This window comes from Malania oleifera, chromosome 2 (genome assembly GCF_029873635.1).
Source record: "Malania oleifera isolate guangnan ecotype guangnan chromosome 2, ASM2987363v1, whole genome shotgun sequence".
NCBI classification, from domain to species: domain Eukaryota; kingdom Viridiplantae; phylum Streptophyta; class Magnoliopsida; order Santalales; family Ximeniaceae; genus Malania; species Malania oleifera.
In genome coordinates, this window is record NC_080418.1 from 118,023,077 (window position 1) to 118,095,165 (window position 72,089).

The 72,089-nt window shown below is 35.8% G+C and overlaps 3 protein-coding genes across 3 annotated transcripts; all 3 read right to left on the reverse strand.

Moving 5' to 3' along the window:
• Positions 1-4,049: 4,049 nt before the first annotated feature.
• Positions 4,050-32,086, reverse strand: LOC131148327 (scarecrow-like protein 33). Its single transcript, XM_058098042.1, has 2 exons — positions 30,107-32,086; positions 4,050-4,268 (listed from the first exon to the last, which is right to left on the reverse strand). Exons 1-2 carry the CDS (start codon positions 32,084-32,086, stop codon positions 4,050-4,052), a joined length of 2,199 nt encoding a protein of 732 aa, XP_057954025.1.
• A 15,213-nt stretch (positions 32,087-47,299) lies between these two features.
• On the reverse strand, positions 47,300-48,205 carry LOC131148763 (uncharacterized). The gene has a single exon (XM_058098677.1). The coding sequence runs from the start codon at positions 47,887-47,889 to the stop codon at positions 47,575-47,577; it is 315 nt and encodes a 104-aa protein (XP_057954660.1). The 5' UTR covers positions 47,890-48,205; the 3' UTR covers positions 47,300-47,574.
• Positions 48,206-62,650: 14,445 nt separating this feature from the next.
• On the reverse strand, positions 62,651-64,165 carry LOC131148328 (scarecrow-like protein 14). Its single transcript, XM_058098043.1, has one exon. It carries the CDS (start codon positions 64,163-64,165, stop codon positions 62,651-62,653), a length of 1,515 nt encoding a protein of 504 aa, XP_057954026.1.
• Positions 64,166-72,089: the final 7,924 nt, after the last annotated feature.

Here is a 72,089-nt window from a genome sequence, read left to right on the forward strand (position 1 = left end):
GTCTTATTTGCATCAGATTGCATTCCACGTGCCTCTGAACGAATCCTACCTCTCACGTCTCTAACCTATTCGGATCCATCCGCAGCCTAGATGATCCTTATTGGCCTTAGCCACACACTTGGTCCTCCAAGTGTTAGCACTCAAAAGAATTAGCTTCCCATCTCGACTTTTACGATGTTGCTCACCCAGAGTTACGAATCGTCGGCTCTGATACCACTTGTTGGGACCTTGTGAGCAACCAGAAAAATTGGGACACCATAAATTTACGTGGTTCGGTCAAGATCGATCTACGTCTACGGAGCACAACACAATTCACTTAAACCACTGGGAAAGAAAATACAAGGCCTCTCTTCTCTCTTCCTCACTCTTTTCCTCCTTTTTTTTCTTCTTTGTACATTTCATTTCTCCATAACTCCTCTATTTATAAGTAGCTTGGAATCAATCACAATTAATTACATTAAATCAAAATTGAGAGGTTTATTCATCTAAAATTAAATGGCCATGGATAACATCTCCAGCTTGCAGCTCACGCGTCTCTAGCTCAGCTCACACGTCTCTTGGCTCCAGCACAACAATCTCCCACTTGGAGACGGAGACACCTCCTCAATCAGTATTATGAATAAATGATGTGCTCAAAATATGTCTTCAGGCATGAAGACCAACTAAAGTTGAACACAACTTCAGCTTTTCTATAGTCACCAGCTTAGTTAACATACTGTCGGATTTGTGCTACCTTGGATTTTTTCAAGTGTCAACACGCCGTCCTCTATCAGAGATCTGAAGAAGTGATAATGCAATCCAATATGTTTAGTTTTGGAATGAAATGCAGAGTTCTTTGCTAGATGTATCACACTCTGACTGTCACTGTACAAAACATTCCTCTCCTACTTTAATCCAAGCTCTGTTAACAAACCCTGAAGTCAAATCATCTCTTTACTGGCTTTTGTCACTGCTACATACTCAGCTTCTGTAGTGGATATAACAACAATCTTCTGTATCTGTGACATCCAACTAACAACTGTTGTGCCAACAGTGAATATATATCTGGTGGTGCTTCTGCGATGATCAATTTCACCTGTAAAATCAGCATCTACAAACCCTTGGATTTTTAAATCGCTTTTTCTGAAACATATACACTTATCAATAGTGCCATATAGATATATCAAAATTTACTTCACTGCTTTCTAGTATGTCTTCCCTGGATTTGACATATGCCTGCTGATAGTTCCCACTGCTTGGCCAATATCTGGTCTGGTACCAACCATAGCATACATTAGACTTCCAACGATTGAGGCATATGGAACCTTGGCCATGAAGTCTTTTTCTTCATCTGTTTGGGGAGACCGATCCTTAGAGAGACGAAAGTGACCTGCTAATGGTGTATTTATAGATTTGGCGCTACTTATGTTAAACCTCTGTAAAACGTGGCTGATGTACTCTGACTGAGATAACTGCAATGTTCCTTATTGCTTATCTCTAGAGATCCGCATCCCAAGAATATGCTTTGCAGGACCCAAGCATCATATCAAATTCCACTGACAATTGCTGTTTCAATTTTCTATTTTCTTCTATATTTGGTCCTATAACTAGCATATCATCAACATATAATAGTAGGATAATATAGCTAGTACGATACCTTTTGAAGTAGCAACAGTGGTCGGCATTACACTTCTGAAAATTGTTCCTTTGCATATAGCTGTAAAATTTATTGTACCATTGCCTAGGAGCTTGTTTGAGACGATACAAACTCTTCTTCAATTTGCATACAAGATTCTCTTTACCTTTAATTGAGAAACCTTCTGGCTGTTGCATATAAATTTCCTCATCAAGATCACCGTGAAGAAATATTGTCTTCACGTCCAACTGCTCAAGATGTAAACCCTCAGAGGCAACAATACTCAAAACATATATGATTGTTGTCAGCTTGACAACTGGTGCAAAAATATCAGTGTAGTCATTTCCTTCCTTTTGTTCGAAACCTTTGACTACTAACTGAGCTTTATACCTCTTGGATCCACCATGCTCTTCTTAAATCCTGTACACCCATTTGTTGTGAAGAGCCTTCTTACCATTGGATAACTTAGCTAGTTCCCATGTTTTGTTGGAGTTAAGATACTTCATCTCTTCTTTCATTGCAAGCTCCCACTTGCTCGAATCTCCTGCCTGACATGCTTCAACATAGCATTTAGGTTCTTCTCCATCTGTAAGAAGTAAATGATTCACATACCTCCTGTTTAGTACATGCTAGCGAGAAGATCTCCTAAGCTCTGGTGCTGGAGTAGGAGGTGGTGGTGCAACAATCAGCTCCATAGGTTCCTCAGCCTGAGGATTCTCAGTATTCTGCTGAGGATTCTTGGTGTTCCACTAACGTGTCCTTACACCTTCTAAAACATCATCCACATCTACAAAGGTTGTTTCCAAACTCTATAGATTTTTTCTGTGTCTATCTTTGTACATCATCTTTTCATCAAAAAACGCATCTCTACTTCTGATCACCTTTTTGTTTTCATCATCCAAAATGCGATACCCATATTCATCTCCACCATAACCGATGAAAGTGCATTTTCGGGATTTCGGATCCTGCTTATTCCTGACATGATCATTGATATGTACATATGCAACACAACAAAAAACTTTTAAATGTGAAAGTCTTACCTCTTTATTACTCCATACTTCTTTTGGTAGATTATAGTCCAATGGTACTGATGGACTCCTATTAATCAAATAAGTTGCTGTGTTAACTGCTTCTGCCTAAAACATCTTTGGCAAGCCTGACTGCATACACATGCTTCTGGCTTTTTCTGTCAATGTTCTGTTCATTCGCTTGGCTACGCCATTGTGTTAAGGCGTACCTAGCGTAGTTCTTTCCATTCCAATACCATGTTCATAGAAGAATTTCTTGAACTTGGTGTCAACATACTCACACCACCATTATCTGTTCTCAGTTTCTTGATTTTCAAACCAGTTTCATTTTCTACCATTGCTTTCCAAATTTTAAAAGCATCAAAAACATAAAATTTATATTTTAGGAAGTAAACCTATACCTTTTGCGAATGATCATCAATAAATGTTATGAAGTAATGCTTCCCACCTATGGACAAAATGGTTGTTGGTCCCCATACATTTGAATGGACTAGCTTAAGTCTCTTTTTCTTTGGGGTACTGATGTTTGTCTGGAAACTGACCCTCTTCTGTTTCCCAAATATGTAATCTTCACATGTGTCAATCTTTACCGCCTGTAAATCACTCAACTTACCCTTTGAGTGCATCACCCTGAGTCCTTTCTCACTTAGGTGTTCGAGTCGTTGATGCCATATGTTGTTATCATCATTTCTTGTAACAACTATAATAGACAAGCATGCATTAGGAGTTACATAAGGAGTACCACTTTTCTTACCTCGTGCAATCATCAGTGCACCCTTCGAAATCTTCCATTCATCACCAATGAAAGTTGTGTTATATCATTCATCTGCCAATTGACCGACTGAGATCAAATTCTTCTTCAGGTTTAGAATATATTTGACATCTCTCAATTTCCATACTGACCCATTCATTTTGATCTTTACTGTCCCCTTGCTGGTAATGTCAGAAGGTTGATCATTGCCAATATATACTTTACCGAAATTACTTGATGTATACTCCTCTAGGTTAGGGTGAGCAAACGGTCGGTTCGGCCATATTCGGTTAATTAACCGAATTAACCGAAATTTTTGGTTAAAGAAAACTGTTAACCGAACTGACCGAACCATTTGGCCTCATCGAACCGAACCGACTAAATTTCTTTTTCGGGTAATTCGGTTAACCGAATTTAACCGAGAAGTGAGGGAAGGGGGGAAGCTTCCCGAGAAGTGAAGGAAGGGGACTCGGGGGTGGTTCTCACTTCTTAGTGAACTGGTATGTGCACGAGAGAAGAGAAATGAGAATGAGAGGGAGCTTGTCAGCTTGTGTGCTGGTGACGATGGACGGCGACGACGATGGCGATGGCAGTGTGGAGCAGTGAGCTCGGATGAGCGGGAGAGAGGCAGTGACTCAGTGATGGCCTTCCGATTTCAGAGAGCAGTGACTGTGTAGTCTGTGTTGGTGACGATGGCCGGCAATGGCGACGGCGATGGACACATACGACGACATCGCGTGAAGATGGAGTCTGGTGGACCGGTAGTGTCTGGTGTGGACTGCGGAGGAGCGAGCTCAGGTAAGCGAGAGAAAGGCAGTGACTCACTGCCAGTGAGGGAGGGTCTTCTGCGTTCTGGCTGAGTGTGAGATTGAGCCTGAGAGTTTGAGAGAATACCAGAATAATAATAACCAGATTTTAATTTACTAATTTATATTTAAATTTAATTAATTATTAATTCGGTTAATCGGTTAACCGAATTAACATTCTCCATTAACCGAACCGAAACCCGATTCACCGAAATGTTGGAAAGCATAACCGAACCGACCGAACATAATTTTTTAACCGAACCGAACCGACCAATTTTGGTCGGTTAATTCGGTTAATTCGGTTTTCCCCGAATTATGCTCACCCCTACTCTAGGTCATCTTTACTGCAAGTGGCATGGAATGAAGCTCCAGAGTCTAACACCCAAGACTCCTTTTTGCTCTCCAAAGAGCAGATCTGACTCACTCGAAAAATGAGCAGCTCGTAAGTTATCCCAAGTATAGGAGTTACGTCATGTAATGCTCAGCCCAAGGGCTAGATCGTCTCCTCAGGGAATGTGTTTTAAATCTCAAGTTTCATGTTTTTCCAATCGAAATTAAAAGGGTACTGAACTCAGTTCAGATTTAGGTCTTTCAAGATTGGTTGAGACTTATTTTGACAATTAAATAACCATGCAATTTAAAATCCTAAAACTAGCACGCACGGAATTAAATAGAAATAATGGAAACCCTAGTCTACTCAAGGAAACATTGAAACACATGTTAACTAAAGATGGTAACTTAAAACATGGAATTAAAACACGCAAAGAAAACTCAATCAGATTCAAACACAGACTAAAAATTGAACCTTTAATCAAATCACGATGTTGAACCAAAATGCAAACACAATGAAAATCTGACACTTGAATGATAACGAAACACAGTAAAAACAAACTAAATTAAATTCTTCAAATCTAATAATAACATTAATTAAGAGAAACAAAAATTAATAAAAACTAAACTTCAATAAAACAAATTAAAAGTACTTAACAATTGTTCAAGTAAGTTTTTCAAAAACTCTAATTAACTAGCCAAAAAAATTAAAAAGACATATTCAGTTGCAATAAAAGAAAGAGCAGAAAAGAAGAAAGGAGAGAGAGAGAGAGAGAGAGAGAGAGAGAGAGAGAGAGAGAGAGAGAGAGAGAGAGAGAGAGAGAGCCATGGGGCTGTGGCAGCAGCTGGCCGAGGCTATGTTCTGCTGTGTTGGGGTGGGAGTCCGAGGATGGTGGTGTGGAGCTTGGGTGGTGGCTTCCTGTTGCAGCAATTTGCTGCTGCTAGTGTTGCATAAGATGATGGAACAAAGAGCTGCTTGGGTCTGCTGTGGAGGGGCTGGCCGAGGGTGGAACTACTGGAGCTAGCAAAGGTTGGCTCCTGTTGCTTCGGGCTATTACTGTGGAAGGCTGGCCTCAGGTGGTTGGTTGTTGTTGCTGACAGAGGCTGGGAGTGTTGAAAAGAGGGCTGGCTGGAACTAAAAATAGTAGAGAAGGGAAGCAGGGTAAGGGAAGATCAGAGTAGAGAAGAAGAGAATGCGAGAGAGAAGAACAGAGACAAAGAAAAAAATAGGAAAATAAAGAAGAGTAAGGGAGAAAAGAGAAGGGAAGGAAAAGGAAAGGGAAAGAGAGGGTGCTGGGGGCACAATGTGCGCAGGGGAAGAAGGAAGAATAAAAAGGGAGGGGGTCTTGTTGACCTATGACCCAGCCTGCTAACCCACAACCCAGATCCATCTCAACTTGACCTGGCCATGCTTGGCCAGGTCACATCAAAGCTTAGTTTATTTTTTTTTTCTTCTTTTCTTTATTTTTTGCTCTCCGCGATCATGGACAAGTTTGACCTTCTTGGAGCCCGTTTCTCTTAAAATGTAAAACAGGGAAGTTGTAGATAATCCTTTTCTCTTTTTCTAAAAATTTGAATTGTCTCGATTGGAGTTCAAATGGGAAAATTATACGTGAATTACGAACTGGTGCCAGTTTTGACTCTCGAGAATTTTTTTGCCAAAAAATTACCAAAAATTCATAAATTTTTCAATAAAACTCAAAAAAGATAAATATGACACTTTGTTAAAATATTGGATGTAATTAGACATTTAATTAAAAATATAAGCCATAATGTCCGGACTAAGATGCCTAATTACGCAGTTTAAGCACGTAATCAAGATCAACATATCATCATTTTTTGAAGCAACATTTGCTTCTGTCTTTGCCCTCATCTCATATTTTTTTCTTCTGAATTTTACACTAGTTCTTGTAATGACCACTTTTTCCATAGTTCCAACACTCAATAATTTTTTTGCCCTAGAAATTTGTGTCCTTAGAACCTTTGGGATTTTTAGATTTAGAGTGCCTAGGCCTAGATCTTCCGCGATTGTTTGATCATCCATGCCTGTTTTCTTTGCCTCGAATTTCCATGTTCAAGGCCAAACTCGAAGTGGAGCCATGGTTTGACTGCATTATGATTTCTTTCGTTAAAATCATGCTAACGACCTCATCGTATACAAGCTTTGATTTCCCTATGGAGCTATTGATTGCAGTAACAACACCATTCCAACTTTTGAGCAACTGACTGAGAATCAGTAGGGCACGAATCTCACTATCAAATGTAATATCGATTGAGGCGAGTTGATCTGAAAAATTGTTGAAATTATTCAAATGCCTGCTAAAACTTTCACCTGCAGACATGGTCATAGTAAATAATATTTTCATAAGATGTTCCTTATTAGCAGCTGACAGCTGCTCGTACATATTAGAAAGCGCATCCGTTAGAGACTTGGTGAATGATATATGCTTGATATTGAATGCCATAGACTTTGACAATGTCATTCTGATGGCTCCGAGAGCTTTTCGATCAAGCAATTCCCACTCGTCCTCGTTTATAGATGCTGTCTTACCCTTCAATGGCAAGTGCAACTCCTTTCCAAACAAATAATCTTCAATTTGCATCTTTTAGAAATTGAAATTGTTGTCGTTGAACATTTCGATCTTTGAGCTCTTTTCATTTGACATCTCGATTCGATGATCTAAATATGGAATTAGCTCAAATGAATAGCATGATTGGATCCGAAACGGTCGAAAACCTTAGAAATGGTTAAAGTCGTTCGAAAAACAGACCCAAAATGACACCAAAAAGCTCGGTCAAAAATTAGGTCAAACTTGGTCAACGATGCTCACGTGGCAGTGCTGACGTGGCACTGTGGGGCACACCAGCTGACGTGTCACTGTATGCCCCCTACTAGCATGGCAGAAGACGTGGAGCTAATGTGGCGTCTGGCGCAGCAGCAGCAGCTGACGTGTCGCTAACGGCTGATGTGGACATGCTGGGTATGGATCCGGATCGGGGTCGAGTCGAGGATTGCCAGGTCAGATCGATGGTTTTCGGGTCGAATCGAGTATTGTCGAGTCGAGTCGATGCGGTTCGGGCGAGGAAGATGCATGGCACGCATGCAGAGCGCATGACCGGTAGCTCACTAGCGCGTGACGACGTGTGACGAGACGTACTGCTTCATTGAAGCGCATGTTGGCGCATGTGCCTCCGCCTGAACTCCTTTCGAGCTTCGGCTTGCACTGTTGGCTTCATCTCGGTGAGGTGAACGTGATGGTGGCCTTAAAATTCAATTTCGAGCCACTAAATAGAGCTCTGATTTTGGTGAACAACTCCAATCTAGCATTTTTGCTCCAATCGGGCTCTGATACCACTTGTTAGGACCGGAGGAGCCCATGGGTGGGCTTGATACACATGGGCGAGGACCAACATGACCCAAAAGCTTAAGCCTATTGGGTCTTGGGCCCAACCATGTATATAAGCACCCATCATTCACTCTAAATTTCCAATGTGGGACAAGCTCACAAGTGGAATTCTCAACAATCTGCCCTTCACTTGGAAGTTCTAACTGCTCCCCCTTGAACAAAAATCATCTCCCTTTTGGGAGTAAGCTAATTCTCCAACAGTTGCTCAAGTGGGCTTTACCACTAGTGCCTTACGTGCGTCAGATTGCATTCCAGGTGCCTCTGAACCAATCCTACCTCTCATGTTCACGTCTTGACCCTATTCAGATCCATCCGCAGCCTAGATGAACCTTATTGGCCTCTGCCACACACTTGGTCCTTCAACTGTTAGCACGTCAGGAGAATTAGCTTCCTATCTCGACGTTTACGATATCGCTTACCCAGAGTTACGAACCGTCGACTCTGATACCACTTGTTGGGACCGTGTGAGCAACCAAAAAAATTGGGACACTAGAAATTTACGTGGTTTGGTCAAGATCGACCTACGTCCGTGTAGCACACCACAATTCACTTAAACCGTCGGGAAAGAAAATACAAGGCCTCTTTTCTCTCTTCCTCACACTCTTTTCTTCCTCTCTTTTCTTCTCTATACATTTCATCTCTCCACAGCTCCTCTATTTATAGGTAGCTTGGAATCAATCACAATTAATTACATTAAATCAAAATTGAGAATTTTTATTCATCTAAAATTAAATGGCCGCGGATAACATCTCCAGCTTGCAGCTCACGCGTCTCCAGCTTAGCTCACACGTCTCCAGCTTACCTCACGCGTCTCCTGGCTCCAGTACAATGAACACGAGATCCTTAAATTCGGAGGCTATACAACATGCTCTGATACCAATTGTTGAGAAAAATAAGGGCGACCTCTCCCAACAATGCGCAGCGGAATGAACATTATATAAAAGATCACACATACATATTTGCAACAAATAAATTGGTGATAAATAGAAACATTCCACAACCATAGCAAGATAAAGAAAGTAAAAATAAGTGCAACGACGCCAGGAATTACGTGGTTTGGCAAAACCTACATCCACGGAAGCAATTGGCAAGAGATTCACTATGAAAATCAAAGTCTCACAATACAATGATCTTCTCTCCTTCTCTCACCCTCTCTTTCTCTCTTACATATTGAAATATGGCCAGCAGAAGATATATAACAACCCTTCAGAGGTTTCCCTTCGAATACCCAACCACTCCAACATTCAAATTCAAAATTTAAATTCTTTCTCGCAGCCCAGCAACCACTCGTCGAAGTGAATAGGGCACTCGTTGACGAGCCAGAGAAGGCCACTCGTTGATGATGCTGTCCACTCGTCGACGAGTCTTTGAACTCTGAAATTTCCCCACTCTCAATATCTCCTCATTGACGAGTGCTTCTACGAAGAACGCATCGTACATCCATATGTTTTTCCCTTTGTTTATAAACTCTCGAACTATAAGAGCCACACCATAAACAACAATAAAAAATCACATTAGGTCCGATATATATATACCCGATATACCTAATATTTTTTTCCCTAGATAGACTTTTGTCACATGTGCATCTTTTCTGCATTCCATTAATTAACATGCATGATTTTTGAAGAATCAAAAACTAAAGAACCAATCAGTGCCAACTTGATAGCAATCAACTATTGTTTGCGTTCCATACTATTATTTTTTCTAAATTATACACCATATTCAAATTAATAGTAAGTTATAATTCTTAATATTCATTATCAACAAATAAATAAGAAAAACTGAAATTTTTCGTATTTCGCAACCAAAATAGAAACATTTCCTAATTTGATACTAAACTAATGTTTAAAATTTTTATAAAATTGAAAAAAATACTTGAGATTTGTATAGATCATATATTGTCCCATTAGATCAAGAAAAAAGTGCTATGTCGTAAGTAAATTCAAATCCAAAATCACCAAATGTTTAGAAAAATATAATTTAATTAAAATGGAAAGTACAGTAAACAAGATGAACCAATCCCATGATTCTTATACGTTATGGCACCACATTGGATCCGGACATAATCGAAGGAAGAAAAGAAAGATGGAGCACAACCAATCATTGCATCTGATTTAGTTTATGCAAGAAGGAAAGTTCAACAATATTCGATAGAGACTAATAGTTTTCCAAAGCCTTCAAATAGTAACTGCATCAAGAAATCCTACTATTCTTTCATGTTATTTTTCCATTTCAGTCTCAGTAAGATGAAGTAGAATATGAATAGTTGAACTAAAAATTGATTCGAACAATAAACAATTCAACCAAGACATTGAATCAATGAGAATCATCAAATTAATTTACCCTAATATGATCTTTAGATTGTTGGAAAAGTTCATGTAGATTAATCTAACTATTTTAGAGGCAATAAGATCAACAAAATCACATATCAAAAAAATAATAATTAAAATAAAATTGTGGAGGTTGGCCTGTGAGCCGTAGATTAACTGCTACCCAAAAGATAGTATTGTTTTCCTAGCCACGCGCAGGTGATAGTAACAAGTGTCATCTTCAAGATAAAACTTAGGTTTGCTCACAATAGTTTTATTGTTACTAGTTTGAACAATACATATGATATCATTTGGTTGTGATAATTAACATTCAATTAGAAGTATGAATTCATATAAATTCACGGTTTGGAATCTAAGCTTTTTCAGTTTCACTAATGTCTATCGCATTTAATACATATGATGAATATGTTGCTTCTAAAAAAGAGTTAAAACTTGTGGGACAATGAAGTTATCATTTACAAAAAAAACTATAAAGTACGTTGTTAAGAGTATACAATAGAAATAATCAACCATGAACAAAATAGTTTTAAAGTACATAAGAAAAAAATTTAGTCATTTGTGGAAAATTGCAAAGATGTACATATAGATGTGACTGTGTGAGCGACACATAAAGTAAATAAAACACTCGATGACATGCCAACTTGCAAATTTATTAGTATTTAAATTTACTGTAATATGTTTCCTACACAAATGGTTCAAAAGTGCATACAACTTGACAATTTAACTTAACGTAAATTTGATTTTTTATTTTCACAAAAATTAGACCATATGTCATGAATTATTTGAAAATTGCAAATAAATCCCATAATTTCTTTTTTGAAAATAATTTATTGAATTTATATAAAGCTTGGTCATAGTATTAGATAACACTTCTTTCTTTTTACTCACCTTTGATGAAATATCTTAAACTAATAGGAAAGATAACATAGTTTTTAGTATGAAAACATGCAAATTTGTGGTATATATTTAGATCTTTGACAAGTCGTAAGCATTCTTTATGCTTCAATCCAAGTAATATGTGATGTAGATAATCCTACATACATCTCCCATGAAAGCGCAACCGATTGTACCTAAATTTTGATGATACACGAGAATGATTGAGATCCTATTTAATAAAACCACCATAATATATTTATTCCAAATCTATCAGACAACATATGCAGAGCCTTCTTATCAAGTTTTTCGACACCCCATTAGTTATATAAATAAATTAATTAAAATGTCATTAATTTCATATACAACTATTATTCTATTAGGTCGTCAATAAAAGAAAAAAGAAATCACAATTTCTCAAAAATTGAAACATAGTTGATGTAAATGGATCAAAAAATTGATGAGAAAATGATTGGAGAGGGATTTAGTGATGTGTGGGAAAAGATATATAGATATATATATATATATATATATATATATGTATATATATATATATAGTCATATAGGTAAGTTGAGAATAGAAAAGGAAAAGCTTTAAGGAGAATACTAAGTCACGGGAAAAATGAAGAGATAGATGGGAAAGAAGATAGTGAATTTTAGGAGAGAGAAAGAAATTTATTTGGGAAATGCAAAAGACTATGAGATTAATTATTAATCATTAATTAAGAGTATTTTGGTAAATTAATATTTTATCACATGAGCCATTAAACCAAGCTCAATCCCACCTAAGCCCAACACAAACTGAAGCCCAAAACCAAACCAACCCAAACACAAACCAAAACCAAACCTAAGCCCCAAGCTAGCCCTAAAAAGGCCATAACACACCCATATGTCAAACATAGAAGACAAGCCTATACACCACAGTGGTGTTGTTGTACACCCCTCTTTCACCCCTTTCGCAAACTTTCCTAGAAAATACAAAATTGACTAGCTTGTAACATTGGTAGTTGGGGTGAAATTGGGTTGATGTGCTCAAATTGAAATGGAGTTAAGGTTCAAGTTGTGTAGTTCGGAGCATGTCTATTAGGCTATAATTTATTTTATCAAAAATGCTCAAATCCAAATCCAAGCTTTTTCCCAAACATAGTGCAAGTGTTTGAACCCATGCAGTAAATTTTGCAACAAAAATGTTGTTGCTTTGTATGTATTTCGCAGCAAAAATGTTGCACTGCATTATTTGGTAAATGAATTTCGATCTGCATTGGGAAGAGATCAGCGATGGTCGGTTGAAAGTATTTGGTAAATTTTGTAGCAAATTGTGCGCTATTTTGTATAAATTGCCGTGCCACAAGAAATTTTGAAGAAAAAGAAGTTATGTTTCGATATGTTTTGAAGCAAAAAATGACATTACATTGCAAAGAGATTTTACAGCAAAAATGTTGTTTCATTTAACACAAAAATTTACCTGAAAAATTTCAAGTTATTTGCTTCTTTGCTATATGAAAAATCACCTTTAAATGTCCAATCTCTAAAAATAAATAATTATCAATAAATAAGTTTGTTCCACCAGTCTTAACAAGTTTAAATACATACATAATATATAGGAGGATGTGGAATATCATTTCCTCTATGCAAAAAGAAATTTAATAACATAATTAGAGATAAAATGTTCTAACATAGAATTGCAACCCATTACAAGCATTACGCTTCAATATTTCTTGCAAAATTGCTTCTTTATGCCGATGAGCCCGCTAAGAGCTTTGGGTGGATTTTGGAGCAAGCATGATAGCTCCGGGCACGTGTACACTCGCTTCCAAACCTCCTTGATAGTCGCTACCTTAGCTTCTAAAGTAGGTTGTCATCACGCTGATGAAGTTGCATATTATTAAAATCTTTTGTTGTAGATCTTGCACACAAATCTATTTATCGCCACTAGGATTATAGGAGACAAAGTAATCACCTGCACATATGGAGAGAATCCAAAGAATAAAAATGCTCATAATTCCTTGCAAATTAAATCACAACTACCATGATTTTCTTAATCTTACTGAGCATTCTAAAAGAATTTTGTTTCTTCTTTGGCATTGCCTTTATATGATTATCAAAAAAGAGACACATGCTTTTGCATACACTGGTGAAGATGGAAATAGGATGGACTTTAATTTTTTGTGTTTTGAATGCATGTGGGATTTTAAATTTTTTTTCATGAATGTTTGATCTATGGGCTGCACATATGCAATGATCTATAGATGCTAGTGATAGTGTGTGTGAAGGGAATGGAGGAAAACTCAACAGTTGGGAATACCATTGAAGAATTTATTACCCCAACAATCAGTCATGGGTAAAAATGATTGGAATTATTTTTAAAATTTAATAAATATATACTATACAATATAATTTTTCTCCACGAGAATCATAAAATTAAGTTTAATTAATATTTATCAAAATTATAGAAATATATAAACCGTGTTACATTTTTGTTTACATATATTATAAGTAAGTTATTATTTTTCAATCAAAAATAAATTTATATCATATGTACATGTTCATAATATTATTGAAATTAATTCTACGATTCTCGTGGAGAAAAATTATATTGGAATATAACATTCCTTTCTAAGTAGCTATTTAAAGCTCTTCAATCACCCATATTTGGAATCACAAAAAGACCAAGAGTTTCGTAATTCAAATGGTCCAAATATTTTTTAGAACTTTGATTTTAAGAAATTAAAGAGAAATTTTGATATAAAATTAAAAACATTTCCCTCTTGTTGACTAAGATATGCACCCCCTCTAGCCCATTAGGAAAAGGTACTTTCCAAAATTTCACTATGTTTTTAACTTGCTTAAAAGAATAAATAATTTAATTAATTATAGGAATTAATTTTGATGAAATAGTGATCCTGAATACATGCATGCTTTATAGAAAAATGGGATAAAGATGTAAGGAGTGTTATTTAAATTTATCTTTCCAAAATTTGTCAAAAGGGAGGTTGATGGTTTTACCAAGAAGGAAAAATATATGACATATGCACGTACGTATTCAAAAAAATAATAATAAATAAATGAATAGGTGCATGAATTCATACTGTGCAAAAGCCTTTATCTAACTATTGAATTAATTGTCTCGGGGGACAAAAATTTTGTTTTCAATTTAAAAAAACTCTTTAACTTATCTCGTAAACATAAGATCTACTTAAAGTAAATTTCCTACCTTGCCCTAACTTCTCAGCTTTTCTGCATTCAATTTTAGGTAACAAACAATTAAAGTAAATTAATATTTAAATTTAATAATCTATTCAAGTTTATCTAAACACTTAAAATTTAATTTTAATAAATGTGACCAAAAAATTAAAGTAAATTAATAATTTTAATTTAAGGGAATCTAAATTGAATTTTATCACAGGGCAATTACTTATTCTTAGTTACAATTGCGTTACTTCTTTTACGTTCAAAAGACCTATACTTGTCTTGTATTTGTGCTTATAAAATTCAACTAATAATATGTTTATATTTTCATCAAGAAACTTTAAAGAAGAGCAAAATATTGGATCTATCACTCTTAGTAAAAAGAGATTTTCTTATGTCACTAATAATTTACGCTTAAAATGATTCACTTTAAAATTAAAAGCAAGAAGACTATCAAGCAATAGTGCGGCTGATTTTCTTCCTAAAGAAGGAGAAATGGGAAAAAATGTAATCTACGAAGAACAACACCTCCTACCACGTTATCTGAAAGGTATTCTTTGGATGGATAGGTGGGGTCTCGTTTCCGTTCGTAGTTTGTTCAACTCTAGAGTTTCGTTTGCTGTATTTTATTTTGATTTTGGTTGTATTTATGTTTTTATTGTCTTTGTTAGTTATGTTGAGTTTTGTTGTCCTAATTTGGTTGGTTGCTGGTGTTGTTTTTTTGGGAGGATTTTTCTGTACTCTCCCTTTTGTTTTATCGTGTAATCACGGTATTCCTCTGTAACGCCCTCAAAATTCATGTATTTTTTTTAAAAAATATATATGTGCATTTACATCCATATCTAAGCAGCGGAAACACAAATCATATAACCGTTTACATATATACAAAACAACACCAAAATCCAATAACTACAAACTGTATCCATACAAAATGCCCTTCCATCATCATCTACTCAAAAATATACCCAATTCTGTCAAAAACTCACCCTAAACCAGGGTGATCAAACTCTCTCTCTATCTGCGAGCCTGATCTGCTCGCCTAACTGATTCACCTGAAAAATGTTAGAGTAATGGGGTGAGTTGACGTTCAGTAAGAGGAAATATGCTATTACTAGTGTGTGACAACTAAGTTAAGAATACTTAAAAATAGCAATTAAACTGTAATGCAATAAATAATCTGTAAATCTTATTTTTCTTTCTCAATTTAAAATATACTGCATCGTCTGTATTTTCTACTTTTCATACTGATAATATCATACTATACTCGTCATATACTGTAATACTGCATACATATACATATCTGTACTTTATCCCTGGGACTCTGTACGTCATGATTTGACCCCTTATGACAGGGTTGTGCGGCCCGTAGGCGGGACTCTATCTGGTCGGCCCTCCAGATAAGTCAATATACTCTACACTACCTCAGTCTGACCAAACTGCATCCTCTCCTAGGCGCGAGACTGGTTGCTACCTCGTCTAACCGGCCCCCTCTACCCAGTGTACTAGGGAGCTGCAACCTCTCCGAGCTCGATTAGACGGTACCCACATACTATCTAAGATATCTAGTTGCACTCTATCTGTATATAGCAACGGTAATGTGCTCTGTAATCTATATCTGTACTGTATCTGTCTGTAATCTTTTCACGGGGATCTGATACTATATACATATATACATATATACTCATTTACTGTTTTCGCCATATTTCCAAAATTACCATCATGCTATCTTTCTGTACTGTAAATACTATAAACTCCGTATTCTGTATTTGTAGCATCTTGATGCTACCTCTATATATATATATATATATATCTGTCTGTATCACTATCTATATTCTCTGTTTGTGTACTCTGTATGTTATGGTCATAGGAAACATGACATACTAAACTCTGTATTTACTGTTCTATATAAAGTTATGATATAAATACTGTTCTGAATAATACTGTATACATGTATATGTATATATATGTACGTATCTATTTCATGAAACTATTCATATAAAAACTGTATATGCATGTACATTCTCTATATACTAGAAAAACTATGTAAACTGTATATGTTGTCAATAACTGTGTTTTCAGTATAGTATGATACATTATAAAAGCTTTATAAATTTCTTCATCACATGAAAATCCACTCAAGCCACACAACATTTAAATTCATATTCTGTAAATACTGTACAATAAACTGGAATAAATATGCATTTATGAAGTCTCTGTTAACATTATAAAAACTTCTAACATAGCATATTTCCCTTACCTTAACTCTACAAAGCCCCTATAAAATTATGGCTCTATACCTGTAGGATTCCTAATTCAACATCTTGAAAACACAATATCTTAGAACAAAATATTAGTATTTTCGCACCTACATCATTTCCTATAACTGTCATAAGGCCAAAAACTGGATAAAAGACCTTACTCTGAATTTGGGATGAAATTCAACTTTGTTTTCCCGACGATTCACTCCGGCAGACTTGTAGAGAACTTCGCCAGGAGCGTCGTGGTAGCTTCGAATTGTCGATCCGGCGACTGGTGGGGCCAAAATCAAAGAGAGAAGGGAGAGGGTTCATAGAGAGAGAGTGGAGCGTGAAGAATGATTAAAAATCCCGGTTTTTAGATATTTATACTGCCAGATTCGTCGATGAGACACGTCACCTCATCGACGAGTCTTTCATTATATTCGTCGACGAGTCCTTGTATTCGTCGACGAAATTCAGGCTGCTCCATACCCCCTTTCGGTATTTTCTCGTCGACGAGGCCCTGTATTCGTCGACGAAGCCCTGTATTCGTCGACGAAATTCCTTATGTACTCGTCGACGAAGCCCTGCCAATTTCTTGAAATTTATTATTATTATCCCCAAAATGCGATGTCGTCGACGAAGTCTTCTGCCTCTTTCTGTTCCTATTTCCATTTTCCTCTCTCTTCAATAATTAAATATCTGTATTTTCCGGGTCGTTACATCCTCTGCCAAAAGTGAGGGTATATTAATAAATAAATGGAGGTGTCGTCCTCTTTTACCAAATAAAAAAAAAAAAAAAAAAGACTATCAAGCAATATATATGAAGTGAATATATACTCAAGCCTTACTTGACAAATTGACAAAGTTTTCTCGATAAATGTTTTCATAAGAAGAATAGAAGAAATATGGACTTTGATCTTCAAATCAATAAGGAGACTTTCAAGCTATATATATATATATGAAAGTGAATATAAGCTCAAGCCCTCCAATAACCCTTTAAAATATTTTCTCCAAAAAGAATTTTTAAAAGAAGAATGAAGGAGAAATAAGATTTGATTTTCAAATAGGGTTTTATATAAGGGAGAGAATCAAGAAATATATAACTAGGCTTTCAAAATGATTCTCCAACCTTCTCCAAGTGATTAGGGTGGATATTTATAGGCAAAAATCAATTCTATCCGTTATATGACTGTTGGGCAATAAAATAATATTTTATTTTTGAATTTTATGACCGTTATATGCCCAGAATTTGAAATACCCGAGAGGTCCAGTCGATAGGCCCAAGGTTCGGTCGACTGACCAATGGGTGATTTTCTTTTTCGTGAGCTTTAGTTTATCGGGCACTATGATTCGGTCTGCCGAATCAACCTTCGTATGAAGGCCGATCGACTGGGCCAATAGGCTGGTCTACCGGGCATTTGAAATTACAAATTTGGCCTTTTGAACGCATTGTTCGACTGGGCTTAAGAGGCCGGTCAACTGGGCCCTTTGTAAAATTTAATTATTTCCATTTACACTATCTAGTCGACAGGGCCTATAAGCTCGGTCGATTGACCCTTAAGAAAAACTTAGTTTTTGCCGTCTTTTAAGTTCATTCCCACTTTAAACCTTTTGTATAAGTTTAGCATTTTAGATAACAGGTTTTTCATGAAACTTGGAGTTTTCTAAGGTCAATCTAAGGTCATTAGTGAGCTTCAAATTCAATCATGAGATATGCATGCACAATTGAAACCTAATTACTATTACAACTGAAAATTAGACAAGTCTTCAAGCTTTTGCCCTTCTGATAATCATGGAATACGCCAATAGATGTGAGCTTTAAGTACTTCTTTGGCTTCCATTTTGAATCCATCATTCGTGCTTCCAGGCATATAAACCTATTCAAATACTCAATATACAAATAAGATGTTGTGATTTTTCATTATCAAAATAGGGATCAGACTCAAAAAGTAAACAATCTTCCAATTTTTTATAATGACAAATACATGAGCAAAATTGGGTTCACCTGTCAAGGCTCCCCCTCACAATATGCATAAATTAAAAATATTCAATACAGTTCAAGCATATACAAAATGAAGACTTCATAATTTTTCAAGTTGATAATTTAAGTTCAATTTAGTTTAATGTGCATTCTATATTCGAAGCTGTCTTAAAAAAATATTCAATTAAGCACAAAGTTTACATAATACCAAAAATGATTACAATTATGCCATGAGAATCATCTTTATCATTTTCCATTTTGTGGATAACAAAAGAGCAGGGAGATACCAAAAGTGAAGGAAGAGAATTTAGAATTTTTCTTACAAACCCTCTCCCCCAAATAAGAAAATTTGCTCATAAACCTTTTTCCCCTTTTGTCATCAGTAAAAGGGCTAAAAAATTTCTCCTTTGATAAGAAGACCATTTAAAACAGCAAAACCTTTATGTTGACCTTATAGGTCATATCCTGTTTTGATTATGACAAATACCCTGGTATTTAATGTTTGCATTGAGTTTGTATGCAAGATCAATTGACAATATCATATGGTGTACATGGACTTGAAGGGAAATGAAGACCCAAAGTGCTTATTGTTGTAATTTATATTTCAATTCATTCGGGTCTGTAATATTAATTATTCAAGGACTGTAATAATTGATGCATGTCATACAGGGTAGGAACTACGAGCTCAAAACGACCTTAATGAGACCCTAGGTCCTTACACGAACACTTATGAAATTCCCCACTATTATCTATGCAATCAGGGATAAAAAATATGACTTAAGTTCTAAATTGGAAAAGGGTCTTGGGCGACCGAACTTGTGCATTGAAAACGCTTCGGTCGACCGAAAGTGTGGAAAGTCAAAATGTTGACTGAAGGTCGGGCGACCAAACCGAAATGAACTAAGTGTTCTCGGTTGACCGAACTTTTATTGAGGACTTTTCTACCATTCACGAGCGCCCGAACTTCACGTATGTTTTGACCTCGGGTGACTGAATGTTGAAGTTCGGCAGACCAAACTTAAGCTCAGGTGACCAAACCTCAAACAGGTTGGAAAATCACCTAGACTAGCCAACTGAACTAGTCACTGGGCACCCGAACATCAAAAATACACTTTTTCTCATGTGTCTGCTCGGGCGACCGAACCAAGGTTCAGGCAACTGAAACACTCAGGTTGGCTAATTTTTTGCTGCAGGTATCAAGGGCAAAATAGGGTTATTTTGGTTAAACATGTTTTAAAACAATTTTAATTATTACTGCTATGTCTCCAATGGTCAAAATCTTAAGGATGTCTATATATATGAGTTCATTTGCAAAGATTAACAATAGATTAGTAATTTGATTAGCAAAAATTTCCTCTGAATTTTTGAGAGCTCTTCTTTATAATCAAAGCCAAAATACTCTTCCATTGATCATTCTCTTGCATAATCTATTTGAGTGAGAGTATTCTAAATCATTCTACATTGCTTGCTAAAGCTTAAATTCTCTTGGCCTTGATTGTTTGATTGATTTTTTATAGAGAGTTTAGCCAAAGGTCTTGCCCCTAATTTAATTAATAAATCAATTGTGTGGGGAAACCTTTTAGCTTGTGAATCTTGGCATTTGTATTGCAAGACTCCTAAGCTTGTTTTGTGATTGTGAAGCACAAATTGTTTTGACAAACTTATACTACTAATATCTCTTGTGTTTAAACTTTGAGAAAAATCAGTTTAACGTTTTTTGATTGCACTCTTTGGAAATCTTTGGAAACCTACTTGTGATTGATATATTTTGATAGTGTTTCAAAGATAGATTGTGAATACACTCCTACAATTAATTGCTTATTGACATTAGATTGAGAGTTATTACATATTGTTGCACTGAGCTTATAGTTCTTATCTGGTTGATGTGCATTGATTGATTTTGGTACAAATCTACTTATTGGAGAAGCACGTGTTTTGTACACGATACTTATATTGTGAATCTATTGTATTCCAGGCACAACCTGAAGGGGTGAAAATTCAACCTAGTAGGATTGTATGTAAAGGTTGAGGTCAGCCCCGATAATTTTACCTAATTGTATACGGTGCCGCTCCACCTGTTAAGTGAGTTCTAGTAGAATCCTTGGGCTTGTGAGTTAGAGGCGGGGACGTAGGCACTTTTGCAGAACCTTGATAACATATCTAGTGTCATCCTTATTTCATTTGCTTTTCTATACTGTGCATGGTTGCTTGATTTATTTAGAGCATATTAATTACAGTTGTATTTATAGGCTTGCTTCTTACACATTTTAGATTGACCCTAGGTTTGTGAAATATTGTTGCTGGTTAGTTAACCTAGGAAAGAAATTTTTTAAATATCCAATTCATCCCCCTCTTGGGATTACAGTAAAGTCAACAATTGGTATCAGAGACTAGTTGCTTAGACCTAACCGTTTTTTTGCAAAAAGATCAAAATGGCTTATCATACTGTAATCCCTTTTCCTGAGAGGCCCTCTTCCACACGTCCTCCTGTTTTCAGCGGTGTGAATTACACTCTCTAGAAACAAAGGATGCACATATACCTTCAAATTGTTGATTGGAAGGTGTGGACAGTCGTATTTAAAGGAAACTTTGTTCCCATAAAAATTGAAGATGAGGTTAGAGTTCCTAAGACAGAGGAAGAATATATTGATGATGATATGAAAGTTGTAAGTATAAATGCAATTGCAATGAATATTTTATATTGTGGACTTGATGTAAATGAGTTTAATAGGGTTATGGTATGTTCTACTGCCAAGGAAATTTGTGATAAGTTAGAGGTGACTTATGAAGGTATGAGAGATGTTAAAGACAGTAGAATTGATATGTTGACTAGTGAATATTAAGCTTTTAGGATGAACACTAGTGAATATATTCAGAGCATGTACACATGCTTCACTTATATCATTAACTTTCTACATGCATTAGGCAAGACATATCCACATAGGAGATGATTAGGAAAATCCTTAGGGGCTTGCCACCTATATGGGAAGCTAAGGCTATTGCCATTGTTGAGGGTAGAGACTTAAAAGCAATGTCCTTAGATGAACTGATAGGGTCACTCATCACATACGAGTTGGCCATTAATGAGAGAGTAAATGAGCAAAATAAAATAAAGAAGGTGACTGCTTTGAAAACATCAACTAACATGTCTTGTGATTGTAGTGAACTTGAATTGGGAAATGACATGGTTATGCTTAGTAGAAAATTTAGCAGACTTTTCAGAAAGAATAGCAAGCTATATAGAAGGTTCAAAGATTCAGTATCTGAAAAGGGAGAACCAAGCAAAAGAAAAGAAAAATCAAATGCTCCCACATGTTATGATTGTAGCAAAATTGAGCATATCAAACCTTGAGCATATCAAACTAGACTGCAAATTGCTTAAAAGGGAATCAAAGAAAAAGAAGAAAGTAATGAAAGTCGGCACGTCATGCGACAAGCAAAATAGCAATGATTCAAACACTGACGGTGGTGACTCCGAGGTTGCTAACTCGTGCTTGATGGCACACGATGATGAGGTATTATCATCTTGATCTTTCTCTTCTTGTTATTCTGATGATGATGATGATGATTCTGATAGCATGCCTACTTATAAAGAATTGCAGTATGAATACATTCACATGTCAAAATTGCTAAATGAAATGACCAAGGAAAATGATTTTTTGAAAAAAACATGTGAAAATAGGTCAAAGCTTGTTGAAATAGGAAAATCTATTCACTCTACTTAGCAAAAATAAAAGAATTTGAAAATGGCTGAACTTGAAAGAAAATTGGAGGATAGCTCCAAAATTATTTATAAATTCACTAAGGGTCAAAACAGCTTTGAAAAACTTCTTGAGGTCCAAAGAAACTCTCTTAGGAAAGAAGGTCTTGAATTTAATGGGATTGAAAACATAAGATGTTGTTGACCTAATTGGTCATATCCCGTTTTGATAATGACAAATACCTTGGTATTGATGTTTGCCCTCAGCTTGTATGCAAGTTCACTATACACATGAAATTGAAAAGAATCCTATCTCATGGTGGTGTATGGTGACCCCAAGGAAGAATGAAGAATAATGTGTTTATTTGTACTTGTAATTTTTATATTCTTCATTTTGGACTGTAATGTAATATGATCTTTAATAACTGCATCATGCATGATAGGCTTATATGCTCAGGTAGCCTTAGATTGTTCCTTAGGTTCCTACACATTTAGTGCATAGGACCCCACTAAACTCACATGTCATCAGGGGTGAATTTAAATTAAAGTATAAACTTTAGCTCAAAATTGTATAGGCTTCGAGCGACTAAACTAGGCAAGGTAAAATTGCCTCGGTCGACCGAATTGTTGTCTGGTCAAATAGTTGACCTGACTTTGGGCGACTGAACCCAAATGAACTAAGTGTTCGCAGTCGACCGAACTCAAACCCTAACTTTTTCCAACATCCTCGGGCGCCCGAACTTCATGTTCATTTTCACCTCGGGTGACCAAACTGTGCAGTTCGGTAGACTGAACTTAGTTTTAGGCGACCGAACCTCAGACATTTTGGAAAATCGCCTTGGCCAGCAAACCGAACTCATTTTTAGGCACTCGAACATGGAAAATTCACTTTTTCCTATATGTCTGTTCGGGCGACCGAACCTATGGTTTAGTCAACCGAAACTCTCGGGGTTGGCCTAATTTTTACCATGATTAATTGGGGTTAAACAAGGTTAATTTTATTAAACTCATTTAAAATAATTCTAATAATTCCCTTGGTGTCCCCAACGGTTATAATTTTGGCGTGTGTGTGTGTGTGTGTTCATTTGCTCAATTAAGATAAGATTAGCATTTGGATTAGCCTAAAAATCCTCTAAGTTTTTTAATGCATATTTTTCAAATACAAAACCCATACAATCTTTTTTTGCTATTCCCTTGATAAATCAAGCTTCTTAAGAGTGTTCTTGAGTGATCCCATTTTGATTCCACTTGCTCAAAACTCTCCCTGTTCTAGTGGATTGATTGTTTTTAATTGAGAGTTTTAGCCAAGGTTTTTCCCCCTGTATAACTAATAACCATTGTGTGGGAAAACTTTTGTATCTAGTGAGTCTTTGCCTCATTGCAAGACTCATTAAGCTTGTGTTTTTAATTGTATAAAATCTTTTTCACAAGCATATTTTTCATATATCTCTTGTGCTTAAAGTATTTGAAAAACATTTTGAGATATTTGATTTGGATTGTGCTTTAAACTACCTTTGATTAATTGTTTGTTGAATATCATATCTTGAATCAAAGGTTGAACTCTCACATATACATACACTCAATAGTTTGGAGAGTTTACATATTGGATCTCACCTGAGCATAAATACTATCATCCGTGAGTGCATATTTATCTGGACTAAATTGTGGTACATATCTACTTGTGTAGAAGAACTTAAAATAGTATGCAAAATTTTATCTTCATTGATTGTATTCCAGGCGTGGCCTGAGGGGGTTTAACCTAGCCTGTAAGGATCGGTAGGGCCTTCTCCGCCCCGCAAGGACAGTGTGTAAAGGTTGAGGTCAGCCCTGTTTTAATTTGACTTGGTCTTAAACGGTGTTGCTCCACCCGTTAAGTGAGCCTTAGTGGAATCATTGGGCTTGCGAGCCAAGGCGGGGAGGTAAGAACTTTTTCCGAACATCGATAACATATTCGGTGTCACTTTTACTTTTCCCACATTATATTCTGCATTGTGCTTGATTTATTTCCCTTGCTGAATATACTGCATATCTAATTGACACGTTATTGTATTTGGTTGAGAAATACTGCAATCTCAGATAAAATATCCAACTTAAACTTAACACACACACACACACACACACACACACACACACACACACACACACACATATATATATATATATATATATATCATAATGATTGGATAAAATATGAAAACATCGGCTATAACATACTTGAATGAAAATCCATTTCCAAATGGATAAGGCAATTGTGTTTGGCATATTATTCTCAATACTTAATTCCTACTTGAATATACAAATCTTAAGTTGAGCATATCATGTCCACTCATAATGAATACTCTTTGAACATAACTTAAATTTTAATCTTTCAAGAGTATTAATCCAAAATTCCTTTCATAAGCTTTCAAACATTAACTCAAATCCATTAGAGCTTCAGCATTGGGAATTAAGTTAAATGGCTAATTTGATTGCTATTGGTTTCAACATATATGAAAATGTAATAACTGAGAAACCTATGCATGAACGATAACAAAGACAAGCCATTTAGACTTAGACCTCTCACGTATTGTAAATCATAAGAAAAGAGGCAAATATAGGCTTAGAACTCTCAAAGAAATATTCATTGTGATTTTTTGGTCCGTTAAGCCTAAGAACTCAAAGTCAAGTTAGAATCATTGAAAATATTATAACTCTTGGTTATTGAACTTGAAGATGAAAGAAAAAGCATAAAATGAGTTGAGAGCATAACTCAGGGGGAGCATATATTCTTTTATGATTATATACATTAAAATGCTTTCAATTTTTATTTATGCTTATTTGTCTGTATGCTCTTGTGAGAACAACTCTGCACTAATCTCATAACTATCCATTGTTAGTTACTGGTCATGTCATATCTTGGATAGTTCATTTCTTTTATGAGTTCTTGATTGAATTACTGGAAAGCATGGTTGTGTTGAAAGCCTCCTGCATGGCGGATGCAATGATATAATTTGCATGCTAGTTGTGGATATTAGGTTGTGGCTTACTTTATATGATTTATCTTTTGAAAACAACCCACTATCAAGTACAAGTTTTATGGGAAAATATCTGATTTACAGACGGCATGCTGCCGAAATTTCTACAAGAATTTTCCCAACATAAAACCTTGTCCAAAGATGATTATAATAAAATTAAATTTAAAATATTTTTTGAAAGGATGAGTGAAAATCAATTAAATAATTAAACTTCATCCTAATATAATCATCAGACATTTAGAGGAGCTCAGCTCCATCCCTGTAGAAAAGGCTCAAAGAACTTATACGCATCATTTCAGTTTTGGACTATTGAGGCTCTTCTGATATCCTTGAACATTGTATCCTGCACTTAAAGTTCTATGATTTGAAATGAAATGTTCTTTGGTCATTAATTGCATAGAATGCCTTAATATCTATTTTCGATGCACTTGTTGTCTATAGGGATGACTATACTGATTAGAGATAAATATTATTAATAGATATCCAGTATAGTTGTTGAAGAATGATTTGTGTGCTCACTTATACTTTGGCATATTTAATGAAATCAATCCCTTGCAAGGTCTAAATAATTTATTTCATCTAAGCTATGGTTCAAATTGATAGGGGGAACATCTAAATTTAAATATCTACCCTGTTATGCTCACTACCTTTTAACTTAGATATGTTTTAAATATAGTGTGACATGTGCTTAAATGAAATAATCTTTGTGAAAATCTTAAGTTGATATTTATTGCTTTGCCACAAGTTGTTTGTGTTTTCCATATGATCTTATATGTGATTGTTAAATCTTTAGTACCATCATGGTTGTGATTTTCTGGTTATATTTTTGTATGTGCTTAATTGACAAACTAGAAAATTAGTGCTTACTTGATCCTTAAAACTTCTTTTTCAGCAAGCAACCCCAATATTTATTGAATTTAAGGGGATATATCTTTATACATACATATATTTATTTATATATATTTCTTTTTAAGCAAGAATTGAACTCATATAGAGTATATCTTTTGTCTTGCTTGTGTGCTGAAATGTCTTCATGACTGTGCTTGTATTGTCTTGAAATTTTATGTCATGAATTATATTGTCTATAAATTTTTTTTGGGGTGTTGTATAATTGGTTCATTGATCTAACACGAAATGCATGTGAACTAGTTAGATCATGTTTATGCTTAAACCTATTTTTATGCAGCATGTCTTCAAATTCTAATTTTCTACGGGTCTTATGAAATGCTTTATTTGCCATGGTTTGAGGATATTTTTGGTTTAACTACGTTTTTCATGTCATTTAAACCATTTTAATAACCAGTTATATAGTTTGTGTGCTCAATTGTCATATTTCATACTTTGTCATTCATTGTGCATTGTATGATTATATTATCTTTTTGGATGCTGAAAGTAATACTACTTGATCATACTGGACTGTTTGAGTTGGTAGTTATGAATAAACTGTTAGATCTTTAAACTCAAAACAAGTCATTTTTTATACAGGATTTTTTTTGGGAAATGTCCTATTTTCAAACAGCATGCTGCCGAATATTTTTTTTTAAATTCCCAAAGTTATTTTGTGTACTAATGATTTATACCCATTGCCTAAGGCTATTACTTTCATAGCCCTTTTTGCTGTAGCCAAAAGGGGGAGAGGCAAATATTGGGTTGCACTTAAGAAAAATTATTTGTATTAACAAACTTTTACATAATGCATATTGTCAGGGGGAGCCTTTCAAGGCTATACCCACTTTTTGTATGGTATATTTGTCATTATCAAAAAGGGAAGAATGCTAACCTCATAGGTCACACCTAGTTTTGATAATGACAAATACTTGTTATATTTTATGGCTATCTAGTTTGTGTGCATGTGTATATATTTGCAAATCAAGTTGTTGGCACATGAAGTGAAGACTTAAAGACCCTGAAAACTATTTCATGTTGTATTGTAATTCAATTCTTCATTTGGGTCTGTAATAGTATATAGGAATTGGTCTGTAATAATCAAATGCATTACATGCATGATATGGTAGATAAGCTCAAATGACCATAGGGAAACCAAATGACCATAGGACATCGTTTGGTCGACAAAAGGTCGGCCGACACCAAATTTTTTCGGTTGGCTTTCAAAGCCTTTAGACTTGCCATAGGACACTATTATGCATGAAAATGTTTCCTATTGCCTTAAAATTAATCATTATATGTATAGGGACAACATTATAATTGGAATAGGACCTAAACGTCCAAGGATGGCATGTTCGGTCGACCAAACTTAGTTACACTGAGATTTTTGATCGACCGAACCTCCTCTGGGTCAATAATTTGACCCTTCAGTCGACCGACCAAAAATGTTCTCCAACTTCCTCGTTGACCGAACCTCCCTAGGTCAACAAGTTGACCACTCGATCGACCAACCAAAAATATATGGGCAACCCCTTGGTCGATCGATCCCCCACATGGGAAATCTCAAAGCCATGGTCGACCAAACCATTGAGTACAAATTTCACTTCGTCGACCGAATCGTGCGAAATTGGAAAATTGCCTTTAAGACCCTCAGTACGGTCGACCGAACTCTTAGTTCAATTTTTCAGCGGTCGACCAAACTATGTTACTTGGTCAACTGAACCTTAAGTTCGGTAGACCGGTGTTCTCGGGTTGACAAATTTTACCAAGGTTAAAAATGTTTTTATTTTTACTAACCTCAATTAAAATTTTCCTAAAATGACTAATATGCCTTAAATGGTTATAATTTTGGGGAATTCTATGTATACCCCTTCATTTGCAAAAATCCTCTTAAATATCCTACTTCCATTTTTAAGCCTCCTACACTCATTCTTACTCGATTTTATTGCTTAAATCTCTTTGTAAGTGTGCGTGGGTGTTCATCTCAAAGGCTTAAGCTCTCTTTTGCTATTGACTGATGGAGGTTTTTTTATTAAAGAGCAAAGCTTCAAGTTTCCTTAGGAGACTTTGTTAATAAGTCTTCCTTAGGAATACTTCATTGAGCCTTTGAGTTTTGCATCGTCATTACAATAACTCAAGGAGTTCACATTGGATTTTGACTGCTAAAAATATTTTACAAATCATTTTCAAAATATCTCTTGTACTTATATTTGAGAAAAACATTTTGAGATATTTGTTTGAGGGCTTTTGATCTTTGCTGCTATATCTTGTGATTGAGATTATATTCTTAATACAAAGATCAAATAAATTTTTACAAACCATTGTTGAACATCTCTTGTGATTTATCTTGAGAAAAATATTTATTGAGATATTTGAAGTGTGCATGTGATCTTTGCTGGTGCATTGTGATTGATAATATTATTTTGATATAAAGATCCTATTACTTTCACTCTCACGTACTAATTACATTAATTGCATATAACTTTGAGAGTAGATACTAAGACCACATTGGGCTTATCTTATCATATCATTCGGTAGTGTATTGATTAGATTGGTACATAATCTACTTAGTTAAGAAGCATATTTGTTGTACGCAAATTTGTTTGAGAAATCTGTTGTATTCCAGGCGTGGCCCGAGGGGACGGTAATCCAGCCCGATAAGGATTGGTTGTTAAAGGTTGAGGTCAGTCCTGTGTTAATTTGACCTGATTGTAATTGTTAAGGTCAGCCCTGTGCTAATTGACTTGATTGTTTAGGTGCCGCTCCACCCCTGAAGTGAGCTTATAGTGGTAATCCTTGTACTTGTTAGCCAAGATGGGGACATAGGCAGTTAGTTGAACCTCGATAACATTTCTGGTGTCGTCTCCTTTACCGCTTTATTGTGCATGCCTGTTTAAATTTCTATTACAGTTTAAATTCCGCTGTAAATTTACATTGATTTATATTACATGCACTAGATTGACCTTAGGCTTGTGTAATACTGCTATTAGTGGATTGATCTAGTCCTTTGTTTTGTTATTCCTTAAGCATTTGACTCTTACTACTTTTTAGAGTCTCTGAATCTTCACTTGAAACTCTTTCAAGCCTTCTTGAATTCATTCTGTAGATTAATTAACCTCATGACTTATACAAACCTTTTTGGCCACTTTACCATCCTGCTTTATAAAAGGTTGCTTATTGATAATATAATGAGTTGTGCTGACAACATTTTCTCGAAAATACTAAAGCAATCTTGCATGCGGTCCCACACTAATGGTAGATGACAAAATTCTTAAAACTAAGCAAAACATTAATAGTCAAAGGTAAATTGTCACAAAATTTCAGTTTGATACCTTTAATTTGATACCTTTAATTAATGTGAAAGTATCAAATATGCAATGTCACTCAAAAAATAATTTAGAATGATTTTCAAACATTATTCAATCGAATTAATAATGTTACTTTTTTTTAGTATAGTCTTTATCATTTACAATTTTGTTGGGGGTGAGTACACTTGTTGGCTTAACGTTAGCCAACCCTTGAATATGCCTAACAATCAACATAAACCTATAGAGTAGCTAGTTATTTATTTAAATTTAAAACTCAAAAAAAATGCGGACAATTTTTTAGTTCTCATGTCTCGCTAAATACATGTGAAAGAACCCAAAAACAATATATATAAGCAAAAATCTCTGAACAAATAAGCCAATTAGCTAGTGAAATGTAATTGCAATTTCTTCATGATGAAAAGTGCATACGTTTTGCTTCAAATTTTCATTCTTAAAGCACGGCGATGGAACATGAGGTATAGTAGCTTTGAAACAATTTCATAGTTCAATAGTTATGCAATATAAAAATGCCCTAGGGTTCCTTTAGAACCCAACAAGAGAGAGCTAGTAAAATTTGGCCTTTCCATCCCAATAGCATCCAATGGTCATCTTTCTCAATCACAAAATTCTTGTGGTAGTTAGATATTACCTTTTCCTTTAATGTCTTCATGAGTTCCCTATTTAGCGGAAGTGGCCTAAACCCAACCTTCATATTTCGAGCATGCCAATGCTTGTACGTTTCAGGCCTTACAACTCTTTCTAAACCTTCACATGCAATAATATTCATAACTTCACGCCTAAAAATCTCTTGCTCAAACATCATCCTTCCTGGATTTTCACGGGGTAAGGTAGAATCCATCATATCAAACAATGTCGAGTAGTGGTAGAATGCTTTCTGAAATCGAGTAAGAAAGAAGGGGTCATTGAACAACCCATTATTAATAGCATGGATAAATATATTAGGATTCATCTTCTTGATTAAGTTTAGAACAACGTTCCTTGGACTCTTCGAGGCAACTGTGTCATCAAGTAGATGATTCTCAAATTGGTATAGGCAATTTACAGCAATGACCTCATCTTTGTCAATCTTAAGGTCTTCAATTTGAATAGTATCCCATTTCTTATCGATAGCATTGTACTCAAATGGAATATTAAAGCGCTTAAAATACTTTGCCATGCGATGTCCCATCTCCCCAACTTTTTGTGCTCTGCAAAATCTAGGTAGAGGGATCTCAAGTCCTGTAATGCGAAGTTTGGGAGGCCCACCAACTCTGGCTAAGAGATCCCGCACAATGATGGGCCATTGGAATCCAAATTGAATACCAAAATCTATGATGTGAATCTTTGTTGCTCCGTTAGTCACACCCAAAATATTATGGTTCCCAAAATATAAACTAATCCTTCTGAATGGGCAGGCCAAAGCAAATGCCCCATAAGATTTCAGCATAGCGTCGGGCGACGGTCTCTTAGAATACCAGGTACTATAAATTTGATTCCCAACTCCCGCCAATCGTGCCTCAATACCATCGGCAAAATAATGGCTAATCCTTTGAGTTCCATCCCCAAAAGGAGAAGAGTACTGCCTAATCTCCTTCAACATTTCATGTGCAGCCTTCAAATCAGTATCATTTATGGCCTGGGCACAAAGAAAAAGAAGAGTCTTCAAATCCACCACTTGTGTACTTCTCCTTTTCCTCGCACGTACCCCAACCTTAAAGCCACATGGTTGCTTATTCTGAAGCAACAACATGTTTTGTCCATTCTGCTGAACTTCATGAGCAGCAGTACACGCCTGCTGCTCCTTATCTTCCTCAGGAAAGAGAAAAACCTTTTCGAGCATCTCCGACAACTCCTCCTCTTCCGCACGAACCGCCAGCTGCTTGTTACTCCTCCCTCCTTCTTCTGCATCTGTTTCCTCCCTGTCATGATTATTCTTCCCCGTTCCACCGTCAAGCTCCTTGGATCCTGGCCGCAGAGCAGAGTTATAGTTGCCCAAATCAATAACTGGAAGGAATTTACCAGCTTCCTCAACCCCTCTCCTAAACAACATTATGGACTCATCATCTCTCAATGACTCGTGATCATTCTTCGCCTCCGGCTCGCCGGCGTCGCCGCCCTTGCACTTTGGAAGCCACGTGCACTTAGACTTTTCCAAATCAATGTTTGGAAGGAGCTTACTAGCTTCCTGTACCCCTCTTTGAAACATAAATACGAACTCGTTCTGGTTAATAAAAGGATTTGAAGATGAAGGTGTTGAACTTACATGAGGGTCCATAGGCGCAGCGGCAGAGCTCCCACTGATGGGCATTTTTGAGGTGGATGCCGAAGTGGAGTGAAGAACAGAGTTGCTAGTACGAACACAGCAGAAAGGCGTGGGCTTTTCGGGTGAAGGAGGATACTGCTTACCCAGAACTTCGTACAATGATTCCTCGGCGACTCGGAGAGCCAATGGGTCGATGAATATTTCCGCCATGTCCTCCTCCATGAGCAGCTCTGCCATTTCGTTGTAAATGGTATCAGGAAAATGTTGCCGATTGGCAGAGTCTCCTTCGGGTTGGTTCACCATGGAAGGCGGAGCCAAGCAATCAGCTGGCTCCTGCTGATCAGGTGGAAGAGAAGGAAAATCCATGAACTAATTGAGATCAAAGGAGTTTAATTTCTTCGAGATGGAATAAGTTTCAGAAACCCCACCATACAAAACTGTATAAGATGGGCTTCAAAACTGATATATATAAGAACCGGCGTAGATGCGGGAGAAATGAAAGTTGAAAAGGCTGGAGTTATTTAATGGAGAAACCAAGGAGAAACCAGGAGGGGGAAAAGGACGAAGACAGAGAGAGTAAAATATGTTATATGAAGCGACTTTTTGTTCCCCAAGACCGAGCTTGTCAAAGATGTGAATGGTCGGTCAATCAGCACTATTTTGAGATAGAGAGGTAGTGAAGAAAATTTTATTGAAGTCTGCTCTTATTTTGGGAAGAATGAGTAAATTAATGGTGTAATGTAAAAATTAAATAAAGTCAGACACAAGAAATGTAGCGTCGTTCCTCAAATATTGAGTTACACTCATGGGACCAATCGGTCCAAATGCACTATGACCAAAGTTCGTACAAAGTGGGTACAAAAGGCACAAGCCTTACAAAATACACAAAAGTATATAACAAATGTAACAAGATGAAATATCTCACCAAATATTGAGAACAAAGCTCTAAGAGCCAACTAAAATAGAGTATAAATCTAAGCACAACTGAAAGCCCAATTTGCTGATAACAATTCTTTTGCTTGCAGGAATAAGTCTAAGACCAAGGGCTGTTAAGGGTACTTCCAGAATACTTCCACTGGGAATGGCAGCTCGCCAAAGAAGCAAGCGTATGAGCAGTGGTGCCGTGAAACAGCCAGAGCAACAAGAGAGGCAGCAGCTCGCTAGAGAAGTTTCGTAAAACCACCAGAATACAAAAATGATAGATAAATTCCAAACAAGCTCCGACCCAGCTTCTTAGAGAAGCCAACAAAAAACAACAGCAAATTGAAACACATTTTCCAAGGCTTGGGCCCCACAAGGAGGGACACCCAACAAATCTCCCCCTCTCGACTTATGAGGACGTCTCCACCAATCCAATCAAAACTTGACACTTCACATGCTTGTTTCTAGGCAATGTTTTGGTCATCATATCCGAACCATTATCATCATTTGTGAATTTTGTCAAGTTGGAACAATTTCTTATCCAACATATCCCAAAATCCAATGACATCTAACATTAATATGTTTTGACCTTGAATGGAAGATAAAATTTGTTGACTTTTTGAGTCCGATCCCTATTTTGATGCTGACAAAGTACAAGTTTCTTATGTGTGTTTTTAAGTGTTTAAACATGTTATAATTCAACACACACATAAGGGGACTAATGATGGAAGCCAGAAGACTTAAAGACCACATCATCTAGCGCATTCCATGAAGAACAAAGAGCAAACGAAGAAGAAGAAGATGAAGACAAATATTTTCATTTCTAATTGCATTTAATTTTTATCATTTGGTTTGTAATAATGTATGCATCTGCATGATATGATTTGAATGCTCAGATAGCCCCATAGACTTACCGTAGGGAATCAAAGGTCGTAGACAGACCCTGGGGACCAACACTTTTCACAGAAAAACTTTTTCTTAATAACTAATTGGTTACGGTAAAAAATTAGGGCTAAAATGAATTTAATAAAGACTTCGATCGACTTTCGGTTGACTGACGTTTGATTTTTTGGTTAATTAAATAGCCCTGATCGACCGACCCATTGATGTTTAAATCACCATGGTCGACCGGCCGCTCTGTAGGCCAAAAGTCAAATAGTTGACTAAAGCCTTGACTGACCATCCTTAATTTGAACATAACTTCCACGATCGACCGACCAATGAAGTTTGACCTTTCTCCTTGCCCCGGCCAAATCGTCCTCTAAGCTCAAAAAAGACCCAGGCGACCGACCCTCAAGAACCGGCAAACTGGCCTTAATATTGAGCGGTCGAACCTACGAAGGTTTGGAAAATTGCCTTGCTCAGCCGACCGGTCATTCCCACAGCCAACCAAACCTATTTCAAAACTCAAAATGGTTTTGTGTGTTTGGTCGACCGACCCTAAAGGTCAGCAAACCGAACCTCTCGGGTTGGGTTAATTTTTCAGTGCTAATCACGTTTTAATTTTAATTAAATATTTTTGAAAATGACGAGCGTATCCCCAACGATCATATTTTTCACAAAAACTATAAATACCCCTTCCATTTGTTTAATTAGTAACTTTGATTAACAAAATTTTTGTCTCAAATTTTTGACTTAATCAAAGTTCCGCCAACTACTTTTTCATTGCAAAAATATTTGTGAGGTAAATTTTTATACTCTCAACTCTCTTTATTACTCTTTGGAAAATCTTTTGAAAGAGAACTTTCATTTTTGTTTTGGAATTTTGTTTTTCAAAAGTACTTACTCTCATTTCATTCATTCGTTTCAAAATTAATCCTGAGAGTAAGATTATAATTTCTCAAATATGTTTCTTTCTTGATAAATATTCTTGGGAGAAATTTTACATAGCTTGGGATCTTTGCTTATCCATTGCAAGATTCCCAAAGCTAATATTGTGTTTTCAATGCAAAAATCTTTTGAGCTAAAAACCCTAGTTTCCCGTGAACTTATTTTTAATATCTTTACTTGGGAAAATATCTTGAGGGTTTAAAGATCTTTGAAAACACTTATTGCATATTTCATTTTTGAAATCAAAGATCATATAAATCTTTGACGTCCACATCATATAAATCATTCTCAAAGATTGCAAAATTATTTTGAAAAACACTCTTACTCTACTAAGCAAATTTCATATCATTAGAGAGTGCATTGTAAAGTCTTAATGTGTACATCTCTACTTATATTCTTAGAAGCATATTTTATGTACAAAATGATTTTTAATGTACCGATTGGGTTCAGCTCGTCAATTGAATTGGGAAGTCTTTATCCTGTAAGGGAGATCGGTTGGGTTCAGCCTGTAATTGAACTGGGGAGTCTCTACCCCGTAAGAGAGACCAGTTTGGCTTAGCTTAATAATTGAGTTGGGGTATTTCCTGCCTCGTAAGGAGAGATGTGTAGGTTGGGGTCAGCCCTGTAATGTGACGTGGGGTATTTCTTCGCCTAGTAAGGAGAGGAGGTTGTAAACGATTTTGTTAGCTTTACCGTTAACCCAAGAGTGGGGGTGAATTGGTATTTTTAAAATTGATGCCCTAGGTGAATCCCTTAACAACAGTATTTCACAACCTTATGGTCAATCTAATGCAGATAAATTAAATTAATTTAAATATGCTGTAGAAAATAAATTGCACAATAAAATTAACCAAGCATGCATCAGAAAGCAGTAAATAAGAGATGACACCCAGAAATATTATCGAGGTTCGGCAAACTGCCTACGTTCCCGCCTTGGCTAACAAGCACAAGGATTACCACTATAAGACTTACTTAACGAGTGGAGCACGGCACCTAACAACCAGATCAATTAGTATAGGGCTGAACTTAACCTTTACAACCAATCCTTACTAGGCTGAATTACCGCCCCCTCAGGCCACGCTTGGAATACAACATATTTCTCAATAAATTTGCGTACAACAAGTATGCTTCTTATCTAATTAGATTATGTACCAATCTAATAAATACACCACCAAATGATATGATGAAGTAAGCTCGATGTGGTCTAAATGTCTACTCTCAAATATTTATACAAATATTGCAATCAGTGCATGAGAGTGTAAGTGATATGATCTTTGTGTCAAAATAATGATTTCAATCACAATGTACAAAAAAAGATCCTAGGCACACTTTAAATATCTCAACAAATATTTTTCTAAAAATATAAACCTAAAGAGATATTTAGATTTAGTTTATAAAAACGATTGATCTTTGTGTTCAAGATGATAAAATCAATCACACAATATTTCTACAAAGATCTTTTAGCACATGGACAAATATCTCAGCAAATATTTCTTAAAGTTAACCACACGAGATATTTGAAGATGATTTGAAATATATTTTTAACAATCAAAATGCAATGTGAAATCTTTGAGATATTGCAATGAGAATGCAATAATCAAAAGGTCAAATGAAGTTTTCCTAAGGAAGACTTATCAATAAAGACTTTTAGGAAAAACTTAAAGCTTTGCTCTTAAAAAAAATGATCTCAATCAACCAAGCAAGAGAGAGCAATAGCTTAATGATAAGAACACTCAAGCACACATTTACAAAGAGATTTTAGCAATAAAAAATAGCAAGAGTGAGTGTAGGAGGCTTCAAAATGAGTATATGAGATTTTTGAATTTCAGAGAATTTTTCTAATCAATATTACTAATTGGTTGCTATCTTTTCAAATAAGGGGGTATATATAGAGTACCCCAAAATTATAATCGTCAAGGACACATAGGGTATTATTAAGATTGTTTTAAAACGTTTTAGCAAAGTTAACCCTATTTAAAAAATTTAATCGCGGCAAAAAAATTTGTCCAACCCAAGAGCATCGGTCGACTGAACTTGAGGTTCCCGCTTGATCAAGTGACAAAGTTCAGCCGACCGTGCAAAAAATGACCTATAGTTTGGTCGACCAGACTAAAGGTCTTAAAGGCGATTTTCCCAAATCTGCGTGGTTCGATTGACCAGTATGTTTTGAACTATGAAGTTCAGTTGACCAGGCGGTTGGAATCTCTCACATGGGGGTTCGGTCGACCAAAGCATTGCCCATATAAATCTGGTCGGTCGACCGAGGAGTCAAAACGTTGACCTAGTGGGAGTTCGGTCGACCAAGTTGTATGAACTTGGCAAGGTACGGTCGACCATGCTATGGTCAAAATGTTGACCTCTGATCGGTTTGGTTGACCGAATGTTTTTATACATTTCGGTTCGGTCGACCGAACATGCATTTTTAATGCATTTTGGTTCTATTTCCCTTATACATTCACCTTGTTCATACAAACACATATGTTTATGCATGCATGTGAGTCCTAAGGTCATTCTAGGTCTCTTTGAGCTTACCTATCATATCTTGCATGTAATGCATTTGATTATTACATACCATTTTTCTCTTATTTACTGTTGCAGACCCGCATTACATAAAATGAATTTAAAGTACAACACAAATATGGTCTTCAAGGTCTTTAAGCTCTACTTTATGTGCCATCATTTTGATTTGCCAATTATATACCTGCACATATCGTTAGATAGCCGTCAAATACAACAAGTATTTGTTATTATCAAAACCGGGTGTGACCGATAAGGTCAATTGGTTTCTACTCCACCTGTAAGCGAGTAGGGTTAGTAGAATCCTTGGGGGGTACGGCCAAGGCAGGGACATAGGCTGATTTTACCGAACTTCGATAACAAATCTTTGTGCCTCTCTCTCTCTCTCTCTCTCTCTCTCTCTCTCTCTCTTATTTAAATTCCTGCACTTAGTTTTCCACACATGCATGCAAGTTCATATATATTGTCATAACTATTTGCATACACCCTTTTATTTTAAATAAGATACTGCAAACATATGTGCTTCTTTTCACTACTTAAATTATGTTATATACACAATTGTACTTTAAATGAGATATGATTTGTGGTGAATCGGAGAAATGTTTATATCGACCAAAAAGTTTTTTAATAACCAATTCACCCCCCTCTTGGGAATACACCAATTCTAACAGAATTCTTACTCAAATGAATTGCACTTTGACTATCACAATAAAGAATATACCTTTCTTGTTTCATGCCCAACTCTTTCAAGAATCTCTTCAACTAAAACAATTCTTTGCAAGTTTCGGTAATGACAATAAACTCAGATTCCGTAATAGATAAAGCAACACTTTTTTTGTAATTTTAACTGTCATGACACATCTCCCCCTGTAAAAGTCATCAAATAACCAAAAGTTGATTTTCTAGAATCAAAATCACCGGCCACGTTGAAATCCGTGAATCATGGAGCAGAGATTTACCATTTCCAAAGCACAAATTCACCTTTGAAGTGCCTCCAAGATATCGGAGAATCCATTTTACTGCTAACCAGTGCTCCTTTCCCAGAATAAAGAGAAATCGACTAACAACTTCAACGACATGAGCTAAATCCAATCTTGTGCAAACCATTGCATTCATTAAAGAACCAACGGCCGAAGCAAAGGAATTTTCTTCATCTCTTCTGTGTCTTTCTCACTTGTAGGACTTTGTTTTGTACTAAACTTGAAGTGACTAGTAGGTGGGCAACCAACGGGTTTTGCTTTATCCATATTGACCTCTTAAGCACTTTTTTTAATGTACCTTTCTTGAGACAACCAAATTTTCCCATTTTCACGATCACGAATAATTTTCATGCCAAGAATTTGCTTTGCTGGTCTCAAATCTTTCATAGCAAAAGACTTGCTCAACTCCAACTTCAACTTGTCAATCTTGGAGAAGTCTTGTCCTACAATGAGCATATCAGCAACATAGAGTAAAAGAATAATATAAGTAGCATCTGAAATTTTTTTCAGAGACACACAATTATCTGAAGAGGTTTTTGAAACCATGATCAATAATGAAAGAATCAAATTTCTTGTACCATCTCCATGGTGCTTGCTTCAACCCATACAAACTTTTCTTTAATTTGCACACTAAATTCTCTTTCGCTTTTTGTTTGAAGCCTTTTGGTTGTTCCATGTAAATTTCCTCTTATAAGTCACCATGTAAGAAAGCAGTTTTTACATCTAGTTGCTTGACTTCTAAATTCAAGTTTGCCGTCATGCCAAGAACAACCCGAATAGATGACATCTTCACAATCGGTGAGAATATTTCATCAAAGTCAATTCCTTTTTTCTAACCAAATCCTTTTACCCCAAGCATAGCCTTGTACCGAAGATTCTTTCCATCATTTTTCAACCTAAACACCCATTTGTATTTCAAAACTTTCTTTCCATGAGAAAGTTTAACCAATTCATGAGTATGATTGTCAACTATAGACTTCATTTCCTCTTGCATAGTCTTCACCCATTCAACTTTATTTTCATATTTCATGACTTCTTGATAGCTTTCGGCTCCCCTTGATCTGTTAGAATAATATAATCACTTTTTGGATATTTAGTTGAAAGTCTTGGCTCTCTTGAATACCTTCTCAATGGAGCTTGCTCTTGAACTTGTTGCTCCCTTTCATTTTCATCTTCAACATCACTAGGAATTTCATCATTTCCAACATCTTCAAGAGGCAGATGAACATCTTCCAAATTTTCATCATGTGCCAAAGATGGAGAAGGTGACTCTAAGTCAACAAAATCATTCCCATTAGATTGTGGTTGCTCAACCGTACTAAAATCTTCAATTGTTTGAGCTTCAAAAAGTACAACATCCCAGCATCTATCAACTTTATTGTCAACTAGATCCCACAATCTATATCCAAATTCATCATGCCCATAGTCAAGAAAAATACATTGTCTTGTATTGTCATCAAGTTTGAATCTTTCATCATTTAGAATGTGAACAAATGTTCGAAAATCAAACACTTTCAAGTGACCATAAGTGACATCCTTACCTTTCCAAATTTTTTGGGGAACTTCACCAAGTAGAGGAGTTGAAGGAGAAAAATTAATCAAGTCCACTGCCGTCCCCATTGCTTCACTCCAAAATGATTTTAGCAACTTCGCATAAGAGAGCAAACATTTCATTCTCTCCACTATGGTGAGGTTCATCCTTTCGACAATTCCATTTTGTTGAGGGGTTTTCTTGATGGTATTTTGATGTCTAATGCCTTGGCTATAACAATATGCATCAAATGGGCTAATGTACTCTCCACCATTATCTGAGCGCACACATTCACCTTCTTTTCGGTCTCCTTTTCAACTTTGACTTAAAAATGCTTAAACACATCTAAAACTTGATCTTTAATTTTCAAAGTGTAAGCCTAAAATTTTCTTGAACAATCATTAATAAAAGTAACAAAAATAAAGTGCACCACCATGAGACTTAAATTTCAAAGGACCATATACATCGAAATGTATCAAATCTAGAACATTAGATTTTTTCAATAACAAACTTTGTACGAAAAGGAGTTTTATGTTGCTTACCGATCAAACAATGAACACAAGATTTAAGAGGGGTACTTTTCATCCCGGGTGGAAGCTTCTTTTTGAACAAAAGTTGCATTCTTTTTTCACTCATGTGCCCAATCTAGTTATGCCATAAATCGGTGGAAGAGTGACTCTCAATTGCATTCACAACATCATTACCAATTTTACCTTGCATCATGTAAAGACTACTAGTCTTCTTGCCTTTAATCACCAGCAAATTACCCTTTGTGAGCTTCCATTTTCCATCACCAAAATGATTGTCAAAACCTTCATCATCAAGCTTTCCAGTAGATATCAAATATAGCTGAATGTCGGGTACATATCTCACATCTTTGAGCACCAATTTGCATCCAAGATTTGTTTCCAAGCAAGCAATTCCCATGCCAATAATTTTTTATAAACCTTCATTTCCCATCCGAACAACTTCATAACTTCCTTTGGAATAGGAAGTGAAGAAATCTTCTCGAGAAGTGACATGGAATGACGCACCGGAATCAATAACCCAATTAGTCTCTTGACTTGTCAAATTAATGCAATTTTCATCACAAAAAACCATAAGATCACCATCAGATGCAACTGAAGTTGTGTCTTCATGCTTTTTTAAAAAAATTTTCTCTTTGTTTTGCTCCTTAAATTTCAATTTTCTACACTCCCGTTTCATATGTCCTTTCTTATGATAATAGTGACACTCAATATCTTTTTCTGAAACTGACCTAAACCGACCTCTTGATTTATCATTACGATGAGGAGATCTACTCTTACTTTTACCTCTCCCCTGGTCTTCTGTCACAAGTGCTTCTGAATGAGAAGAGTTAACTAATTTTCTTCTTATTTCTTCATTCAACAAGCTGTTAGTTACTTGGTTCATACTAACAATTCCATCGAGAGTCGAATTACTAATTGTCACAACCAAAGTCTCCAAACTTTTCGGCAAAAAGTTACGAAGCATTAGGGCCTACAACTCGTCATCAAAAACTATTTTCATAGTAGCAAGTTGATTAATAATATTTTTCATCTCATTCAAATGCTCAGTAATAAAACCACCATCTTTATATTTCAAATTCACCAATTTTCAAAAAATAAAAGCTTTATTTGTAGCTGACTTTCTATCATAAAAACCCTTTAATTTTTTCCATAATTTATATGTTGAAGTTTCGGTAGATACATGATGAAAAATACTATCATCAATCCATTGACGGATGACACCAACAACTTTTCTATTAAACCTATTCCACTCATCATCATTCATGTTTTGAGACTTTGGACTATCACCCTCAATAGGTCCACCCAAATCTTTGCAAAATAAAAGATCTTGCATTTTTGTTTTCCATGTTACACAATTGCTTCCATTGAAATTAATCATACGACCAACATTACCATCCATAATTTACACTATCCTAATGAGTCCAAAGAACGCGACTCTCATACCACTTGTTGGGAAAAATGAGTAATCCCCACAAGTAAATTAATGGTGTAATGCAAAAAAATTAAATAAAGTGAGACACAAGAAATTTAACGTCGTTCCCTCAAATATTAAGGTACGTCCACGGGACACGACGGTCCAAATCCACTATCACCAAAGTTCTTACAAAGTGGGTACAAAAGGCACAAGTCTTACAAAATACACAAAAGTGTATAACAAATTTAACAAGATGAAAGACCTCACCAAATATTAAGAACAAAACTCCAAGAGCCAACCAAAATAGAGCACAAATGTAGGCACAATCGAAAGCCCAATTTGCTGATAATAATTCTTTTGCTTACCGGAATAAGTCTAAGACCAGGGCTGCCAAGGGTACTTCCAGAATACTTCCACTGGGAACGGCAGCTCGCCGGAGAAGCAGCTACATGACCAGTGGAACCGTGAAACAGTCGGAGTCAAAGGAGGGGCAGCAGCTCGCTGGAGAAGTTCCGTGAAACCACAAGAATACAAAATGAGAGATAAATTCCAAAAATGTTCCACAATACTTATTTTTTAAAGTATTAAATCATCAATTTACTCTTTAATTTTCCACTTTACAAGTGAAAAGAGACTGAAAAAAAAGAAAGAACGAGCAGACATTTTCATCATTTTATTATGTGAGAAATATTATTCTATGGTATTTTTTGGAGTGTTAATTGCATTTTCCCTTGAGATATTTTGTGTTTGACTATAAAATTATTGTTTCACTAAATATTACAAATTTCCACATCAGAGTTTGGATTGTTGTAATTTCTTGGCTGAGGTATATAAGTTATAGAAAAGTTAATTGATTAATTTTTGTTTTTCTTCCAATAAATTAATTGACTAATTTTCAGATGATAAGTTCTGCTACGGATGTTCTTATCCCCGATCCCCTTCATTCAATATTTCATTTTGAATTTTTTTTTTCTAATCAAGTTTGTTGCTGGCTTTGCTTGCGTAGAGTGTTGTCACTACTAGATGCAATTGTAAGTATTCTGGTAAAAATTAATGATGCAGTTCCTACAAGTAACTTAACTTGTTTCTTTAGACATGCTTTAAGGGTAAAAGACACGGAGGTTTATCAAAAAGATAATTACTTCTCTGAGTTTTTTAAAATTTCAAAAGTCTCTCCTGAGATTTTTAGAATTTTAAGGATCTTTCCTAACCTTTGTCAAAGACACAAATCTCTCATTGTATTTTGTAAAATGATATATATTTTTAGGAAAAGTTTTTATTTTTTTAGCAAATGTTAGGAGAGATCTTTGATATTTTTAAAACCTTAAGGGAGGTCGTAGTATTTTTAAAATCTCTAAAATTTGAAGAGAAATAACTGTCTTTTACTTTTTTTAAATGTTAGCATTAATTGAAAATGTTTCATGAGCTCACATTCTTTGAAAATTTTATAGTTAGTGAGGTTTATTATATCAGCATTAAGAAAGCTAGGCTCCACTATACCCGGGGGGGAGGGGGGCACCGGGGGGGGGGGGGGTGGTGGGGTGGGAGACGTTATGACTTCATTCAGAGTTTTAATGCTATATATGGCATATACAAGTTGATTTGCTATGACATCCCATGTTATCTAGATATTAATTATTCATACCAAATGAATAATTGCTTTCAACATTAAGTTGGCATGCTACTTTTTTTAATCTTTCCTTAAACATGAAATAACTAATAAAATTAATAAAATATTAAATTTTTATTAGAACACAAACATTGTATTTGGGAGCATAGATTTCGGACTATGAATTTGAATTTGGGTAGATTTGAATAAATTTCTATATAATTTTATATTACATCTTATCCAAGTCCAAGTTCTTTTGAAACATAGGAAAAGAATAGTACATAGACCTGCAACATGAAATAAGATGAGCATAGTAGGCTTTCTTGTTATAATGCTCCTAAACTACTAAGAGTTGCCTTTCAATATTAAGATGCCATAAAAAATAACTTACTTTGCCGTATGATTGTCCATTTCAATTGTCCTTATACAAAAGTATATGAAACGGTATGTCCTTTTTGTTGTTGCGATTGTTGGGTGCATTAAGGGTTGACCCAGAGTAAGCTCAATGGAAACACTTCCATAGATTAGGAATTTCTCTAGACAAGCAAGCCAATTAGCCAATGAGACGTGAGTACAATGTTTTCATCATGAAAATACTCAATTTCTTTCGAATCTTCATTCTTAGAATCCAACAACCAAACATGGGGCAACACTTACTATAGTTTGAAAGAATTTCACAGATCAACAAATAAATTTGAGCTATGAAAATGTCTTCAAGACTCGTATGGAATCCAATGAGAGAGAGCTTGTAAAATTTGACCTTTCCATCCCATGAGTATCCAATGATCATCTCCCTTAATCACAAAATCCTTGTCGTAATTAGATATCACTTTAGCCTTTAGTCTTTTCATGAGTTCCCCTATATAGTGGAAGTTGTCTAAACCCAGCCTTCTTATTTCGTGCATGCCAATGCTTGTATTTCTCAGGTCTGATTACTCTATCTAAACCCTTACAAGCTATAATATTCATTATATCTTGCCTAAAAAACTCTTGCTCGTGTTCTGTAATGCGAAGCTTGGGAGGCCCTCCAACTTTGGTTAAGAGATCACGTATAACAATGGGCCATTGAAATCCAAATTGGACACCGAAATCTTTTATATGAAGTTTGGTGGCTTTCTCAGCCACATCCAAAATATGTTGGTTTGCAAAATACAAGCTGATCCTTCTAAACAGACGGACAAAAACAAGAGACTCGTAACATTTCAACATATCGGCAGGGGATGGTCTTGTGGCAGACAATGCATTAAAAATTTGCATCCCAGTGCCCGTCAAGCATGCCTCAAGAGCATTTGCAAAGTAATAGCCAGTCCTTTGATATCCATCGTTGAGAGGAGAAGAGTATTGCCTAATCTCCTTCCACATTTTATATGCAGTCGTGTTGTCGTTGGTGTCTATGGCTTGTGCACAGTGAAAAACCAGAGCCCTCAAATCCACAACTCCTTTTCTATTTCTCCTTTTCCTCACACAATCTAGCCCAACTTAAATCCGCAGGGCTGCCAATATGGAAGCAATAGCTCACTCGCCTCATTCTGTTGAACTTCATCAGCAGGGACACATGTCTGCTCTGCCTGATCTCCCTCATGAAATAAAAAAATTGTTCTCAAGCATCTGCGATAACTCCTACTCTATTGTGATATGGATCGAATAATTAATATGCACAACGGAATAAATACAACAAGTAAATGAAACACAACCAGAAAATAATAAACAACAAAAAACAATAACAAGATTTACATGATTCAGCAAAACCTACATCCACGGAAGTAATGACACAAGAATTTCACTAAGGAAATTTCCAAGTACACAATACACTTCTCAAATAATCACACACTGTCTCAATACATGCCCAAAATGACATATATAGCAGTCTCTTAGAGGTTTCCCTCCGATTACCCAACCACCCCAACGTTCAAATTCAAAATTCAAAAAAGTGCTCGTAGCCCAAGCGCATTCGGGGATGAGTATAGGGGATTTGTTGACGATCCATAGAAGGCTACTCGTTGAAGAGAACAAGATATTCGTCGACGAGCCCATTTTCTGCTCTCGATATCTTTAGACCTATGAGATTTTTCTGCTCTTGGGATTTACTCGTTGATGAGCACAGGGCACTCGTTGATGAGTCCATGCTATGTTGCCCCTTTATGTTTTTCTTCCTTCTTTGTTTAAGAAATCCAAAGTATAAACATCACACCACAAACAACAATCTCCACCTTGACGATTATACGCCCCTTAGGAGAATCCCAAAAAACATATCTAACTGCTCCATCTTGAACTTCAAATGCTCGGTTGGGTTTGTCTCCCTTCTATCAATTAGAGACATAGAGTAAGTCCAAGTAATGCTTGAACTTCTTAAAAGTTACTAATTTCGTCAGAATATCCACTTCATTTTTAAACGTGTGAACTTTCTCCAACACAAACTCACCTGAAGCAATCAATTCCCGAACCCTGTGGAACCTCACATCAATATGCTTGGTTCCAGCATGGTATATTTAATTCTTCACCAAGTAAATGACACTCTAACTATCAAAATGCAACACCAGTGCATCTTGTTCTAACCCCAACTCTCTCACTAAACTGGTAAGTCGTAAGACTTCCTTTGTAGCTTTAGCAACTACCATATATTTCGCTTAAGTAGTGGATAATGCTACCAGAGATTGTACCATCGATCTCCAACATACCAGTCCTTCTACAAGGGCAAACACATATCCCGTTATAGACCTTCTGTCATCTATATCTCCAGCATAATCAGTATCTACAAACCTCATAACTAAAGGACAACCCTGTTGTTTTCCGAATATGATGTCATATCCTGATGTACCCCGTAAATATTTGAGTATCAATTTGATGACCTCCCAATACTGTCTTTCTGGATTAGAGAGAAACTTACTTACCACGCTTACCGCATGAGGCAAATATGGCCTCGTACACACCATGACATACATTAAACTCCCCACAACATTAGCATAGGGGATCTTTGACATGTCCCGAATTTCCTCATCCGTACTTGAGCAATTTGTAGTAGACAGCTTGAAATGATTCACTAGACGTGTACATACCGGTATTGCATCAACCATGCTAAACCTCTCTAATATCTTATGCACATAATCGGCCTGTGATAGCCCTAATCTCCTTACAGTTCTAGAGGAATCCTCTTACTTATTAGTTTGAGGTGAGGACGTAGAAAGGATTGACCGAACCTCGATAACAAATATTGTGTCGTTCTCTCTCCCTTACGCTTTATTTAATTTCTGTACTTTAAAATGCGCACATGTATGTTTAATTGTTTATTGTGTTGATCATACTACATACATGCTGTAAATACTTTCGGTAATTGGGATTGCTTAGACAGATTGTAGGTTGTGTAATACTGATTGTGGTTTTGATTAAATTTAAGAAGAATTTTTTAAATACCCTATTCACCTCCCTCTTGAGAATACACTAATTCCATCAATATCTATTAATTAAATATGTCAAAAATATTATTTTATTAAAATTTAGATTTTAATTTATATAATCACTTATTAATTTTATCAAATATTTATACCATTGAGAATTAAAAAGTTTAAAATTGAAAACAAGGCGCATTCAATTTTAGGTAACAAACAATTAAAGTAAATTAATATTTAAATTTAATAACCTATTCAAGTTTATTTAAAGACTTAAAATTTGAGTTTTTTCCTGATTTATCATTTTTTTAAAAAATATATATTAAATAATACATTTTTTGGAAAAATAATTCTCAGAATGACTCTGACGTAATCTCGCTACTTCAAGTAGCGAGATTTGCCATGTGTCATTTCGAAAATTATTTTCCCAAAAAAGATATTATTTAATATTTTTTTAAAAAAAAAATGATAAATCAGGAAATAAATTCTTCTGCATAATAAATCAAAAGGTAAATTCTTTTATGGTAGTGAGATTTGTCACTGTCATTCTGGAAATACCATTAGAAGAATTTATTACCTAAACTATCAGTCATGGATAAAAATGATTGGAATTATTTTTAAAATTTAATAAATATATACTATACAATATAATTTTTCTCCACGAGAATCATAGAATTAATTTTGATGAATTAGTGATCCTCGTATAGAAAAATGAGATAAAGATGTAAGGAGTATTATTTAAATTTCATCTTTTCAAAATTTATTAAAAGGAGGTTAATGTTTTTATCAAGAAGGAAAAATAATAATAAATAAAAGAATAGGTGCATGAATTCATACTGTGCAAAAGCTTTTATCTAACAATTGAATTAATTATCTCAAGGGATAAAAATTTTATTTTCAATTTAAAAACTCTTTAGCTTATCTGTAAAGATAACATCTACTTAAAGTAAATTTCCTCGCCCTAACCTCTCACCTTTTCCAACTCCATTTCTCCTCTCTGAACATTTGTCGAAAACAAGACACGCATTTAATTTTAGGTTTAATAATCTATTCAAGTTTATTTAAACACTAAAAATTTAATTTTAATAAATGTGACCAAAATAATTCCATATTTAGATTTAGTGAATCAGTTCAAGTCACGCCGGCAGCCGCAGGATCTGGCACGAGTTCGACGCCTGCAAGCCCGCCTCCACCTGCGCCGAACCTAGCAGCGACCCCTCGTAGAAGATCGACATCGCCGTCGCCGAGTACCTGATCGGGACCACGTTCGGGTTGCTGACGTGTACGGTCAGGATGAGGTCGGTGTCGAGCGCTGGCAGCTTGAGCTTGAAGGCGGTGAGCTTGATCGATGCCAGGTGGAAGGCGGGGTCCTTGGGCTTGCAGAGTACGATCGCCGCCACGGCGGAGCCGATCGCCGCGGAGCTGCAGCTCCAGTTTCCTTTTTTGCCCATGGCCTTCGCCGAAAATTACAGTCGGGCCGGGGGGGTAGTTGGGACTTGGGAATATCGGTTTGATCTTGAAGTCCACGCAACTTCAGAGTAAAGAGAGAGATCGTGGCTTCCGGGACGCGTGTCTTGAGTGAATGTTGTGAATTGACCTTAATGCCCTTCTGTTTCGTGACGTTGGGGCCCACGATGGAGGTCAATTCCGGAATTTTAACATGAGTCTTCGAACACAGACCGTGTGGGCGGATCCGGAGGACCGGAGCACTCTCTTTTTTTAATTTTTGATTTTTTTTTTTTACCGAGGGTTTGTGGAAAATATATATTTATTTTTTTAAAAGCAAGAGAAGAAAAAAACAGATAAAATATATCTTTTAGGCTACGATTTTGAAATAATTGAAATAATTTTTATTTAATTAAAGTGCTCTTTTTTTTAATAATTAATTCATAAGTAATTCGTAGGGATTGCTTGCATAATTGCGTTACTTATGAAAAAAGTATTTTTTTTTAAGAAAAAATTATTTATCTAAAAAATACTTGCAGAATAGTATGGGGTTACTTATTATATATATTTTTTTAAAAAAATATTTTTTAAAAAATATTTATTTTAAATTAAGTACTTATTTAAGCATAAAACAAACACTACTTATTCACATAAGTGATAAGCATTTATAAAAAGAATTTTTTGAATGTGCACTTACTTTTCAAAAGGTTCCACTTTAATCATTGATGACATTTTCTCTGTGCATATTTTCTAATTTTTATATAAATTTTTTATTTCAATAAAAATTATTTCTACTTGTTTATATTTATTTAGAGAATTACAATAATTCATAGGGAGTTAGATTTTATTATGAAAATAAGATATAAAAAATTAATTGATATTGTGTATTTGAAAATTAGTTTTGGAGAATGAATTTATTACATAGTTGATGATTTAAACTAGTTAAAAAAAAATTTCATATAATTTTTCGTCAGAGCATCTTAGATAAGGTCGATGAGTACACGACAAAGTTTATCAATCTCTTAGAGATTTTTGGGACCCATTTAGTTGTAGAAAATAATTATTATTTTTTATTTTATTTTATTTCTTCAAAGATCTATAAAACAGTTAGTACTAATCTTGTGTTACAATTGCATTATTTCTTTACAATTGTAAGCATAATGGTACTTGTCAAAAACAAGTGCATGGACCATAATTATTTTAAGGGTATCTAAATTGAATTTTATCATAGGCCAAATACTCAGTCTTAGTTACAATTGCGTTACTTCTTTTACATTCAAAAGACTTATAGTTGTCTTGTATTTGTGCTTATAAAATTCAACTAATAATAGGTTTATATTTTCATCAAGAAACTTTAACGTGTATTGATAGAATACAAGCAAAGAAGAGCAAAATATTGGATCTATCACTCTTAGTAAAAAGAGATTTTCTTATGTCACCAATAAAAACGTGAAACTAGGGTTTACTCTTAAAATGATTGACCTTGAAATTAAAACTAAGAAGACTATCAAACAATAGTGCGGTTGATTTTCTTGCTAAAGAATGAGAAATGAGAAACAATGTAGTTTACGAAAAACACCTCCTCCTACCACATTATCTGAAAGATATTCTTCGGATGGATATGTGGGGTCTCGTTTCCATTTGTAGTTAGTTCAACTCTAGAGTTTCATTTGATGTATTTTGTTTTGATTTTGGTTGTGTTTATGTTTTTATCGTCTTTGTTAGGTATGTTGAGTTTTGTTGTCCTAATTTGGTTGGTTGCTGGTGTTGGTATTTTTGGGAGGGTTTTTATGTACTCTCCCTTTTATTTTATTGTATAATCACGGTATTCCTCCGCCAAAAGTGAGGGTATATTAATAAATAAATGGAGGTGTCGTCCTCTTTTACCAAAAAAAAAAAAAAAAGAGACTATCAAGCAATATATATGAAGTGAATATATACTCAAGCCTTACTTGACAAACTCGCAAAGTTTTCTCCATAAATGTTTTCATAAGAAGAATAGAAGAAATATGGACTTTGATCTTCAAATCAATAAGGAGACTTTCAAGCTCTATCTATATATATATATATGAAAGTGAATATAAGCTCAAGCCCTCCAATAACCCCTTAAAATATTTTCTCCAAAAAGAATTTTCAAAAGAAGAATGAAGGAGAAATAAGATTTGATTTTCAAATAGGGTTTTAAATAAGGGAGAGAATCAAGAAATATATAACTAGGCTTTCAAAAAGATTCTCCAACCTTCTCCAAGTAATTGGGGTTGATATTTATAGACAAAAATCAATTCTATCCATTATATGACTGTTGGGCAATAAAATAATATTTTATTTTTGAATTTTATGACCGTTATATGCCAAGAATTTCAAATACTCGAGCGGCCTAGTCGATAGGCGCAACGTTTGGTCGACCGACCAAAGGGTGATTTTCCTTTTTGTGAGCTTCAGTCTTTCGGGCACTATGATTTGGTTTGGCGAATCAACCTTCGTATGAAGATCGGTCGACTGGGCCAAGAGGCTGGTCTACCGAGCATTTGAAATTACAAATTTCGCCTGTTGTACACATTGTTCGATTGGGCTTAAGAGGCCGGTCAATTGGGCCCTTTGTAAAATTGAATTATGGCCATTTACATTGTCTGGTCGACTGGGCCTATAAGGCCGGTCGATTGACCCATAAGAAAAACTTAGTTTTTGTCTTCTTTTAATTTCATACCCACTTTAAACCTTTTGTATAAGTTTAGCATTTTAGATAAAAGGTTTTTCATGAAACTTGGAGTTTTCTAAGGTCAATCTAAGGTCATTAGTGAGCTTCAAATTAAATCATGAGATATGCATGCACAATTGAAACCTAATTACTATTACAACTGAAAATTAAACAAGTCTTCAAGCTTTTGCCCTTCTGATGATCATGGAATACACCAATAGATGTGAGCTTTAAGTACTTATTTGGCATCCATTTTGCATCCGTCATTCGTGCTGCCAGACATATAAACCTATTCAAACAATTCAAGCATATACAAAATGAAGACTTCATAACTTTTCAAGTTGATTATTTAAGTTCAATTTAGTTTAATGTGCATTCTATATTTGAAGTTGTCTTAAAAAAAATATTCAATTAAGCACAAAGTTTACATAATACCAAAAATGATTACAATTATGCCATGAGAATCGTGTTTATCATTTTCCATTTTGTGGATAACAAAAGAGCTGGGAGATACCAAAAGTGAAGGACGAGAATTTAGAATTTTTCTTATAAACCTTCTCCCCCAAATAAGAAAATTTGCTCATAAACCTTTTTCTCCTTTTGTCATCAACAAAAGAGCTAAAAAATTTCTCCTTTGATAAGAAGACCATTTAAAACAGCAAAACCTTTATGTTGACCTTGTAACGACCCGAAGAATAATGGTATTTAAATAATAAAAAGAAAGGGAAATGGAATCTGGAAATAGAAGGAGGCAGTCGAAGCGTTCGTCGACAACATTGCATTTTGGAAAGGAAAATCCTGAGGAATTTTTCAACTCCTCGTCGACGAATACAGGGGACTCGTCGACGAGGGTATAATAGGAGCTCATCAACGAGGCTAGGATTCGTCGACGAGAAGATACTGAGAGAGGATTTTTGGAAGCCTGAAATTCGTCGACTAGGGTTGGAGTTCGTCGACGAACTTTGTATAGGACTCGTCAATGAGGTGACGTGGCTTGTCGACGAATCCCGCAGTATAAATAGGGTTAAATGTGATTTTCAGTCGTTTTTCTTGCGCCGAATCTCTCTTTCTCTCCTCACACGGTTTCTCTTCCTTCTCTCTTCAATTTCGGGCCAAATTTTCTCCAGTTCGAGGATTTGAAGCCACCACAATGCTCCTAGAAAAGTTCTCTGCAAGTCTGACAGAGCGGATCGTTGGTGGGGCTGAGTTGGAAACCATCCCAAATCCAAGGTAAGACTTTCTACGCAGTATTTGGTTAATTGACAGTTGTAGGAAGTAATATACGCGTAGAAATACTGAACTTTAGTTTTGGGGAATGTTGTGTTCAGGGTGTTGAACGGGGAACCCTGCGAGTGTAAGAGTGTTGATTTAGGGGCTTTTCAGGACACAAGGGGATAAACTAAGTTAGTATTTTATGAAAATATGTATATTGTTATAGCATTTGATTTTAAGAAAATAGATATATTTATATATAATTTATATTTGGAAAAATGCTGTTGAAAGTGATGATATGTTAAATATACGAAAAACCTGTTAGTGTGGCATCAGTAGAAAATTTTATGAAATACTATTTTCTGGGAATGTGTTAATGATACGGATTTTTATAATGAAAAACCAGCGTATGGGCTAAAATTTTTATATGTTTTGCCGATGTACGAGCCATGCTATGTGTATGATTTGCCAGCGTACGGGCTGAGCTATGGATATATTTTGCCGGCGTATGGGCCGTGCTATGGATGTGATTTGGCAGCGTATGGACTGAGCTATGTATATGATTTTACGGCGTACGAGCTGAGCTATGGATGTGATTTGCCAACGTACGGGCTGTGCTATGATATGATTTGCCAGCGTATGGGTCGAGCTATGGTAAAATGTGTAATACCGGTGTACTGGCCGATGATTTTCATGATATACATATATATGCAAAATGATATAATTGATTTGATAATTAATGATATGAAATATCCATGTATCACAGTTTCAGTATATGTTATATGATATTAGAACCTGGTTGGCTTGGTCTAGGCTAGCACTTGCACTGTACGGTTGCTATGTGTCCATGCTCTTCATGATCATGATATTGGTGTTAACGCCGCTGTACGGAGTAGTGTGAGATTGGATGGTCGATGTGGTTTTTAAGAAGTGTGTGAGCGCCCCTAGTGTATGAACTAGGTTTGGCAGATCCATCAGACTTACAGACTATACTTTTAACTTGGTAGTGGTCGGCCAACCATTGTCAGGTCCCGCCTTCGGGCCACACATCCTAGTCATTTGGGGGTAATACATGACAACAACCAACTAACCTACCAGGAATGCTTTTGTATTATTATTATATGAGATGAAATATGTTTATGAAATGCAGTATGTTCTGCCATGTTTTGATGATATATATGTTTTCCCAAATTTGACAAAACAGTTACTAAATATGTTCTGTATGGTATATGTATAACACAGAATACTTATGTTGCCACACATTAATATTAGTTTATCTCCCTTACTATGAGGTGTCTCACCCCAAAATTTTATAAACTTTTCAGGAGCCCCTAATAGGAGAGCGGGAAAAGCTCCGCTGATCTAGAGCTGTTTGTCTGCCCTCTTTGAAGGGTAAGTTTTAGTAGGGACAGTTGAATTTTGTGGGAAGTGTCCCTAGATCTTGCTTTTTTGATGTATATACTGAAATACAGTAGATATAGTGATTCTGGTATTTATGGTAATATGATGGATGTTTTCATATTTATAATATTGTGATTGTATGTTTCCTGCTGCTTAAGCTTTCGTTATGTGTGCTGGAGTATCCCTGGTACCCACGGGTTCAGGTGGATTATGATCTGCTGAGCTGGGATTTGTGATATTGATATATATAAAATGTAGAAATTAAGTAGGTCGTCACAGATCTTATAAGTCATATCATGTTTTGATTATGACAAATACCTTGATATTTAATATTTGCCTTGAGTTTGTGTGCAGGATCAATTGACAGTATCATATGGTGTACATGGACTTGAAGGGAAACGAAGACCCAAAGTGTTTATTGTATTAATTTTTATTTTAATTCATTTGGGTTTGTAATATTAATTATTCAAGGACTGTAATAATTGATGCATGTCATACAAGGTAGGAACTACAAGCTCAAAACGACCTTAAAGAGACCCTAGGTCCTTACACGAACACTTACGAAATTCCCCACTATTATCTATGCAATCAGGGATAAAAAATATGGCTTAAGTTTTAAATTGGAAAGGGCTTTAGGTGACCGAACTTGTGCATTGAAAATGCTTCGGTTGACCAAAAGTGTGGAAAGTAAAAATGTTGACTTAAGGTTGGGCTACCAAACCAAAATGAACTAAGTGTTCTCGGTCGACTAAACTTTTATTGAGGACTTTTCCACCGTTGACGAGTGCCTGAACTTCACGTTTATTTTGAGCTCGGGTGACTGAATGTTGAAGTTCGGTAGACCGAACTTAAGCTCAGGTGACTAAATCTTGAACAGGTTGGAAAATTGCCTAAACCAGCCAACTGAACTAGTCACTGAGCACTCGAACATCAAAAATACACTTTTTCTCATGTGTCTGCTTGGGCGACCGACCCAAGGTTCAGGAAACTGAAACTCTCAGGTTGGCTAATTTTTTACCGCAGGTATTAAGGGTAAAATAGGTTTATTTTGGTTAAACATGTTTTAAAAAAATTTTAATTATTACCCCTATGTCCCCAATGGTCAAAATCTTAAGGGTGTCTATAAATATGAGTTCATTTGCAAAGATTAACAATAGATTAGTAATTTGATTAGCAAAAATTTTCTCTGAATTTTTGAGAGCTCTTCTTCATACTCAAAGCCAAAATACTCTTCCATTGATCATTCCCTTGCATAATCGATTTGAGTGAGAGTATTCTAAATCATTCTACATTGCTTGCTAAAGCTTAAATTCTCTTGGCCTTGATTATTTGATTGATTTTTTATAGAGACTTTAGCCAAAGGTCTTCCCCCTGATTTAATTAATAAATCAATTGTGTGGGGAAACCTTTTAGCTTGTGTGTCTTGGCATTTGTATTGCAAGACTCCTAAGCTTGTTTTGTGATTGTGAAGAACAAATTGTTTTTACAAGCTTATACTACTAATATCTCTTGTGCTTAAACTTTGAGAAAATCATTTTAACGTATTTTGATTGCACTCTTTGGAAATCTTTGGAAACCTACTTGTGATTGATATATTTTGATATAGTGTTTCAAAGATAGATTGTGAATACACTCCTACAATTAATTGTTTATTGACATTAGATTGAGAGTTATTACATATTGTTGCACTGAGTTTATAGTTCTTATCTGGTTGATGTGCATTGATTGATTTTGGTACAAATCTACTTATTGGAAAAGCACGTGTTTTGTACACTATACTTGTATTGTGGATCTGTTGTATACCATGCACTACCTAAAGGGGTGAAAATTCAGCCCGATAGGATTGTATGTAAAGGTTGGGGTCAGCCCTGATAATTTGACCTAATTGTATACGGTGCCGCTCCACCCTTTAAGTGAGCTCTAGTAGAATCCTTAGGCTTGCGAGCTAGAGACGAGGATGTTGGCACTTTTGCCGAACCTCGATAACATATCTGGTGTCATCCTTATTTCATTTGCTTTTCTATACTATGCATGGTTGCTTGATTTATTTAGAGCATATTAATTACAGTTGTATTTATAGGCTTGCTTCTTACACATTCTAGATTGATCCTAGGTTTGTGAAATACTGTTGCTGGTTAGTTGACCTAGGAAAGAAATTTTTTAAATATCCAATTCATCCCTCTCTTGGGATTATTGTAAAGTCAACAATTGGTATCAGAAACTAGTTGCTTAGACTAAACCGTTTTTCAGAAAAAAGATCAAAATGGCTCATCATACTGTAATCCCTTTTCCTAAGGGACCCTCTTCCACATGTCCTCCTATTTTCAGCAGTGTGAATTACACCTTCTAGAAACAAAGGATGCATATATACCTTCAAACTGTTGATTGGAAGGTGCGAAGAGTTGTATCTAAAGGAAAATTTGTTCCCATGAAAATTGAAGATGAGTTTAGAGTTCCTAAGACAGAGGAAGAATATACTGATGATGATATGAAAGCTATAAGTATAAATGCAACTGCAATGAATATTTTATACTATGGAGTTGATGTAAATGAGTTTAGTATGGTTATGGTATGTTCTACTGCCAAGGAAATTTGTGATAAGTTAGAGGTGACTTATGAAGATATGAGAGATGTTAAAGACAGTAGAATTGATATGTTGACTAGTGAATATGAAACTTTTAGGATGAACACTAGTGAATCTATTAAGAGTATGTACACATGTTTCACTCATATCATTAACTCTCTACATGCATTAGGAAATACATATCCCACATATGAGATTATTAGGAAAATCCTTAGGGGCTTGCCACTTGTATGGGAAGCTAAGGCTACTACCATTGCTGAGGGTAGAGACTTAAAAGCAATGTCCTTAGATGAACTGATAGGGTCACTCATCACATACGAGTTGACCATTAATGAGAGAGTAAATGAGAAAAATAAAATAAAGAAGGTAACTGCTTTGAAAACATCAACTAACATGTCTAGTGATTGTAGTGAACCTAAATTGGGAAATGACATGGCTATGTTTACCATAAAATTTAGCAGGCTTTTCAGAAAGAATAATAGGCTATATAGAAGGTTCAAAGATTCAGTATCTGAAAAGGGAGAACCAAGTAAAAGAAAAGAAAAATCAAATGCTCCCACATGTTACAATTACAGAAAAATCGAGCATATCAAACCAGACTGCCCATTGCTTAAAAGGGAATCAAAGAAAAAGAAGAAAGCAATGAAAGCCGGCACGTCATGGGACAAGCAAAATAGTAATGATTCAGACATTGACGGTAGTGACTCCGAGGTTGCTAACCCATGCTTGATGGCACATGATAATGAGTTATTATCATCTTGATCTTTCTCTTCTTGTTATTCTGATGATGATGATTATTATTCTGATAGCATGCCTACTTATAAAGAATTGCAGTATGAATGCATTCGCATGTCAAAATTGCTAAATAAAATGACCAAGGAAATTGATTTTTTGAAAAAAAAAAATGTAAAAATTAGTCAAAGCTTGTTGAAATGGGAAAATCTGTTCACTCTACTTAGCAAAAAGAAAAGAATTTGAAAATGGCTGAACTTGAAAGAAAATTGGAGGATAGCTCCAAAATTATTTATAAATTCACCGAGGGTCAAAACAACTTTGAAAAACTTCTTGAGGCCCTAAGAAACTCTCTTAGCAAAGAAGGTCTTGAATTTAATGGGATTGAAAACATAAGATGTTGACCTAATTGGTCATATCCCATTTTGATAATGACAAATACCTTGGTATTGATGTTTGCCCTCAGCTTGTATGTAGGTTCACTATACATATGAAATTAAAAAGAATCCTATCTCATGGTTGGTGACCCGAAGGAAGAATGAAGAATATTGTGTATTTGTAATTGTAATTTTTATATTCTTAATTTTGGACTGTAATGTAATATGATCTGTAATAACTGCATCATGCATGATAGGCCTATATACTCAAGTAGCCTTAGATTGACCCTTAGGTTCCTACACATTTAGGCATAGGACCTTACTAAACTCACATGTCATCAAGGGTGAATTTAAATTAAAGTATGAACTTTAGCTCAAAATTGTATAGGCTTCGAGTAACCGAACCAAGCAAGGTAAAATTGCCTCCGTTGACCGAATTGTTGTTTGGTCAAATAGTTGACCTGACTTTGGGCGACCGAACTCAAATAAACTGAGTGTTCATAGTCGATCAAACTCAAACCGTAACTTTTTCCAACATTCTCGGGCGCTTAAACTTCATGTTCATTTTCACCTCAGGTGACCGAACTGGACAGTTTGGTAGATTGAACTTAGTTTTAGGCGACTGAACCTCGGACATTTTGGAAAATCACCTTAACCGAACTCATTTTTAGGCACTCAAACATGGAAAATTGTCAATCCTGACCATACACGTCAGCAACCCGAACGTGGTCCCGATCAGGTAATTGGCGACGACGATATTGATCTTCTACGAGGGGTCGCTGCTAGGTTCAGCGCAGGTGGAGGCGGGCTCGCAGGCGTCGGACTCGTGCCAGATCCTACGGCTTCCGGAGCGGCTGGACGGGCAGCAGCTGGCGCAGCATGCATCGAAGTTCATCGGTGACGTGGGGGGGCGGCAGATGGAGCTGGACGCGGCGGTGGACATAGAGGGGACGGCGAAGTTACTGTGATGGGGGCCGAGGTTCAAGGTGCGCGTGGACAGTCGCGTCGTCGTGGATCCGGTGCTGTTGGATGTGGTTGACCAGGAGAACAAGGCGAAGTTGAAGATTTTTAGTGCTTGATATTTATATATACATGTACGATGAAAAAATACTTTGTTTGGAATATGAAGGATTTTATGTTTGTTTGTTCCCAGGTAGGCTTGAATGATTTACATAATAAATGATAAAGATGTGACTATTATTTTGCCAAAATAGATTTCTGAGTCTTGAATTTGAGTTTGTAGAAATTTGGATAAAAAAAATAGAAATACAATTGTTTTATTTTTTGCTCAAATTCTAAAAATTCAATTTTTTTTTAAGCGTTGAATACTGAATTCAAATTTATATTAAGCTTGAACTGGTTCACTAAATCTAAATATTGAATTATTTTGGTCACATTTATTAAAATTAAATTTTAAGTCTTTAAATAAACTTGAATAGGTTTTTAAATTTAAATATTAATTTACTTTAATTGTTTGTTACCTAAAATTGAATGCGCCTTGTTTTCAATTTTAAACTTTTTAATTCTCAATAGTATAAATATTTGATAAAATTAATAAGTGATTATATAAATTAAAATCTAAATTTTAATAAAATAATGTTTTTGACATATTTAAGTAATAAATATTGATGGAATTGGTATATTTCCAAGAGGAGGGTGAATTGGATATTTAAAAAATTATTCCTAGATTTAATCAAAATTACAATCAATATTACGCAACTTAGGGTTTGCCTAAGCAATCCTAATTAACGAAAGTATTTAAAGCATGTATGTAGTATGATCAACACAATAAACAATTAAACATACATGTGCGCATTTTAATTTGCGGAAATTAACTAAAGCGTAAGGGAGAGAGAACGAAACAATATTGTTATCAAGGTTTGGTCAATCCTTCCTACGTCCTTGCCTCAAGCTAACAAGCAAGAGAACTATGAAAGTTTGTATTGACAAACTTTTACATAATGCATATTGTCAGGGGGGGAGTCTTTCTAGGTTATACCCACTTTTTGCATGGTGTATTTGTCATCATCAAAAAGGGGGAGAATGTTGACCTCATAGGTAACACCCAATTTTGATAATGACAAATACTTGTTATATTTGATGGCTATCTAGTTTGTGTGCAAGTGTATATAATTGCAAATCAAGTTGTTGGCACATGAAGCGAAGACCTAAAGACCCTGAAAACTATTTCATGTTGTATTGTAATTCAATTCATCATTTGGGTCTGTAATAGTTTATAGGAATTGGTCTGTAATAATCAAATGCATTACATGCATGATATGCTAGATAAGTTCAAATGACCATAGGGAAACCAAATGACCATAGGGCATTATTCGGTTGATCAAAGATCGGCCGACGCCAAATTTTTTCGGTTGGCTCTTAAAGCCCTTAGACTGGCCATAGGACACTATTATGCATGAAAATGTTCCCTATTGCCTTATAATTAATCATTATATGTATAGGGAAAACATTATAATTGGAATAGGACCGAAATGCTCAAGGATGGCATGTTCGGTCGACCGAACTCAGTTACACTGAGATTTTCGATCGACCGAACCTCCATCGGGTCAATAATTTGACCCTTCAGTCAACCGACCAAAAATATTCTCCAACTTCCTGGTCGACCGAACTTCCCTGAGTCAACAAGTTTATCGCTCGATCGACCGACCAGAAATATATGAGCAACGCTCTAGTTGACTGAACCTCCACGTGGGAAATCTCAAAGCCATGGTCGACCAAACCATTGAGTACAAATTTCACCTGGTCGACCGAATAGTGCCAAATTGGAAAATTGCTTTAAAACCCTCAATACGGTCGACCGAACTCTCAGTTCAATTTTTCAGCAGTCGATCGAACTATGTTACTTGGTTAACCGAACCTTAAGTTCGGCCGACCGGTGCTCTCGGGTTGACAAATTTTACCGAGGTTAAAAAAATTTTACTAAGCTCAGTTAAAATTTTCTTAAAATGACTAATATGTCTTAAACGGTTATAATTTTGGGGAATTCTATATATACCCCTTCATTTGCAAAAATCCTCCTAAATATCCTAGTTCCATTTTTAAGCCTCCTACACTCATTCTTACTCGATTTTATTGCTTAAATCTCTTTGTAAGTGTGCCTAAGTGTTCATCTCAAAGGCTTAGGCTCTCTGTTGTTATTGATTGATTGAAGTTATTTTATTAAAGAGCAAAGCTTCAAGTTTCCTTAGGAGACTTTGTTAATAAGTTTTCCTTAGGAATACTTCATTGAGCCTTTGAGTTTTACATCGTCATTGCAATAACTCAAGGAGTTCACATTGGATTTTGACTGCTAAAAATATTTTACAAATCATTTTCAAAATATCTCTTGTGTTTATATTTGAGAAATACATTTTGTGACATTTGTTTGAGGGCTTGTGATCTTTGCTGCTATATCTTGTGATTGAGATTATTTTCTTAATACAATGATCAAATAAATTTTTACAAACCATTGTTGAATATCTCTTATGATTTATCTTGAGAAAAATATTTATTGAGATATTTGAAGTGTGGATGTGATCTTTGCTGGTGCATTGTGATTGAGAATATTATTTTGACATAAAGATCCTATTACTTACACTCTCACATACTGATTACATTAATTGCATAAAACTTTGATAGTAGATATTAAGACACATTGAGCTTATCTTATCATATCATTCGGTGGTGTATTGATTAGATTGATACATAATCTGTTTAGTTAAGAGCATATTTGTTGTACAAAAATTTGTTTGAGAAATCTGTTGTATTCTAGGCGTGGTTCGAGGGGGGTGGTAATCCAGCCCGATAAGGATTGGTTGTTAAAGGTTGAAGTCAGCCTTGTGTTAATTTGACCTGGTTGTAAAGGTTGAGGTCAGCCCTGTGCTAATTTATCTAGTTGTTTAGGTACCGCTCCACCCGTTAAGTGAGCTTATAGTGATAATCTTGTACTTGTTAGCCAAGGCGGGGACATAGGCAGTTTGCCAAATCTCGATACCATTTCTGGTGTCGTCTCCTTTACCGCTTTATTATGCATGCTTGTTTAAATTTCTATTGCAGTTTAAATTCCACTGTAAATTTACATTGATTTATTTTACATGCACTAGATTGACCTTAGGCTTGTATAATACTGTTGTTAGTGGATTGACCTAAGGGATAAAATTCACCCCTCCTCTTGAGATTGCACCAAAGCTAACACAAATCTTGACCTTGATACTTCAATTAGATTACATATTTTCAAATTTGCATAACTTAAAGCAGAATAAAACAAAATTTTGAAAAGAAAAACCAACCTTAATCTTCAACTCCTCTAGTCTTTAGATCCAATGTTAGTTCTTCAACTCTTCTTTGATCCTAGTCCTTTGTTTTGTTATTCCTTGAGCATCTGACTCTTACTACTTCTTAGAGTCTCTGAATCTTCACTTGAAACTCTTTCAAGCCTTCTTGAATTCATTATGTAGATTAATTAACCTCATGACTTGTCCAAACCTTTTTGGCCACTTTACCATCCAACTTTATAAAAGGTTGCTTATGGATAATATAATGAGTTGTGCTGACAACATTTTCTCGAAAATACTAAAGCAATCTTGCATGTGGTCTCACACTAATGGTAGATGACAAAATTCCTAAAACTAAGCAAAACATGAATAGTCAAAGGTAAATTGTCACAAAATTTGAGTTTGATACCTTTAATTAATGTGAAAGTATCAAATATGCAATGTCACTCAAAAAATAATTTAGAATAATTTTCTAACATTATTCAATCGAATTAATAATGTTACTTTTTTTAGAATAGTCTTTATCATTTACAATTTTGGTGGGGGTGAGTGCACTTGTTGGCTTAACATTAGCTAACCCTTGAATATGCCTAACAATCAACATAAATTTGTAGAGTAGCTAGTTATTTATTTAAATTTAAAAAACTAAAAAAAAAATGCGGACAATTTTTTAGTTCTCATGTCTCGCTAAATACATGTGAAAGAACCCAAAATATATATATATATATCAGCAAAAATCTCTGAACAAATAAGCCAATTAGCTAGTGAAATATAATTGCAATTTCTTCATGATGAAAAGTGCATACATTTTGCTTCAAATTTTCATTCTTAAAGCACGGTGATGAAACATGAGGTATAGCTTTGAAACAATTTTGTAGTTCAATAGTTATGCAATATAAAAATGCCCTAGGGTTCCTTTAGAACCCAACAAGAGAGAGCTAGTAAAATTTGACCTTTCCATCCCAATAGCATCCAATGGTCATTTTTCTCAATCACAAAATCCTTGTGGTAGCTAGATATTACCTTTTCCTTTAATGTCTTCATGAGTTCCCTATTTAGCAGAAGCGGCCTAAACCCAACCTTCATATTTCGAGCATGCCAATGCTTGTATGTTTCAGGCCTTACAACTCTTTCTAAACCTTCACATGCTATAATATTCATAACTTCACGCCTAAAAATCTCTTGCTCAAACATCATCCTTCCTGGATTTTCACGAGGTAAGGTAGAATCCATCATATCAAACAATGTCGAGTAGTGGTAGAATGCTTTCTGAAATCGAGTGAGAAAGAATGGGTCATTGAATAACCCATTATTAATACCAAAGATAAATATATTAGGATTCATCTTCTTGATTAAGTTTAGAACAATGTTCCTTGGACCCTTCGGGGCAACTGTGTCATCAAGTATCCGATTTTCAAATTGGTATAAGCAATTTACAACAATGACCTCGTCTTTATCAATCTTAAGGTCTTCAATTTGAATAGTATCTCATTTCTTATCTATAGCATTGTACTCAAATGGAACATTAAAGCGCTTAAAATACTTTGCCATACGATGTCCCATCTCCCCAACTTTTTGTGCCCTCCAAAATCTAGGTTGACGGATCTCAAGTCCTGTAATGCGAAGTTTGGGAGGCCCACCAACTCTGGCTAAGAGATCGCGCACAATGATGGGCCATTGGAATCCAAATTGAATACCAAAATCTATGATGTGAATCTTTGTTGCTCCCTTAGTCACACCCAAAATGCTATGGTTCCCAAAATATAAACTAATCCTTCTGAATGGGCAGGCCAAAGCAAATGCCCCATAGGATTTCAACATAGCGTCGGGCGAGAGTGTCTTAGAATACCAGGTACTATAAATTTGATTCCCAACTCCCGCCAATCTTGCCTCAATAGCATCGGCAAAATAATGGCTAATCCTTTGAGTTCCATCCCCAAAAGGAGAAGAGTACTGCCTAATCTCCTTCAACATTTGATGTGCAGCCTTCGAATCAGTATCATTTATGGCCTGGGCACAAAGAAAAAGAAGAGCCTTCAAATCCACCACTTGTGTACTTCTCCTTTTCCTCGCAAGTACCCCAACCTTAAAGCCACATGGTTGCTTATTCTGAAGCAACAACATGTTTTGTCCATTCTGCTGAACTTCATGAGCAGCAGCACACGCCTGCTGCTCCTTATCTTCCTCAGGAAAGAGAAAAACCTTTTCGAGCATCTCCGACAACTCCTCCTCTTCCGCACGAACCGCCAGCTGCTTGTTACTCCTCCCTCCTTCTTCTGCATCTGTATCCTCCCCGTCATGATTATTCTTGCCCGTTCCACCGTCCAGCTCCTTGGATCCTGGCGGCAGAGCAGAGTTATAGTTGCCCAAATCAATAACTGGAAGGAATTTACCAGCTTCCTCAACCCCTCTCCTAAACAACATTATGTACTCATCATCTCTCAATGACTCGTGATCATTCTTCGCCTCCGGCTCGCCGGCGTCGCCGCCCTTGCACTTTGGAAGCCACTTGCACTTAGACTTTTCCAAATCAATGTTTGGAAGGAACTTACTAGCTACCTGTACCCCTCTTTGAAACATAAATACGGACTCCTTCTGGTTAATAAAAGGATTTGAAGATGAAGGTGTTGAACTTATATACGGGTCCATAGGCGCAGCGGCTGAGCTCCCACTGATGGGCATTTTTGAGGTGGATGCCGAAGTGGAGTGAAGAACAGAGTTGCTAGTACGAACACTGCAGAAAGGCGTGGGCTTTTCGGGTGAAGGAGGATACTGCTTACCCAGAACTTCGTACAATGATTCCTCGGCGACTCGGAGAGCCAATGGGTCGATGAATATTTCCGCCATGTCCTCCTCCATGAGCAGCTCTGCCATTTCGTTGTAAATTGTATCAGGAAAATGTTGCCGATTGGCAGAGTCTCCTTCGGGTTGGTTCACCATGGAAGGCGGAGCCAAGCAATCAGCTGGCTCCTGCTGATCAGGTGGAAGAGAAGGAAAATCCATGAACTAATTGAGATCAAAGGAGTTTAATTTCTTCGAGATGGAATAAGTTTCAGAAACCCCACCATACAAAACTGTATAAGATGGGCTTCAAAACTGATATATATAAGAAGAACCGGCGTAGATGCGGGAGAAGTGAAAGTTGAAGAGGCTGGGGCTACTATTTAATGGAGAAACTAAGGAGAAACCAGGAGGGGAAAAAGGAGGAAGACAGAGAGAATAAAATATGTTATATGAAGCGACTATTTGTTCCCCAAGACCGAGCTTGTCAAAGATGTGAAGAAAATTTTATTGAAGTCTGCACTTATTTTGGGAAGAATGAGTAAATTAATGGTGTAATGTAAAAATTAAATAAAGTCGGACACAAGAAATGTAACGTGGTTCCTCAAATATTGAGTTAAGTTCATGGGACACATCGGTCCAAATGCACTATCACCAAAGTTCGTACAAAGTGGGTACAAAAGGTACAAACCTAACAAAATACACAAAAGTGTATAACAAATGTAACAAGATGAAAGATCTCACCAAATATTGAGAACAAAGCTCTAAGAGCCAACTAAAATAGAGTACAAATCTAAGCACAACCGAAAGCCTAATTTGCTGATAATAATTCTTTTGCTTGTAGGAATAAGTCTAACACCAAGGGTTGTTAAGCGTACTTTCAGAATACTTCCACTGGGAATGGCAGCTCGCCAAAGAAGCAAGCGTATAAGCAGTAGCGCCGTGAAACAGCCAGAGCCACAAGAGAGGCAGCAGCTCGCTAGAGAAGTTTTGTGAAACCACCAGAATACAAAAATGATAAATAAATTCCAAACAAGCTCCGACCCAGCTTCTTAGAGAAGCCAACAAAAAACAACAGCAAATTGAAACACATTTTCCAAGACTTGGGCCCCACAAGGAGGGACATCCAACAAATCTCCCCTTCGCGACTTATGGGGACGACTCCACCAATCCGGTCAAAACTCGACACTTCACATGCTTGTTTCTAGGCAATGTTTTGGTCATCATATCCGAACCATTATCATCGGTTGTGAATTTTGTCAAGTTGGAACAATTTCTTATCCAACATATCCCAAAATCCAATGACATCTAACATTAATATGTTTTGACCTTGAATGGAAGATAAAATTTGTTGACTTTTTGAGTCCGATCCCTATTTTGATGCTGACAAAGTACAAGTTTCTTATGTGTGTTTTTAAGTGTTTGAACATGTTATAATTCAACACACACATAAGGGGACTAGTGATGGAAGCTCGAAGACTTAAAGACCACATCATCTGGCGCATTCCATGAAGAACAATAGATCAAAAGAAGACGAAGAAGATGAAGACAAATATTTTCATTTGTAATTGCATTTAATTTTTATCATTTGGTTTCTAATAATGTATGTATCTACATGATATGATTTGAATGCTCAGATAGCACCATAGACTTAACGTAGGGAATCAAAGGTCGTAGACAGACCCTAGGGACCAACACTTTTCACAGAATAACTTTTTCTTAATAACTAATTGGTTAGGATAAAAAATTATGGCTAAAATAGATTTAAGAAAGACTTCGATCGACTTTCGGTTGACTGACGTTTGATTTTTTGGTTAATTAAATAGCACTGATCGACCAACCCATTGATGTTCAAGTCACCATGGTTGATCGACCGCTCTATAGGCCAGAAGTCAAATAGTTGACTAAAGCCTTGATTGATCATCCTTAAATTGAACATAACTTCCATGGTCGACCGACTAATGAAGTTTGACCTTTCTCCTTGCCCCGGCCAAACCGTCCTCTAAGCTTAAAAAAGACCCAGGCGACCCACCCTCAAGAATTGGCAGACTGGCCTTAATATTGAGCGGTCGAACCTACGAAGGTTTGGAAAATTGCCCTGCTCGGCCGACCAGTCATTTCCACAGCCAACCAAACCTATTCAAAACTCAAAATGGTTATGTGTGTTCGGTCGACCAACCCTAAAGGTCAGCAAACCGAACCTCTCAGGTTGGGTTAATTTTTCAGTGCTAATCACGTTTTAATTTTAATTAAATATTTTTGAAAATGACGAGCGTCTCCCCAACGATCATATTTTTCACAGAGACTATAAATACCCCTTCCATTTGTTTAATTAGTAACTTTGATTGACAAAATTTTTCTCTCAAATTTTTTACTTAATCAAAATTCCGCCAACTACTTTTTCATTGCAAAAATCTTTATGAGGTAAATTTTTATACTCTCTCAATTACTCTTTGGAAAATCCTTTGAAAGAGAACTTTCATTTTTGTTTGGGAATTTTGTTTTTCAAAAGTACTTACTCTCATTTCATTCATTCATTTCAAAATCAATCTTGAGAGTAAGATTATAATTTCTCAAATATGTTTCTTTCTTGATAAATATTCTTGGGAGAAATCTTTACATAGCTTAGGATCTTTGCTTATCCATTGTAAGATTCCCAAAGCTAATATTGTGTTTTCAATGCAAAAATCTTTTGAGCTAAAAACCCGAGTTTCCCAAGAACTTATTTTTAATATCTTTACTTGAGAAAATATCTTGAGGGATTAAAGATCTTTGAAAACACTTATTGCATATTTCATTCTTGAAATCAAAGATCATATAAATCTTTGATGTGCATATTATATAAATCATTTTCAAAGATTGCAAAATCATTTTGAAAAACACCCTTACTCTACTAAGCAAATTTCATATCATTAGAGAGTGCATTGTAGAGTCTTAATGTGTACATCTCTGCTTCTATTCTTAGAAGCATATTTAATCTACAAAATGATTTTTAATGTACCGGTTGGGTTCAGCTCGTTAATTGAATTGGGGAGTCTTTGCCCCGTAAGGGAGATCTGTTGGGTTCAACCTGTAATTGAACTGGGGAGTCTCCGCCCCGTAAGAGAGACCAGTTCGGCTCAGCCTAATAAATGAGTTGGGGTATTTCTCGCCTCGTAAGGAGAGATGTGTAGGTTGGAGTCAGCCCTGTAATGTGACCTGGGGTATTCTTCACCCAGTAAGGAGAGGAGGTTGTAAACAGTTTTGTTAGCTTTATCATTAACCCAAAAGTGGGGATGAATTGGTATTTTCAAAATTGATGCCCTAGGTAAATCCCTTAACAACAGTATTTCACAACCTTATGGTCAATCTAATGCAGATAAATTAAATTAATTTAAATATGCTGTAGAAAATAAATTGCACAATAAAATTAACCAAGCATGCATCAGAAAGCAGTAAATAAAAGATGACACCCAGAAATATTATCGAGGTTCGGCAAACTACCTACATCCGCGCCTTGGCTAACAAGCACAAGGATTACCACTATAAGGCTTACTTAACGAGTGGAGCATAGCACCTAAACAACCAGATCAATTAGCATAGGACTGACCTTAACTTTTACAACCAATCCTTACCAGGTTGAATTACCGCCCCCTGAGGCCATGCCTGGAATACAACATATTTCTCAATAAATTTGCGTACAACAAGTATGCTTCTTATCTAATTAGATTATGTACCAATCTAATAAATACACCACCAAATGATATGATGAAGTAAGCTCGATGTGGTCTAAATGTCTACTCTCAAATATTTATACAAATATTGCAATCAGTGCGTGAGAGTGTAAGTGATATGATCTTTGTGTCAAAATAATGATTTCAATCACAATGTACAAAAAAAGATCCTAGGCACACTTTAAATATCTCAACAAATATTTTTCTCAAAATATAAACCTAAAGAGACATTTAGATTTAGTTTATAACAACGATTGATCTTTGTGCTTAAGATGATAAAATCAATCATAGGATATTGCTACAAAGATCTTTTTGCACATGGACATATATCTCAGCAAATATTTCTTAAAGTTAACCACATGAGATATTTGAAGATGATTTGAAAAATATTTTTAACAATCAAAATGCAATGTGAACTCTTCGAGATATTGCAATGAGAATGCAATAATCAAAAGCTCAAATGAAGTTTTCCTAAGGAAGACTTATCAATAAAGTCTCTTAGGAAAAACTTAAAGCTTTGCTCTTAAAGAAAATGATCTCAATCAACCAAGCAAGAGAGAGCAATAGCTTAATGATAAGAACACTCTAGCACACATTTACAAAGAGATTTTAGCAATAAGAAATAGTAAGAGTGAGTGTACGAGGCTTCGAAATGAGTATATGAGATTTTTGAATTTCAGAAAATTTTGCTAATCAATATTGCTAATTGGTTGCTATCTTTTCAAATGAGGGGTATATATAGAGTACCCCAAAATTATAATCGTCAAGGACACATAGGGTATTATTAAGATTGTTTTAAAATGTTTTAGCAAAGTTAACCCTGTTTAAAAAATTTAATGGCGGTAAAAAAATTTGTCCAACCCAAGAGCACCAGTCGACCGAACTTGAGGTTCCCGGTTGATTAAGTGACAGAGTTCAGCCGACTGTGCAAAAAATGACTGACAGTTTGGTTAATCGGACTAAGGGTCTTAAAGGCAATTTTCCCAAATCCGCCTGGTTCGGTTAACCAGTATGTTTTGAACTATGAAGTTCAGTTGACCAGGCGGTTGGAATCTCTCACGTGGGGGTTCGGTCGACCAAAGCATTGCCCGTATAAATCTAGTCGATCGACCGAGGAGTCAAAACGTTGACCTAGTGGGAGTTCGGTCAACCAAGTTGTATGAACTTGGCAAGGTACAGTGGACCGTGCTATGGTCAAAATGTTGACCTCTGGCCGGTTTGGCCGACCGAATGTTTTTATGCATTTTGGTTCAGTCGACCGAACATGCATTTTTAATGCATTTTGGTTCTATTTCCCTTATACATTCACCTTGTTCATACAAGCACATATGTTTATGCATGCATGTGAGTCCTAAGGTCATTCTAGGTCTCTTTGAACTTACCTATCATATCATGCATGTAATGCATTTGATTATTACATACCATTTTTCTCTTATTTACTGTTGCAGACCCGCATTATATAAAATGAATTTAAAGTACAACACAAATATGGTCTACGGGGTCTTTAAGCTCTACTTCATGTGCCATCATTTTGATTTGCCAATTATATACCTGCACATATCCTTAGATAACCATCAAATACAACAAGTATTTGTCATTATCAAAACTAGGTGTGACTTATAAGGTCAACAGGTTTCTACTCCACCTATAAGCGAGTAGGGTTAGTGGAATCCTTAGGGGGTATGACCAAGGCAGGGACGTAGGCTGATTTGGCCAAACCTCGATAACAAATCTTTGTGCCTCTCTCTCTCTCTCTCTCTCTCTCTCTCTCTCTTATTTAAATTCCTGCACTTAGTTTTCCACACATGCATGCAAGTTCATATATATTGTCATAACTATTTGCATACACCCTTTTATTTTAAATAAGATACTGCAAACATGTGTGCTTCTTTTCACTACTTAAATTATGTTATATACACACTTGTACTTTGAATGAGATATGATTTGTGGTGAATCGATGAAATGTTTAAATCGGCCAAAAGGTTTTTTAATACCCAATTCACCCTCCTCTTGGGAATACACCAATTCTAACAGAATTCTTACTCAAATGAATTGCACTTTGACTATCACAATAAAGAACATACCTTTCTTGTTTCATGCCCAACTCTTTCAAGAATCTCTTCAACCAAAACAATTCTTTGCAAGCTTCAGTAATGACAATAAACTCAGATTCCGTAATAGATAGAACAACACTTTCTTGTAATTTTAACTGTCATGGCACATCTCCCCCTCTAAAAGTCATCAAATAACTGAAAGTTGATTTTCTAGAATCAAAATCACCGGCCACGTCAACATCCGTGAATCCATAAAGCAGAGATTTACCATTTCCAAAGCACAAATTCACCTTTGAAGTGCCTCCAAGATATCGGGGAATCCATTTTACCGCTAGCCAGTGCTCCTTTCCCATATTAAAGAGAAATCGACGAACAACTCCAACGACATGAGCTAAATCCAATCTTTTGCAAACCATTGCATTCATTAAAGAACCAACGGCCGAAGCATAAGGAATTTTCTTCATCTCTTATGTGTCTTTCTTACTTGTAGGACTTTGTTTTGTACTAAACTTGAAGTGACTAGCAGGTGGGCAACCAACGGGTTTTGCTTTATCCATATTGACCTCTCAAGCACTTTTTTTAATGTACCTTTCTTGAGACAACCAAATTTTCCCATTTTCACGATCACGAATAATTTTGATGCCAAGAATTTGCTTTGCTGGTCTCAAATCTTTCATAGTAAAAGACTTGCTCAACTCCAACTTCAACTTGTCAATATTGGAGAAGTCTTGTCCTACAATGAGCATATCAGCAACATAGAGTAAAAGAATAATATAAGTAGCATCTGAGATTTTTTTCACAGACACACAATTATTCGAAGAGGTTTTTGAGTAACCATGATCAATTATGAAAGAATTAAATTTCTTGTACCATCTCCATGGTACTTGCTTCAACCCATACAAACTTTTCTTTAATTTGCACACTAAATTCTCTTTCCCTTTTTGTTTGAAGCCTTTTGGTTGTTCCATGTAAATTTCCTCTTCTAAGTCACCATGTAAGAAAGCGATTTTTACATCTAGTTGTTTGACTTCTAAATTCAAGTTTGCTGCTATGCCAAGAACAACCCGAATAGATGACATCTTCACAATCGGTGAGAATATTTCATCAAAGTCAATTCCTTTTTTCTAACCAATGCCTTTTACCCCAAGCATAGCCTTGTACCGAAGATTCTTCCCATCATTTTTCAAACTAAACACCCATTTGTCTTTCAAAACTTTCTTTCCATGAGGAAGTTTAACCAATTCATGAGTATGATTGTCAACTATAGACTTCATTTCCTCTTGCATAGCCTTCATTCATTAAACTTTATTTTCATGTTTCATGACTTCTTGATAGCTTTCGGCTCCCCTTGATCTGTTATAATAACATAATCACTTTTTGGATATTTACTCGAAAGTATTGGCTCTCTTGAATACCTTCTCAATGGAGCTTGCTCTTGAACTTGTTGCTCCCCTTCATTTTCATCTTCAACATCACAAGGAATTTCATCATTTCCAACATCCTCAAGAAGCAGATGAACATCTTCCAAATTTTCGTCATGTGCCAAAGGTGGAGAAGGTGACTCTAAGTCAACAAAATCATTCCCATTAGATTGTGGTTGCTCAACCGTACTAAAATCTTCAATTGTTTGATCTTCAAAAAATACAACATCCCAGCTTCTAACTACTTGTCAATCGGATCCCACAATCTATATCCAAATTCATTATACCCATAGTCAAGAAAAATACATTGTCTTGTATTGTCATCAAGTTTGAATCTTTCATCTTTTAGAATGTGAACAAATGTTCGAAAATCAAACACTTTCAAGTGACCATAAGTGACATCCTTACCTTTCCAAAATTTTTTGGGAACTTCACCAAGTAGAGGAGTTGAAGGAGAAAAGTTAATCAGGTCCATTGCCGTCCTCATTGCTTCACTCCAAAATGATTTTGGCAACTTCGCATAAGAGAGCAAACATCTCATTCTCTCCACTATGGTGAGGTTCATCCTTTCGACAATTCCATTTTGTTGAGGGGTTTCCTCGATGGTATTTTGATGTCTAATGCCTTGGCTATAACAATATGCATCAAATGGGCCAATGTACTCTACACCATTATCTGAACGCACACATTCACATTCTTTTCAGTCTCCTTTTCAACTTTGACTTAAAAATGCTTAAACATATCTAAAACTTGATCTTTAGTTTTCAAAGTGTAAGCCTAAAATTTTCCTGAACAATCATCAATAAAAGTAACAAAAATAAAGTGCACCACCATGAGACTTAAATTTCAAAGGACCATATACATTAGAATGTATCAAATCTAGAACATTAGATTTTTTTAGTAACAAACTTTGTACGAAAAGGAGTTTTAAGTTGCTTACCGGCCGAACAATGAACAC

What these genes read in the sequence shown, in the direction of transcription:
- LOC131148328 (XM_058098043.1), bottom strand. Translation starts at nt 64,165, where the DNA reads ATGGATTTTCCTTCTCTTCCACCTGATCAGCAGGAGCCAGCTGATTGC.
- LOC131148327 (XM_058098042.1), bottom strand. Translation starts at nt 32,086, where the DNA reads ATGGATTTTCCTTCTCTTCCACCTGATCAGCAGGAGCCAGCTGATTGC. An exon ending in TGAAGACATTAAAGGAAAAG is followed by an intron (nt 4,269 to 30,106) that starts GTAATATCTAAC and finishes TCAAACTCTCAG; the next exon opens with GCTCAATCTCACACTCAGCC.
- LOC131148763 (XM_058098677.1), bottom strand. Translation starts at nt 47,889, where the DNA reads ATGGGCAAAAAAGGAAACTGGAGCTGCAGCTCCGCGGCGATCGGCTCC.